The 67,425-nt window shown below is 41.8% G+C and overlaps 1 protein-coding gene across 1 annotated transcript; it reads right to left on the bottom strand.

Moving 5' to 3' along the window:
• Positions 1 to 8,051: 8,051 nt before the first annotated feature.
• TFRC (transferrin receptor) lies at positions 8,052 to 37,610 on the bottom strand. Its single transcript, XM_079764272.1, has 19 exons — positions 37,511 to 37,610; positions 31,213 to 31,271; positions 30,000 to 30,207; positions 29,294 to 29,492; positions 28,065 to 28,214; positions 27,820 to 27,922; positions 25,949 to 26,062; positions 25,250 to 25,348; positions 24,240 to 24,379; positions 20,768 to 20,925; positions 18,946 to 19,065; positions 17,171 to 17,256; positions 16,941 to 17,004; positions 15,459 to 15,526; positions 14,855 to 14,913; positions 14,531 to 14,612; positions 13,305 to 13,526; positions 12,074 to 12,214; positions 8,052 to 11,061 (listed from the first exon to the last, which is right to left on the bottom strand). The coding sequence occupies exons 2-19, from the start codon at positions 31,246 to 31,248 to the stop codon at positions 10,819 to 10,821; spliced, it is 2,292 nt and encodes a 763-aa protein (XP_079620398.1). The 5' UTR covers positions 31,249 to 31,271; positions 37,511 to 37,610; the 3' UTR covers positions 8,052 to 10,818.
• Between the last annotated feature and the right edge of the window lie 29,815 nt (positions 37,611 to 67,425).

Raw genomic sequence — 67,425 nt, 5'->3', positions numbered from 1 at the left:
CATGAGACAATTTTAAAAACACTGACGCCCAGACCCCGCCCCGGAACAATTAAACTGGAATCCCTGGGGTGCGGCTCAGCATCCAGTTTTTAAAAGTTCCCCTAGTGTCTCCCAATGCCTGAGGCAGGAGAGAAGTGAGGCGTTGGATCGGGACTGATATCCGAGCAGACAATCTGATTTGACAAAGGGCAAAGATTTCTGAGTCGGGCAGGGACCACTTGCCTCTCCGTGGCAGTAAAGGGAGGGGTATCTGAAGGAATTCTTGGGCATGAGGCTGTTTGCTAACCCAGGCCATGTTTTCCCAGGACCAAGAACAAACAGTGCCTTCACCCTATCCAGCAAGTCAGAACTCCCCCGATCTGCTTTGGAGACCAGGCTCACATGCCCCCAAGCCATTCAGACGGTTTCAAAACCTTACCAGGGCTCCTACGTGTCTGCCCCCTCCGCCCAGCTTGAGATAAAGGGCCAACTGAGCCAAGAGATGACAAACCCTGGATCAGCATGGGCTGATCAGAAAGGAATGCCATAGTCCTGGGTTCTGGCGCCCCCTGGCAGACACCTTAGCGTTGAAGTTGTTAACCAATAAATAGGTATTCGTCTATCCTGAGTCCAGTCAGTGTCGGGCAACTCATGTAAGCCATGGCCCAATATGCATAATCCAGAAACTGCTTGGGGGTGGGAGAGAGACCAGATAGCATATGAAGAACTGGCTCTTTTTATTCACCTACTCCTTCACATCCCTGAAATTGGGCTTCTCCTGGAAGTCACTGTATTAAGTTTGGAAATGAGAAGCACTCAGGGCTTACCATTAAATGGTGAGGTATTTTTTTCACTTTTGTACCTCCTTGCTATTCCTCTCTTCTTCCTGAGTATTTTATTATTTTGAGGCTATTTTAAATGGAATTGTTAATTTCCTGTCAGATTGATCTTTGCTAGTGTATAGCAGTGCAACTGATTTTTTGTGTGTTGATTTTGTATCTTGTACCTTTTCTAAATTCTTTGTTTTTATGTATAAACTAGAGGCCCAGTGCACAAAATTCGTGCACTGTGGGGGCGGGGGGTCCTCTCAGCCTGGCCTGTGCCCTCTCACAGTCCGGGAGCCCCACAATCAATCGCCCAAAGAGGTAGGCCCCGCCCACCTGGCCAGGGCTCCATGATAGATTGCTCCAAAGAGGTAGGTCCTGCCCATCCAGCCGGGGCTCCACGATTGACTGACGTGCAGAGGGTGGTCTGGGCTTCCCTCTTTGCGGTGATCACAGAGCCCCTCCAGCCCCCATCGATCACCTCACCTGCTGATGGTCTGGGCCTCCCTCTTTGGGGTGATTGATCACGGAGGCCCCCCATCGATTGCCTCACAGAGGGTGGCCTGGGCCTACCTCTGCGGGGCGCTGGTGGGGTGATGGCTGGGGCCCCCTCGACCAGTCACATCGCACCCGCCTTGGCTGGCCTGGCATCAATGCGTGTCATAGCATGGTCGTCTGGAAGGTCATTCAGACAGTCATTCTGCTGTTCTGTCGTTCAGTCAATTTACATATTATGCTTTTATTATTATAGATTCTTTAGTTTTCTGCATGTAAGATCATGTCATCTGTGACCAGATACTTTTACTTCTTTTTCTATTTGGGTATTTTTTGTCAATCCTCACCAGAGGACATTTTTCCATTGATTTTTCAGAGAGAGTGGAAAGGAGAGGGAGAGACAGAGAGAGAAACATCGATGTGAGACAGACACATCAATTGGTTGCCTCTGAACCCATCCTGACCAGGGCCGGGAATCAAGCCTGCAACAGAGGTACATGCCCTTGACCAGAATCAAAACCCAGGACCCTTCAGTCTGCGGCCAACGCTTTATCCAAACCAGCTAGGGCTACTTCTTTTTCAATTTGGGTGCCTTTTGCTTCTTTTTCTTGCCTAATTGATCTGTCTAGAACTTGCAGCACTATGTTGAATAGAAGTGGCAAAAGTGAGCATCCTTTCCTTGTTCCTGATCTTAGATCAAAAGCTTTTTGTCTTTCACCATTGCATATGATATTAGCTGTGGGTTTGTTTTTCATATATGGCCTTTTGGACTATATTGGGGAACTTCCCTTCTATTCTTAGTTTATTGAATATTTTTTAATCATAAATGGGTATTGGATTTTTATCAAATACATTTTTCTGCATCAATCGAGGTAATTGTGTGTTTTTTTCTAATAATGTAATATGTTATATTGACTGATCTTCATATATTGAACTCTTCTTGTATTCCAGGAATAAGTCCCACTTGATCATATTATATAATTCTTTTAATATGCTGCTGAATTCAGTTTGCTAGTATTTTCTTAAGGATTTTTCATCAATATTCATAAAGTAGCCGAAACCGGTTTGGCTCAGTGGATAGAGCATCAGCCTGTGGACTGAAAGGTCCCGGGTTCAATTCCGGTCAAGGGCATGTACCTTGGTTGCGGGCACATCCCCAGTAGGAGGTGTGTAGGAGGCAGCTGATCGATGTTTCTCTCTCATCGATGTTTCTAACTCTCTATCCCTTTCTCTTCCTCTCTGTAAAAAATCAATAAAATATATTTAAAAAAATATTCATAAAGTATATTGGCCTGTGGTTTTCTTTTCTTATACTATCTTTGGTGTTAGTACCAGGATAATGCTGGCCTCATAGAATGAGTTAGAAAGTGCTCTCTCCTCTTTACTTTTTTAGAAGAGGTTGAGAAAAGATGGTGTTAATTCTTTAAATGTTTGGTAGACTTCACCAATGAAGCTATCTGTCTCTTTAGTGACATTATCATTTATTCTGTATAGTTCTCCTGATACCCTTTAGTTCTAAACTCCACATCCCAAGGCTGCCTCCAGTTGGGCTAGGAGCTGGGTCTTTAGGCTGCACTATCACTGGGAGGAGGGAAGCCCGGGTCCTGGGTGCTGGAGGAAAGCCGGTGCCGGCAGCCGGGGCAAGGAAGGCCTACTCTTGCATGAATTTTCATGCATCGGGCCTCTAGTATGCATATAAGATCTTTGGTTAATCTCTTCCTGCCCCCCACCCCTCTTCCCTCTGAGATTCATCAGTCTGTTCCATGTTTCCATGCCTCTGGTTCTATTTTATTCATCAGTTTATTTTGTTCATTAGATTTCTTGTTCATTTATTTTTTCTTAAAGAATACCATTCAACATTTCATGTAATACTGGTTTGGTGGTAATGAACTCCTTCAGCTTTTTCTTGTCTGTGAAGCTCTTTAAGTGACCTTCAATTCTAAATGATAGCTTTGCTGGGTAGAGTAATTTTGGTTGTAGGTCCTTGCTATTAATCACTTTGAGTATTTTTTGCCACTCCCTTCTGGCCTGCAAAGTTTCTGTTGAGAAATCAGCTGACAGTCATATGGGTGCTCCCATGTGGGTAACTAACTGCTTTTCTCGTGCTGCTTTTAAGATTCTCTCTTTGCCTTTAACCCTTGGCATTTTGTGTCTTGGTGTGGGCCTCTTTGGGTTTGGGACTCTCTGTGCTTCCTGGAATTGTAAGTCTATTTCTTTCACCAGGTAGGGGAAATTTTCTGTCATTATTTTTCAAATAGGCTTTCAATATCTTATTCTCTCTCTTCTCCTTCTGAAACCCTCATAATGTGAATGTTGATACACCTGAAGTTGTCCCGGAGGCTCCTTACACTATCTTCATATTTTTGGATTCTTTTTTCTTTTTGCTCTTCTGATTGGGTGTTGTTGTTTTGTTTCCTTGTATTCCAAATCAGATTTGATTCTTAGAATCCTCTACTCTACTGTTGAATCCCTGTAAATTATTCTTTATTTCAGTTAGTGTATGCTTAATTTCTGACTGGTCTTTCTTCATGTCTTTGAGACTCTCACTAAGATCCTTGAAAGTCTCACTAAGGCCCTTTAAGCTCTTATTAAGATCCTTGAGTAACTTTATAACCATCGTTTTGAATTCTGTATGCCATAGTTTGCTTGCTTCCCTTTCTTTCATTTGTAATATGTTTCTTTGTTTCTGCATTATGGCTGCTTCCCTGTATCTGTTTCTGTATTTTATTTTATTTATTTTTAATATATTTTATTGATTTTTTACAGAGAGAGGAAGGGAGAGGGATAGAGAGTTAGAAACATCGATGAGAGAGAAACATCAATCAGCTGCCTCCTGCACACCCCCTACAGGGGATGTGCCCGCAACCAATGTACATGCCCTTGACCGGAATCAAACCTGGGACCCTTCAGTCCGCAGGCCGGCGCTCTATCCACTGAGCCAAACCAGTCAGGGCTGTTTCTGTATTTTAGGTAGAGCTGTTATGTCTCCTAGAATTGGTAGAGTGGCTTTATGTATTAGGTTTCCTGTAGGGCCCAGTGACTCAGTCTCCCCAGTCACCTAAGCTGGGCACTCTAGGTGCACTCCTGTGTGGGCTGTGTGCACAGTTTTGTTGTAGTTGAGCCTTGATTGCTGTTGGCGTCACTGGGAGAAATTGACCTCCAGGCCATTTGGCTCTGAGAACCAGCTGTGCCTACAATGGAAGAGCTGCTGTGCAGAAGACACACCTATGGAGCAGGACTTGCTTCAATGGGGCTTTGGTGCTCACTGAGTCTGCCCCTTGAGTGTGTCACTTGTGGATGTGTAGAGTTGTAATCTGGTATGGTCTGAAGCTGTCCACCGGGTGCACTGGCTCTGGGACCTCCCGGGAGGTACAAATTCAGCCACTGCCTGGGGCCACCGGCAGGAGCTACAGAGAGATCTGCAGATGGCTGCTACTTATGTTGAGCTAGGAAGTGCCTAGGCAAAGCCCAACTGTGAAGCAAGGCAAGGTGGTGGGCCTTTTATTGATAGGTTTGGGGCATGATAATTCCAGCTGCTGCTTAAGATATTTTAGCAAAGTCTGAAGCCTGAAACAGGACAGGCCATTTATATGGGAAAGCAGCTGCAAACAGCTTGGGAAAGGCTGCAAACTGGATGGGGCAGGGTCTCAGGGAGTCACCTGGGCAGAGCACACAGTGTGGGCCAAGCTGATGGAAACTCAGCTATGGCTGCCAGTCAGTTCTACAACAGGGGAGGTCCCAGCACAGGAACAACAACCCCTGTGAACACCCCTGTCTGGGAGAAAGCTGCCCCTGAGTTCCTGCCCCAATGCCAGACAGTCCAGTTCCTCCTCAAATGTCCCTGGATTCCCCCGAAGCCACCATCCAGCCCTGGAGCTTAGAGGAAGCGCAGGCCCTTTAAGTTCATGCGCAGTCCCTTTAAGAGGAACACCTGGGACTCCAGCAGCCTCTGTGTACTCAGCCACAATCCCTGCTGGTTTTTATAGCAGTTATGGGGACTTCTCCTCCCAACTCTGGAATCCTGGTCTAGGAGTCTGGTGTGGGGCTGGGACCCCCTGCTTCTCACAGGAATCTTTGGAGATATCCCTCCAGATTAAAAAACGCCACATATGCGTGTCAGACCAGCCCAGTCCACTCCTCTGCCCCTCCTTCCAGGCTCAATGTGCTTTCTTCTTTACTTCTCTACTTGTAGGATTTCCATTCAGCCAGATTTTAGGTGGTTTTGAATGATGTTTGTTCTGTATTTCCGTAGTAATTTTAATGTGATTGTGGGAGGTGGTGAGTACCAGTGTTAACCCATATTGCCATCTTTGGCAATGACATTTTTGGCAATGACTTTATTTATAAAAATTTTTTTAAAATTAATCTCAGAGAGGAAGAGAGAGAGAGAGAGAGAGAGAGAGAGAGAGAGAGAGAGAGAGAGAGAGAACAGTCCTGCCCCAATGCAAAGACAGCCAAGAGAATGAGAAGATAAGCCACAAATTGTAAGATGCATATCTGATAATGGACTGTTATCCAACTATGCAAAGACCTCTTAAAACTCAATTTGCCCTAGCCATTTCAGTTTAATTAAAGCGTTGGCCCATGCACTGAAGGGTCGCAGGTTCGATTCTGGTCAAGGGCACTTATCTAGGTTGCAGGTTTGATCCCTGGCCCTGGTCAGGGCAAGTGTGGAACGCAACCAATTGATGTCTCTTTCACACTGATGTTTCTGTCTCCCCCCCTCCTGTCCACTCTCTCCCCCCTCCCCCCGCCCCCCAAAACCAAACCAAAACAAACAAAAAAACTATGGAAAAATATCTTGGAATGAGGGTTAACAAAAAGAGGGCAAAAGATCTCGACATCTCACCAAAGATACTTGCATACAAATACATGAAAACATGATCAACATTATATTATCAGGGAAATGTAAATTAAAACGAGATACTATGAAGCTAATAGAATGGCCAAATCCAAAAGTGACACCACCAAATGCTGGCAAGGAACTTTTAAAATATATGTTTTTATTGATTTCAGAGAGGAAGGGAGAGGGAGATAGAAATATCAATGATGAAAGAGAACCACACTCCCACTGGGGATTGAACTATGACTTCTTGTTTCATAGATCGACACTCAACCACTGAGCCGGTTCCACACCAGCCGGCCTGGTGAGGAACTTTCATTCATTGCTAGTAGGAATGCAAAATGCCACAGCCACTTTGGGAGTGTTTGGCAGTTTCTCATAAAAGTAAACATACTCTTAAGCATTTGATCTAGCCTCTGCATTTCTTGGTATTTACCCAAATGAACTAAATATTTATGCCTACATAACAACCTGTACATGTTTATAGCAGCTTTATTCAGTTGCCAAAATTTGGAAGCAAAGAAGTCCTTTAATAGGTGAATGGATACACTATGCTACATCAAGATAGTTATTTATTCAGCACTAAAAAGATGAGCTATGGCCCAGCTGGCATAGCTCAGTGGTTGAACATTGACCTATGAACCAGGTCATGGTTCGATTCCCAATCAGGGCACATCGAGTTGCAGGCTCGATCCCATGTGGGGTGTGCAGGAGGCAACTGATCAATGATTCTCTCATTGTTTCTCTCTCTCTGAAATCAATAAAAATGTATTTGAGGGGGGGGGGAAAGTTTAAAAAGAAATATCAAGCCATCTATGAAGACTGAAGGAACCTTGAATATATATTACTATGAAAGAAGCCCATCTGCAAAGGCTACAAACTGAGTCCAACTACAGTATGGAAAAGGTAACAGTCAAAAGATCAGTGTCTAATTAGGGGTTAAGAGGGAGGGAGGACGAAGAGGCAGGGCAGAGGACTTTCAGAACAGAAACTATTCTGTAATGGTGGATACATGCCATCATACATTTGTCCAAACTTATAGAATGTACACCAAAAGTGAATCTCAACGTAATCTATGGTCTTTGGGCAATGAGGATGTGTGTCATTGTAGGTTCACTGTTGTAACAAATGTACTATTCTGGTGGGAGATGTTGGCAGTGGGGGAATCTAAGGGGTGGGGTGCAGGCAGAGAATATATGGGAATTCTATTTTCTGCACACCTAAAACTGCTTTTTAAAAAAATCTATTTTAAAAAATGACAACTCGAGCCCTGACTGGTTTGGCTCAGTGGATAAAGCGTTGGCCTGCAGACTGAGAGGTCCCAGGTTCGATTCCGGTCAAGGGCATGTACCTTGGTTGCGGGCACATCCCTAATAGGGGGTATGCAGGAGGCAGCTGATGGATGTTTCTCTCTCATCGATGTTTCTAACTATCCCTCTCCCTTCCTCTCTGTGAAAAATCAATAAAATATTTAAAAAAAAATGACAACTCGCATGCGACGGGGTAAGGGAGGCTGGGGGAAGATGAATGGGGGGGGGGAAGGATATATGTACTACTATACGTAATACTTTAAACAATAAAAAAAAAAATGACAACTCAGCTCTCTCCCATGCACCTTACCTCCAAGGAGCACACCCATGCCATTCCCTTTCTCCTTCCCCCACAGGCACGGATATCCCAACCTCTAAGGAACCCCATGAGACTTGCAACCAGTGGAGAAATGGGCAGCTGCAGTGCATCCTGGGCTAACCCCCTGAATCTGTCTCCAAGGCCCCCTTTCCTCTGACTTCCCAGTGAGCTAAAGCAGCCTGACCATTGGCCGTCTGTGTCTCCCCTCCTCCCCCCAATCTGCTCCTTGTTTGGAATGTGTCTTCAATAAACCCCTTTACACACAAAAAAGAAAAGACAACTCAGTGTTCAAGCATTTTATTACACAAGATAAGGAATATCCACATTGTTGCACATACCAGCTTGTATACAATTATGGCATATCATTTGTTCACAGGATATAGCTGAACAGTAGGTTGAGAAGTTTAATTAAGCCATCGTTAGCCAAGTAAAATTTCAAGAACATTCCAAGAGGAAACACAGTAAAGGTTATACAAGTTCTAGAATAGTGAATCATCATAGTTCACTCCTTTAATCCTTTACCTTAGAAATGTATTCATATCTATAACCAGAAAAAAATATGAAGACCAGCAGGTGTCACTAGTCAAATATACATTTCATTCAGGAATAGTAAGCCTTTTACTACCTCTTTGAATGGTAATAACTCCACCTTAACCATAGAAAGAGTTTTTAAAAGCAATTTACTGCTGTAAAATGTATGCCCATTATTCATATTATGCCTTGAAGTCACTGAGCTTTTATTAAAGTATGATAAAGCATGATACTCAACCAAGAATCCCAGCAATGACCTTTTTACTTAGCTACACTAAATATCATTCAAGATAAAACACTGTAAAGACTAAACAGACCGAGTAGTGAAATAATTCAGTGAGGCTGTAATAATCCAGATCTATTATTAACTTAGGTAAGTGACACCAAGTTTAAAGAACCTTAAGAGACCCTATGGACTTTTTCTTAGGTGACAATATTGAACTGCCCAGATAACAAACAGCTGATTACCTGTTTCAGTAAAAAACAAAGTCTTTACTCATGTAGTCTCAAACTTATTTGTTCACATCTACATTTAACTTATGACCACCATATACTAATAGGTAGGTAGGAAGGTAGGTATGATCAAAGATCCTTTTGCTAGCCGGCTCCCCACACCCTTCACTCTCCTTCTCCCCCGCCCCCTCCGACCCCCCCTTCCCAGACCTCCTATGCAAATTTCCCCTGCTTTAAACTGAAAGGTCAGTTCTGGATTCAAGTTTGAATGAACTAAGGTTATGAGATAACATGCATGTAGGGGATAAAGTTAAATTCATTTGTCAATAGCAGACATTATAAATGTGTGCTACTATTCCACTAAACAGAAGACCCAGAGAAACCACAAATGTAACATAACACCACATCAGGTTTAAAAACAACCTTTGAATCAACAAAAAGAATCTTGAAGGAAGTAGTTTTATTTTACCATGGTTGAATTTACCCACCAAATGTTTAATGACCACAAAATGTTTCTGCAACTAAAACTAAAAGATAGAGCATTATAGGGAGCTAGAAATATATGTTAGATACTAACGATCTTCAAGCTTTTAAGATGTCATTGCATGAAGAAAATTATGGGAAACACTGTTCCCGATAATTACGTACACCCTTAGTGTAACATATGGAGATCACTGTCTCCGATATAAACACTGTGGTAGGCAAAAACTACCTTGTTCTTTATGCATTATGGAAGACACTGCTCCCGATAATGTTAGGTTTGTGACAAAGGTACTGGAAATTTTGCAAATTTTGAATTCAAGTTACATTTTGGATAAACTGAGCTGTAAAATTTTGCTTATGAGTACTATCACAGCCTTTAAGTGAAATTAATTTATAATTTGGTCACAACTTAGTACTTTAGGGAAACTACCATTTTTATCTACTTGGCTAAATAGAAGTCTAACTTGATTAGCAATCCCTAATTAAATTTAAGTCTCTAATATTTAGCTTTAATTTTTTATTTGAGGCTGTTTTCTAAAACAAGTATTGACCATTATAAATGCAAAACTTCCAGTATCTGTTGGGTTTTATTAGCAGATGCTGCTTTTATTTAAAAAAACAAAACAAAAACGACAGTATAACTGTCATAATTATGGAAGGCACTGCTTCCGATAATTATCTTCTATAAAAAACCACCATTTATAGTGAACTCTGTCACTGATAAATAAACAATAAATATCTTGAGCCAAAATGATAGGAAGCTTTTCCAAAAAATTAACACTTTGACCAAAATTTGGCAGTGTGTTCTTTAAAGTCTGACAAACTGAGCTTGAAGTTAAACACCTAAAACTGGTTCTTTCAAAATATCTTGGAAAAAAACAAAACAGCTAAACAAGGCTTATGCGGGAAGGGACAGAAGGAAAGAAAATATACTAGGTCTTTGGCTTCTGGTCTCCTCTCTTTATAAATGGTCTTGAGGTTAACACATTAAGGCCTTGCTCCTGCAATAAACAGTTGAACTTTATTTTATGCAGCTAAAGGACCTCATTTAACAAGAAAAGAAGTCCCATCTCTTCTGAAAGTTAACTGTTTCACCCAGGGATGAGGAAACCAGCTAAATCCTTAAAGAAGGCATAGATCTCACGTGGAGAATAAGGTCTTACAACCTGATATCTGCTATTTAGCATCAAATGAAGATGGAGGATTACACTAAAAGACCATGTTTAACCTTCAGCAGATATCACCTTCCTCCTCCCACTCAAGAGACATCAGTGTTCATGTCCTTAGGATTTAGAGCAATAGTTCATGTAACTGGTTCTGACTTTTTTATAACTGTAACAGAAAAGAGGCAGTTACCATTACAAAGCACTTAAAATTCTAGAGAAAAACATTCTATCATGAACATTTTTCAGTGGTTATTCATTTGAACAGGAACCTACCCTGTATTAAAAGCTGCTGCCTAAAGACATCTAGTAGTACCAAGATGAATGGGTAGAACTTTAATATTAGGTTTTGTAGCCCTACTGAAAATTTAGCACAACCAGCACAAGTCACAAGTACCCTAAGTTAAGGGTATCACATTTAAAACTCATTGTCAATGTCCCAAATGTCACCAGAGATGGCATTTGCAGCTTCCTGAATAGTCCAAGTTGCTAAAGCCAACTGGTTTCTAAACAGTGTTTCATTAAAAGCATTTCTATCTTTTCGACGCAGTTTTATGTGCTCCAGTAAAGCCGGGAGAGTGTGAGAGCCAGAGCCCCAGAAGATGTGTCGGAAAGGAGCATCTTTTGGAGATACATAGGGTGAGAGGAGGTTATATTCCACCTAAAAAACAAAACATACAAGAGCGCTGAGTGTTAACTTTGGTTGTGAAGAAAGAATCTGATACAGTAAAGCCACTGCCACTATCCCACTTCCAAATGTTCAATTTCCCTTAATTTAAGAATGCTGAGAATTGGGCTATTAATCTTCTATTAAAACTGTAAAACTATGCCGTAACCGGTTTGGCTCAGTGGATAGCACGTTGGCCTGCGGACTCAAGGGTCCCAGGTTCGATTCCGGTCAAGGGCACGTCCCCAGTATGGGGTGTGCAGGAAGGAGGGCAGCTGATTGATGTTTTTCTCTCATCGATGTTTCTAACTCTCTATCCCTCTCCCTTCCTCTCTGTAAAAAAAAAAAAAAAAAAATCAATAAAATATATTAAAAACAAAACAAAACCTATAAAACTAAATGTCAATTCCTTTGTAAAAGTGAACTCTAGTTGTATTTTTTGTTGTTGTTTTTCTTTTTTGGAGCACACATCTGGAAGATTTACAAATTTCTGCGGTAAAAGAATCTTCTGCTTCTTCCAAGCAGCCTAAAGGCTGGATTAGACAACAGAAATGTAGAAAAAATGACTGCTAAAATAATGATCTCTTCTTTAAAGATGTGTTTAGCCCAGCTGGCGTGGCTCAGTGGTTGAGCAACAACCTATAAACCAGGCGGTCATGGTTAGATTCCCAGTCAGGGCACATGCCTGGGGTTTTGAGTTCGATCCCTGGTGTGGGGCACGCAGGAGGCAACCGATTAATGGTTCTCTCTCCTCCCCCCCACCTTCCGATCCCTTCCTTTCTTAAATCAATAAAATATATTAAAAAATAAAAATGTTTCTAAAGCCTAAAAAAGTTAACACTAGGTTAAATGTTTCTTATATTTCCAAGTTTTATATGTTGATTTAGATCTTTTAAGAGTTAAAATCTGCAAAGGATTCGAGGCTTCTGAATTTATACTTTTTAGAAATGCAAGGTTTACCAACTAAACTTTAACATATTTCTTCCTTTTCTAAGAGGTTACTTACTCTCATGATACGGTCATTGATTTCCCTCATGACAAGTCTGTCTGTTGTATCTGAATTCTTATAATCTGTTGTTAGTTTGGAAGTAGCACGATAAAAGTCTCCACGAGCAGAATATAACCACTGTAGACTCAGACCCATCTCCTGTAGCAAAAGACATTCCATTCACTATTAGATATTATATTCCCAAGGATGTTATTCTATACCTTTCTAATTTAGGTGTAGCAACTGAGAGTCTAATAAAAGGGGGTGAACTCACAGACAAGTGCAAGATCCAGAGAAAGCTAGATTAAAGCACTTGTACAGGAGGTTCCAAGCTCTCTAAACTACAGCAATATGCTCATATTTAAGCCCAGCATACAGTACATAAGCTCATATTTAAGCCCAGCATATAGTATGAGTATGACTCTTGGTCTCAAAAGAAAATCATACTAAAAAAAAAAAATTAACATAATGTACTTTAGTCCAAGTATATAACCCTGTGTAGTATATTGTTTCCAGTTCAACTTCCCTATGGGAGAACACATGAAGCATTTTGGTTCAACAAACTTCAGAATCTAGTTATTTCCATCTGGTTAAGTTCCATTTTCTGATCAGTTACAATTTGTTTCAAGAAAGCCATAGTAAGTCTTAGTTGGTTGGAGTGTTGTTCCGATATGCCAAGGTTGCTGGTCGATCCCCGGTCAGGGCACATACAAGAGTCAACCAATGAATGCATAAAGAAGTGGAATAAAAATTGATGTTCCTCTCTCAATTTTTAAAAATTAAAAGGAAAGCCATAATAAGATTTGGTTATCAGTTGGAAAACACTTTTGATTTTATCAAGTTTGACTACTATAAAGGATGAACGCTAATTAAGACTGTAACTAACTACTGGCTATGTTCTCTCTCATCATGTCATCTCCAAAAGGCATATATAATCTAAACTCACAGGTTCAAAGTCATGGTTGACACCTTTAGTCTCTGGGTCCTAGCTCTTTATGGATTGCTTGGAATACATGAACAATAGAAAACATAGTTCTAGATACTGATATACTTGCCATGGTCTATTCTAGATCTATAACCTCCCAACTTCCTTTTCAAATGAATTATGGATTCTAAGGAAAATTATACCTCAGTTCACATTAAAATGTATTTTAGTTACCAACCAAGTCCTTCCCCAGGAACAGTTAATCATCATTATTCAAATTGCTTAATACTGCAGCATTAAGAACCGGTTTTAATTAGTGCTCACCTTTACGTCTGTTTTGAATTGGTTCATATCCCTCACAAATGAAAGCATTTTCTCGTTATACATTTCATAGTTCAGGTTCAATTCAGCATTATGGGTAAGTTTAATTATGAGTTGACCAGCAACTTCTGCTGCTGCACGAGCCATTTTGTTCAACTGAGGGACTTCCTGATTCAGTACCTCATAGGTATCCTGGGTAGTACCTAAGTAAGGATAATCTAAGTCCTGAAAAACAAAGCGAGGTTAATGTTCTCAGGTAGGTTAGAAAAGTAACATTCCAGATACACCATCAAGGTAATAGGAACTATAATTCTTCCTTTGTTTCTTAACATATTCCTAACCCCAATTTTTTCTTATACACTACTTTAAAAAACACCACTTTTTGTTATTTCTTTTAACCTAACCTACTCTAAGAATAACTACTTTCTTTTAGGCTCCATAGAATCCATGTTCTATTATATCAGACTAGGGGCCCAGTGCATGAAATTCGTGCATGGGTGTGTGTGTGTGTGTGTGTTCCTCAGCCCAGCCTGCACCCTCTCCAATCTGGGACCCCTCTCACAATCCAGGACTGCTGGCTCCCAACTGCTTGCCTGCCTGCCTGCCTGCCTCTAACTGCTTTTGCCTGCCAACCTGATCACCCCCTAACCACTCCCCTGCCAGCCTGATCGACGTCTAACTGCCCTCCCTTGCCAGCCTGGTCACCCCCAACTGCCCTCCCCTGCAGGCCTGATTGCCCACAACTGCCCTCCCTCTGCTGGCCATCTTGTGTCCACATGGGGTCGGCTATCTTGTGTAGGAGTGATGGTCAATTTGCATATTACTCCTTTATTAGATAGGATACCCAGAACAGATTTCTTCAGGTTATATCCTGTTATCTTTGATCTGGAAAGTTTGACTCATTTTAATGAGGAAAGAGGAGAGCATATGTGAAATGTACTTTCAATATAAAGTGTTACTACTCTCAGATGATATCTTCTAAACCTCCATTGGCCAATAAGTAGCTTGTTATTAACGGTTCTTATTTAATTGAAGTTTTAGCAAATAAAATCAATGCTAATTAGGCTAATTGAGAACAATTCTATTGTAAAACTGATCATAAGGTAGCATAATACAACAACTGCACGTGTATAACTTCCTAAAAACATTGTAAGCACTCTAGGAAACTTGTTCTCAAATTTGATGAAAGAAGATCCAAGATACAACACTTCAGAGTTCTTCAAACTTACCCCACAAAAAGAGAAAGAAACTGCTGGGATTCCAGAATATGCAAGGAAAGGCAAAGCAGCATCATCAAGAGAAAACTTCTCCCTGCAAGGAAAGAAGGTGTTTTTTCAGAAAGTTTTCTTAAGAACAGACAGTGCTACCATGTAACCTTACTCCTAGGACCCCCCCCCCCCCCGCCAAAAAAAAAAAAAAGAAGTCTTAAAAGGAATCTCTTTAGGTATAGGTAATCTCACTGCAAAGTTACAGTCTCTGCCTAACACAGTAGGTGCTACTGTATGATTGTTATTGTTTTTCTATCAGCTGTTCATTCACTTGTCTCAACTTACACTTTGTTCATCCAGTTGCTATCCCGATATAGAGACAACCCAGTAACTGGATGTTTCACCTGTTAAATAAGAAATTAAGTTATCATTAAAATGAACCTTTCTGAAATTTATTTCTCTTTTATAAACATTTATTAAAAGACACTACAGTTTTATTGTATCTCCTTAAAAAAAATTTAGGACAAAACAATCTCAAATTTGGTTCCTTACTCTTTCAAAACTATGGTCATTCACATGTCTGTCTCTATTCAATGAATATTTTATCTGACCATCTGATTTAAGTCTCAGGGATAGTTTAAGTCCATTTAAAACCTTCCTTAACATTCTGACTCTATAGACAACCTCTGTGGGTACCTGCAGTACAGCTTAGGCCTCGTGGAACTCTGCTACATATTCCTAAACAGACTACATATTGTTTGTGATCAGAGCCCTACGTATACCACTCCCGTGGTTCAACAGGCTGGGGAAAAATAAGCCAAGAGCATGACTGAAATAACGCTGCTATAAAATTTATTCTAAGTTCACTTTAGCTATCAATATTTTTCACCTTATGTGAATTAGGCAAAAAATTAAAGTTATATATTTTCATAATTTGGTATACACTTACGTCTTGCATCGTTTTCTCAATGAGTGAATACAACAATGGGCTGGCAGAAACCTTGAAGTTGCTGGTACCTGCAAAGAGATTATTCCAACATTGCGCCTTCTCTAGTCAAGCAATTTTCACACTGCTACTTCAACGAAAAGTACTTGGCAAATAGGAAGACAGGAGGATAATAATAACCAAGATGAGTGGCATATACAACCTATCCTCTTAATGAAGTAGATGAAAGTTCTTTAGTGACCACTAACCTTAATTTGACTCAACTGAATCTCTTACTGCTTGAGTTTGCATACTTTAATGTTAATGATTTGTTTTTTTGGTTTATCCATGTTAAGGCAGTCATCTGCTAATTATAAGTAAGCTTGCTATATTCAAAACATTCTGCTGTACAGATAAAATGGCAATAATGATAAATCTAGTAAGATTTCGTTAACTCCTTTTTTTTATCTATGATGCCACAATGTAGTAATATGTGAACTAGTCTATAGAAGTGCCATTCTATATGACATGATTTAGTTCCTTCTGGTCTAAAATACCGTCCAGACTACTGGTTCTCAAACTTTAGTGCAAGCATATCAAACTTGCGGCCAGCATGCGGCCCACAACGAATATTTTTGTGGCCCAGCCAATATAACGGTATGTAAGAAATATTTTAATAAAAATTTCATAACTGAATTTTTACAATATCCTGCTATACATAGTTAGTAACGAACTACAACGTTTGCTAATGACTGATTACTAAAATTGTGTTACATTCATTTCCCTATGCGCCTATGCTCTCCACTGATACTAGCAGCGAATATTTTAGCAGCGGATTGCCACATCATTAGTCTTGTAGTGACTTGTTTGGTGTGTGCAACAGGAAATATTTCGCTTTCGGGGAACAAGAAAAATAGGTTTATTTGTGTTACGCTTATTAATTTGTGCAGTTATTCAGTGTCTGTTAAGCTAATGTTCAAGAAAAAATATTAATTTTTATTAAAATGTTCTATTATTTTATGTTAACAATTACTCATTTATTTCAGCCCTTTGTATTCAGCATGCCTCTATCGAAATAAACCTACGTTTCTATGAAAACTGAAGTTTTTGTTTTGCGGCCCACATAAATTTAAACCAGTTTATTTGGCCCGTGTTAGCCTTTTGAGTTTGACATGCTAGCTTTAGTGCATCAAAATCACTTGGAATGCTTGTTAAACCAGTTTGTTGGACCTATGCTCCAATTTCTGACTCTAAGGTCCGAGATGGGGCCTGAAATTTCTTCATTTCTAACAGTTCCCAGGTGATCATGATGCTGCTGATGTGGGGACCACATTGAGAAACATTGCTCTGGACGAGGCTATCTGCACCCATTTTAATTTAATAAACAATTAAGAGAAAGCTACGTGAATCTTTTGATCTAGAAACGGCCACTGTAAATTGTAAAAAGTAGTAAGTGCTGCTTTAGTTTATCTAAATTCATGAATAGCTAATGAAATGGATACTCACCAAGAACAGCTTTATCCAGATTAATGTAAGTGAAAGCCTTTATATGCAAGCTGGAAAGGTATCCCTAGAAGAGAAGGAAAAATACTCATGTATCAATCTAATTATCACATAAAGTAACCATTATTAGGAGTTTCTTTTAAATTTGGATTCTTTTGGGACTCAATATTCTATTGAGAGCATGGTTTCTGGAAGACAAGTTAAGACAACACAAGTTTGGGTGCCATTCATACCTCCAGCCATTCAGTGGCACCCACAGCTCCGAAGTCACCAGCACTCCAGCTGGCAAAGACAATGCTTCTTCTGGGTTTAAACCCGCCTGAAAGACAACAAAAGGTTAGCTTCATTTTGGGGAAAAAGTATAGGCAGACAAAGTGACTTAAAGATAAAATCAGACACTTCTAACTCAAAACAGCAGATTAAAAAATTATTTTCCTTTTGAGGCCGCAGGTGAAAACAAACAAATTTTGAAAGTGATCTACATGATCACATTATAAGGAAATAATAACTGTTGAATCACTATGTTGCACACTGAAGCTAATGTAATATTGTATGTCAACTACATGCAATAAAAATAAATTTTTATAAATTAAACAAAGTAATCTAGAAAGAAAAAGGTAGGTAATCATCTGCAAATAAGATTTCAAGTATGCAGCGGGAACCAGCTTACTGAAAAGCACTTTTTTCAGCTCCATTCTTTGGAGTCCCTTACCTGTGGACCAAGATATATTTGAAATCACAGTGTATCTTATTTGAGAACAATTTGCTTAAAAGTATGTAACTTAAAAACTGCTTGAAAAACAGTTGTTATGAAATAAGATCCAAAAGATTCAATAATGCGGTGAAGGTTTGCATGTGTGTGTGGGTAGGTATAGAGGAGTCGCAAATACCATGGGAAAAAGGCTTCAAAGTGAGCTTTTATGTTACATTTATAATATGCAAATGTTTTCCCATATTCATAAATATATCAAATTATACAAGTTTACAATCCTATTTAAAAAAAGGGTATTATGCAAATTGACCAAATGGCGGAACAACCAGTTGCTATGACCCGCACTGACCACCAGGGGGCAGACGCTCAATGCAGGAGCTGCCCGCCCCCATGGTCAGTGAGTCACAAGCCGGGCTGACTGCTGGCGAGTGCAGCGGCCCGCCTCCGTGGCGCTAAAGGATGTCCAACTGCAGCTTGGGCCATTCCCCCAAGGGCTTCCAGACTGCGAAAGGCCGGCCAGGCTAAGGGAGCTCCCACCCCCCAGTGCACGATTGTTGTGCACCAGGCTTCTAGTGAAACTATAAAACATCAGTACAGAGATATGTAACTGCTTGCTTTCAAACAGATTCCTTAGGGGCCATGTTAGATTTACCACATCATTCTGGGCATGTCAAACTCAGAATTAGGGCCAAATATAACACTTTTCAGTATCTCAAAAGAAATGGATGGGCCCTGGCTGGGTAGCTCAGTTGGTTAGAGCTGTCATTCCAGTAAACCAAAGTCTCAGGTTCAATCCCCAGTCAGGGAACGTACAAGAATCAACCAATGAATGCATAAATAAGTGGAACAACTAATTGATGCTTCTCTCTCCCTTCCTCTCTCTAAAATTAATCAATCAATAAAATTTTAAAAAATGGATGATTCCCAGTATAATGAAGACACTTCATGGAAAGCTGTTTCAAAGTCAAAGGCAGGGATATAATGTATAGCATAGAGAATACAGTAAATGATACTGTAATAACTTTGTATAGTAACAGATGGTTACTAAACCTATCATGGTAATTATTTCATCAGGCATATAAAATGTCAATTCACTATGTGGAACACTTGAAATCAATTTGTATGTTAACTATATTTTCAAAAGTCAAAGGAAGATATAACAAAAGAAGATCTGCTTTATATTAAAGAACTCAATGTTTAGAAGGAGTGACAAAGGTAAAAGTGAGCAAAGCATGCTATAACATTTAAAACTATATGTAGCACATAGATATTCAGGTTGTCAAATTTGCACTCTACCTTGAAAGACCAAATCAGAGAATGTCTGGGCAAGTTCCAATAGAAGGGCTGTTCCCACACTGGATTTTGCAGCTCCAGGACCCCAGGCATCCCTCTGGGCCCCCACTATAATATAGTGACCTTAAAAAAAAAAATACAATGAGTTCTTAAATTGTTAATAAGCACATTCATAGAAGGGTAAAAATTAAGTAGATGCATTAAGGGTAAGAGAACCTTAGGACTTTGGGATTAAAAATTTGTATGAGAATACTAATATTTTTCCTTATTAGTACTGGTCCTCTTTTTTACATTATCAATTAAGTTTACTCATCAACTGAGTATTTGTGCTCACTTAGCCTATCTATACTAATAAAAGGGCAGTATGCTAATTAGACCAGACGTCCTTCCAGATAAAGCCACAGCAGCTGCAAGGGCCTGTCCAGCACCACGGTCCCTTTTGTAGAAGCTGCGGGAGAAGGCAGAAGGCGGTGCCACGGGAGAAAGGAGAAGGCTGGCCCCGTGCAAGAATGGAGGTGAGGCCAAAACCGGTTTGGCTCAGTGGACAGAGCATCGGTCTGCGGACTGAAAGGTCCCAGGTTCGATTCCGGTCAAGGGCATGTACCTTGGTTGCGGGCACATCCCCAGTAGGGGGTGTGCAGGAGGCAGCTGATCGATGTTTCTCTCTCATCGATGTTTCTAACTCTCTATCCCTCTCCCTTCCTCTCTGTAAAAAAATCAATAAAATATTTAAAAAAAAAAAAAAAAAAGAATGGAGGTGAGAAGGCAGGCGCCGTGGGAGAAGGGAGGTGAGAAGGCCAGCACCGGGGAAGAAGTGAGAAGGGAGAAGGCCAGCTGAGGGAGAAGGGAGAAGGTGAGAAGGCCAGTGACGCAGGAGAAGGGAGAAGGTGGCAGTTAAGGGATCAGGTCAGGAGGAGAGAACAGTTAGGCAGTTAGGGGGATCAGGCCAGGAGGGGAAAGCAGTTAGACAGTTAGGGGGATCAGGCCAGGAAGGGAGAGCAGTTAGACAGGGGCATCAGGCAGGTGAGCAGTTAGAAAAGCCAGTGGTTCCAGATTGCGAGACGGGTCCCAGATTGGACAGGGTGCAGGCCAGGCTGAGGGGACCCCACCCTCCATGCACAAATTTCGTGCACCGGGCCTGTAGTCCTATATAAAAGGCTAATATGCAAATAGACCAAACGGAGGAACAACTGGTTGCTATGATGTGCACTGACCACCAGGGGGCAGACACTCAACGCAGTGTCAGTGCACTCCCACAGGGGAAGTGCCCCTCAGTCAGAAGCTGGACTCACAGCTGGTGAGCACAGTAGTGGTGGCGGGAGCCTCTCTGCCTCCATATCAGGTGGACATCCCCTGAGGGCTCCCAGACTGCAAGAGGGCGCAGGCCGGGCTGAAGGACAAATTTCATGCACCAGGTCTCTAGTTGTTTAACAAGCAACTTAAGTCCAAGGATTTCCAATACTCAATGATATGATGATTTGAATGCATTTAAAAGATAGATGACCTATTATCAGTATCAGTAAATTATAGCCCACATGCTGATTCATTATGAATTGTCTATAGCTGTTTTCATGATATACTTAAAAGCAATTTTTAAGTCACAATGGTCAATTTTTGACAAGTTACTTTCCTGAGGCTTTATTTAGCTCCCAAGGAAACCAATAGCTAAATGACTAACTTTAAGATATACAAGAGTTAGCTTTTCACAAAGCCAAGAAAGCCTTTCTACACTCCCTACTCTGGCCACATGCTTAATAGGGAGAAAACCAGAAATACATAAATAGAGCAATAGACACAGTTAGATAGAGAAATCAGGGGTCTTTACCTGGTTCTTCAAAACCTTTAATAACACCAAAGGTATTTAAAATTCTTATCTCTTTCAGCACATTGTTCACAACGAGTTTCACATTCCTATTCTGTGTGGTTACCAGCTTACATAAAGCATCTGTTTTCCAAGAAGAAGGGCAGTCTCCTTCCATATTTCTAGAAGTAAAAAACAGAAATCAGCATTGAGTTACTGCTGCTTTCCCCAGGTTTACAAAATCAGTCCTTCTTATATACAGTAGAGTTCTAGGTTAAGAGGTCATATAAAAGAACATACAAAATTTACTCCCTAGTGGCTATGTTTCTTATTCTGATCTGTAGACAACCATGAGTTACTTCCTGTTTAAGCACATATTCTTACCTTTTTCTTCTGATGTGTGCCTTTCTGACAGAGAGTATAGTTTACATTTAAAATATATACCAAGATGGGCTCAGAATGAAGTTCATATATAAAAGTCCATTAATATATTCCCATGTTTGCCCTAGCCGGTTTGGCTCAGTGGATAGAGCATCAACATGTGGACTGAAGGGTTCCGGGTTTGATTCCCGGTCAAGGGCATATGCCCAGGTTTCGGGCTTGATCCCCAGTAGGGGGCGTGCAGGAGTCAGTCGATCAATGATTCTCATCATTGATGTTTCTATCTCTCTCTCCCTCTCCCTTCCACTCTGAAATCAATAAAAAATATATTTTAAAATAAAAGAATGACTTGAAAGAGACCTTTAACCCTTTGCACTCGCTTCCTTTTTTCTCGATTCCTTTATTCTAATGCTAACCGTGTCGAGTCGCACTCGACATCCGAGTGCAAAAGGTTAAAAATTTTATATCTACACTAATAAAAGAGAAAGATGCAAATTGACTGTACCTCCGCTACGCCCACAAGCCAATTAGGAGCTAGTATGCAAATTAACCCAACAAAGATGGCAGTGGCTATGGAGCTGGAGCAAGCAGGAGGCTTGGGTTTTCCCTCTCACCCTCCCACCTCCCACCCCCACCCCCGCCCCCGTCTGCCCTGGCCTTCGCTCAAGGCTACAAAGTTTCAATTACAGAAGATAAATAAATTCCAGATACCTGCTTCCAGCCTGCCCTGGCCTCCGCTCAAGGAGGCGCTGGAAAAAAAAAAAAGCCCCTTACCCAGGCTGGCCACACCCCCATGTGGTGAGGGTCCCTGCTGGGGGGCTTAGCCAGCCTACAAACAGCCATCAGCCCCTCACCCAGGCTGGCCAGGCACCCCAACGGGACCCCCTACCCTGAAGGGGCTGTGGCAAGCCTACAGACAGCCATCAGCCCCTCACCCAGGCTGGCCAGGCACCCCATTGGGGACCCCCTCCCTTAAGGGGGTGTGGCCAGCTTGAAACAGCCCTCAGCCCCTCACCCAGGCTGCCCCACGCCCCTAGGGAACCCCCACCCTTATCCGGGACATCCTTCAGAGCAAACCAGCTGGACCCCACCCGTGCACTAGGCCTCTATCTATACTAATAAAAGGGTAATATGCTAATTAGACTGGGAGATCTTCCAGGAGACCTTCCAGACATTCTTCTGGACAAAGCCACGGTGGCGGGGCCAAGGTAGAGGCGGTTAGAGGCCAAGAGGGGAGGGCAGTTGTGGGTGATCAGGCTGGTGGGGGGCGGGGCTGTTGGGGGTAAGCAGACCAGCAGGGGGGCCAGTTGGGGACGAGCAGGCCGGCAGGCAGAGTGGTTAGGGACAGTCAGGCAGGCAGGCAGGCAGGCAGGTGAGCGGTTAGGAGCCAGCAGTCCCGGATTGTGAGAGGGATGTCTTACTGCCGGTTTAGGCCCGATCCCTGTAAACCGGCAGTAGGACATCCTTTGAGGGGTCCCAGATTGGAGAGGGTGCAGGCCGGGCTGAGGAACACCGCCCCCCTCCCCGCCCCTGCACAAATTTTGTGCACCAGGCCTCTAGTATATATATATTCCCACATTTACTAACACCACTAACATGGGTAGTATGTATACAGGTTTATCTCAGTTATAAAAGAACTAGAGGCCTGGTGCACGAAATTTGTGCACTCGGGGGTGGGGTGGTGTCCCTCAGCCTGGTCTGCACCCTCACAGTCCAGGAGCCCTCGGAGGATGTCCGACTGATGGCTTAGACCCACTCCAGAGGGAGCGGGCCTAAGCCAGCAGTCAGACATCCTTAGCACTGCTGTGGAGGTAGGAGAGGCTCCCGTCACTGACGCTGTGTTTGTGAGCCCAGCTTCTGGCTGAGCAGTGCTCCCTGGTGGTTAGTGGTCATGGTGACCAGTCGTTCCACTGTCGGGCTGAAAACAGCTTTCCGACATCCGCCAAGGGGTCCCAGATTGTGAGAGGGTGCAGGCCAGGCTGAGGGACCCCACTGGTGCACAATTGGGGCTGGGAAGGGACGCAGGAGGTTGGCCAGCCGGGGAGAGGCCATGGGAGGGCTCTAGGGTGTGTCCAGAGCATCTTTCTCAGTTCTGATCGGCTGGACCCCAGCAGCAAGCTAACCTACCGGTCGGAGCGTCTACCCCCTAGTAGTCAGTGCATATCATAGTGATTGGTCGACCAATTGACTGTCTGCCCTGTGGTGGTCAGTGCACATCATAGCAAGCAGTTGAGTGGCCTTAGCATATCATTAGCATATTATCTTTGACTGGTTGAATGGCCAACTGAATGACTGGACACTTGGCATATTAGGCTTTTATTATATAGGATATTCTCAGAGAAAGGTAAGTATCACATGATCTCACTCTTATGTGGAATCTAATGAACAACATAAACTAAAGAAAATAGATCTAAAGACACAGAAGCACCGAACAAACTGTCAAACCTCAGAGGGAAGGTAGAGGAGGGTGGGCAAGTGGGAAGAGATCAACCAATGAACTTGTATGCATATATGCATAACCTAGGAACACAGACAATAGTGGTGAAGGCCTCAGTGGTGGGTGGGGGCATGCACCAAGAGTTTGATTCCAGGTCATGGCAGATGCCCAGGTTTCAGGGTCGATCCCTAGGAGGCAGCTGATTGATGTTTTTCTCTCATCAACATTTCAATCTCTCTCCCTATCCTTTTCCTCTCTCTAAAAACCAACAAAAACATTAAAAAAAAAAAAAAAGAAAGAAAATCCAAAACTAATGAGTATTATAGCTCAACATGAATCCCAACAGATCTTCTCCAATAACTGAACGGGTTGCCATAGGCAACAAAGTGTTTAACCACAGGAAGTATTCAAACAAAGCGATGCTAGGTATACTGCACAAGGAATTCAATGAGTGAATTGAACAAGGACTCCTTGAGTTTATAAATCCAAGGTCTATCATTAATATCACTTTATGTTGGAAAATTTCATTTTTTATCTATACCAAGTTAATAGCTATCCATCCCCAAAATGACCCAAATGTGGAAAACAATAGCCAATTGATTTAAGACTTTATCAAATCAACAGATTATCCTTAATCATAGTCTTACCCTGCAAGGCAGTTTTCAAATAAGAACTTACTCAAATAGTTTCTCTGCAGCAGTTCTGGAAATGGTTTGAACAGGTATATTAGGCAATCCTGATGACTGAGATGGTGGAAACTGAGTATGATTGAAAGAAGGGAATCCCGGTGTATAAGGGTCACCTGTTCCCAGATGAGCCTAGTAAAACAAAAGAGTAATCACCTCTATCAGGTACTTATTCAAGAAATTTCCCAGTAAGATTCAGATGGAGTATGAGGCGATAGCCCAAGCTTAGTTTAGTACCTGAAAGTCTGTAAGTGTGAGTGGCTCTATGATACATGACTCTTGCTTTTTATGGCATGTGCCAAATTCAATTCAAGACACTACAATAGTCTCCCCATCAGTGGGAAATATATTCCAAGACCCTAGTGACTAGGGCCTAGTAGATGCTTGAAACTGGGGATGAGTACTGAACCCTACATATACTATATACATACATATACTTTATTGCTTCCTCTTTGGCATATACAAACTGCTAGCATCCCCACTCTTGCACTTTGGGACCATTATTGAATAAAATTAAGCTTTTTGAACATAACCACTGCGATACCATGCCAGTCAATTTGATAACGGAGATGGCTACTTAGTGACTAATGGGCAGGTAGTGTATATAAAATTGATACACTGGACAAAGAGATGATTCCAATCGCAGGCTGGACAGACTGGGATAACTCAAAATTTCATTATGTTACTCAGGAAAGCACACAATTTAAAACCTATGAATTATTTCTGGAACTTTCCAGGTAATATTCTCAGATCACAATTGACAGTGGATAAATGAAAGCAAAACAGTGGATACTAGGGGACTAGATTATACTGATAAAGTACTTTTAGCAATAAGTAGCAACTAGGTTTCAATGTCATATAATTTACCTTCTTGCTTACTGCTAAAACTCTCCCAGACAAAAGTATTTAAGGAAGGCACAGTTTTATTTCTACCAATGTAAGTGAAATCTAGCAATAATTTAGGGAACCCAAAAACTCATTTGCTCAAAAATAAGAACTCACATGTCCAAAGACTGGAAGATCTGCATTAACAACAGGAAATTTAGTAGAGTCCATGTAGATCAAAACACCAATTGCATTTAAACTTTCAGCATTTGCAACCTAAAAAAACAAAACACAAAGCTCAGAATATGAAGAACTAATCATATAAATTTAGAATACATACTAGACTTCATGCTAACTGACAAAGGGTTATAGAGGATAACACCTATACTCCCTATATTCAAAATAGCTTATGTTTAGAAAAAATGTCTTAATAGTAACTAAGAGTTTAGAAGAGAAATAATAAAAACCCATCCAAGATATTTTCTGTCTTGATATGTTCCATTCTAGCTCCTTGTGTAGGTGTGACTTTTAATTTTCCTTTTCCTAAAACCTACTTATAATTGATGAATATATACACACACACACACACACACAAAAAAAAAAAACTTTGTTACATAGGTAATTTAAATTGCTTTCACTGAAGCATTTTTGATGAGTTCATTTTCACTGAAAGATAATGGATACAAAATAATCCAAGCGGATATGCCAGTTTTGAAGTATCCTATTGACTTTAGATAACTGGTATTCACTGAGTACTTTAATAAATTTATATTATCAGGTATGAGCATTTAAGACCACTTGTTTTCAGAATGTAATAAAATAACAATAGCATTTAACTGAGGAAGCTTATGACACCAATGTATAACTCATACTTACCTTTTCAGCAAACGTGATTTTCCCTGCTCTAACAAGCACTAAAGATCCGTTCACAGGAGTGCTTAAAGCCTCAAAGTCTTCTTTAGTGCCAAAATTAGCATGGACCAGTTTACCCTAAAATAAAGACATCAGACTTAATGAGCATTATGGTATTAGAACAGCCAGAGTCTAAGGCAGAATGGTTTTACAGATCAAACTCAAGAGGTAAAAAAGGACCAGGACCTAGAAAGGACACATGTGATTTCTAAAGTCAAAAGGAGTCAGGGATGCCTGACCACTGTGGCTCACTGGTTGAACATTGACCCATGAACCAGGAGGTCATGGTTCGATTCCTGGTCAGGGCACATACCCGGGTTGCAGGCATGATCTCCAGAAGGAGGCAGCCAGATCGATGATTCTCTGCCATCAATGATGTTTCTATCTCTCTCCCTTCCTCTTTTGAAATCAATAAAAACATATTTTTTAAAAAAGTAGTTAGGGTTATCAGGAATGAAGTCAACATTTCTGGTCTCCTACATTCATGTCTTTCACTATCCCAGGCTATCTTTAATCTACATTGATATATTTAGATTAAGTAATCTATTTTACATTGCTTCAGACATCTTGGGGGAAGAGAAAGGATAGCAAAATATGTTAAACACAGAGATAGGCTAGCCATGGCAGCACCAATTACGTAATGGTCTCATACTTGAACCCCAGACAACTGAAGACATACATACTCCCTAACTGAAAGCTCTGAGAATAAATTTGTCCAAGAATGGTCTATTACAGTGGTCAGCAAACTGCGGCTCGTGAGCCACATGCGGCTCTTTGGCCCCTTGAGTGTGGCTCGGCGTTAGAACCTCTTCTTCAAAATAGACTCACCCAGGCCGAAAACCGACTTCTGCACATGGGTCACGAAGTTTCAATTGCACTGTACGTGTGCGCCCGCACGTGGTATTTTGTGGAAGAGCCACACTCAAGGGGCCAAAGAGCCGCATGTGGCTTGTGAGCCACGGTTTGCCGACCACTGGTCTATTATAACAAAGCAACTTGCATAGATCAATATTTAGATGTTTATGTAAGCTGTCATCATAATGTTCCTAAACTCTACTAAGAGTTCAGATAAACTGACATTAATAACCAAATATCTAAATAGAGAAAGCTTGCAGAGGAACTAAGATCCTTAATGTTTTTTAACAGAACAATCCACTCACCTCCAAACCCCTAACTCGTAGGTAACCAGGCAAAGCGACACAGCACAGGTTAAGCAGGAAGACAAGAGAACAATAAAACTTCCATCTGGCTTAAAAGGCATCCACTAGAAAGGCCCCTGACATACGTATGTGTGGTTTTATAACCTGAAAAACCTAGACAGAACTATTCTATCTAGCCGTTTTTTAATTTTCGTAATAGTTGGGCCATATTTGCCTAAGTTCCATGACAACAAGTATTAAAGAATCGAGCTAAGATTGGTTGCAGCCAAGATGGTATTGATCTGTCCCCACACAAGGAGGAATCTGATATATGCAAATACATACTACCATGTGTCAGGCACTGTACAAAGCTCTAGGACTCCTTCTTGAATCTACGCATCAGTCCCTTTCTCCAGGTTACTGAAACCTTTGTAAGGCTGGGAAAGAACCCCAGCAAGAGCAGAGTGAAGAGAAGGGAGCAGTAGGATTACTTAGAGCCTTGCCAACCAAGATGAAGATCTGAGATTTCATTTTAACCATGGCATAGGAGGGTGAAGAATAAGAGTATCTCATGACCAGTTACATTTTACAAGTAAATTTATACTATAACTCCTAAGAACAGTAAAGACAATGAGCTTGTGAGCTATTCAACAGAAAGAAGAAAAAAAAAATCATGCAGTATTTTGTCTTACTTACAGTAACTGTCGTAGCCTTACTGTACGCCACGTAACCCTGAGGATACTCCACAAGGAATCCCGCGCCATCTTTCACATTCATTAGGGTCACTGAGTTTGGATCACTGTTAAAAATATGTTAAAATGAAGCTAAGACCACCATTGGGGAAAAAAATTAAATAGCTTTAATACATTTAGTCTTTGCTATATTTATCATTAACTAAAGTAGCTACTTCTATAAAATAAGTTTACCATCTTTCAACATACCTGCCTTTGACCTGAATCTTAACAAAATGTTCATTATGCCAGGCTTTGCTGAATTGAAGTTTACGAAATTTATCTTCAATATAAAAAGCAAGGTTTGTATCTTTTTGAGATCCAGCCTCACGAGGAACATAAGAATTTTCATTCAGCTGCCTGGAGGAAAAAATGTCACTCTTAAAATAAACATTAAACTCAAGTATCAAACAAATTGTTTTTTAATTGAGAGAACATTGGTTAATAACATTACATAAGTTTCAGGTATAGACCATTATTTTCACCTACTTTAAAGTATTGTGAATCCCCTGGAAGCAAAACTGCTTATTGTGATCTGTCATGGCTATTTGTAAATATACATGGCATATTAGTTATTTGATCTTTTTCTCTTAGTAGACAATACTCTCACTTCATTCATAATGCCTGATGTACAGTACATACAAAAGTATTCATCAGATGGGATAAAAATGCCAATATTTCTAATTTAAGACTAAAAGAACTATTGTACCATTGGAAACTATAGGAAGCTAGTAAAGCTAGAAAAAGGTAAAATATAAATTTGTCCTTTACAGTGTTAGATATGTGTATAAGGAAGAATTTAAAAATCTAAGGATCGCCCTTTTGTGGCTCAGTTGGTTGAGCGTGGACCATGCACCAAAAGGTTGCTGGTTGATTCCCTGTCAGGGCACCTACCAGGTTGTGAGCTAGATCCCCTGTAGAGAGGTGCAGAAGGCAGCCAATTGATGTTTTTCTCTCTATATATATATAATCAATTTAAAAATATCTAAGGACAGAAACCTTTACAACACTTCTTAAGGCATGAATTAATGAGTGAGAACATAGTATTCCTTGATTTCCAGAAGAAATCAAGGAATACTAGAGACATGTCAATTAGTCTCGACCCAGAGAATCATTGATTGGCTGCCTCCATTGGGGATCAGACCCACAACCATGTGCCCTTGACTGGAATCGAACCTGGGACCCTTCAGTCCAAAGGCTGATGCTCTATCCACAGAGCCAAACTGGCTAGGGTGGACCTGTGAATTCTTTTTAAGAAAAAGCAAAGTCCCCACAAAAGTTCTCCTCTTTTCCCTATCAACATAGTTTGAATTCTTTACTTACTCCTTTACCCTCTAACAAAACGTGGGAAGTCTCCCCTACTCTAAAAAGCCTTTCCTCCAGACCGGTCACCTTTGTTTAGATATTAAGGTCGAACTTGTGAAGTCGCTCAAATTTACCTGATTGTGTTGGTGAACTCTATGGTATTCAGTTTCTTTGACAACATTGCTTTGAGGTCTGACCAAAATAACTGGGGAGATACTTCAGGCAGTTTCTCTTCAACTTCCTCTTCAGTCTCTATCTCTGGAGACTCTGTTTTCTGACATTCAGTTTTTGGCTCTACACGTTTGCAATAGCCCAAATAGCCAATCAAAAATCCTAAAGATGAAAAATTACAAAACTGAATTCACAGAATTTTATTTATAACCTATTGCTATAGGGATTAAAATATTCTCAGTTAGTCTTGAGAATACTGTTTTTAATCTAATTTAAAGCAGTTAGAAAGGAATCAATGTATGTTTTATATATTTTAAACCGTTTAATCTAATAAATTACATAATAATTTTTTTTTAAAGTTACCTTTTCAAAGCATGGGTGCCTTTTCTTCCTAGTAGCCTTCCTTGAATCCTTAGGCCAAGCTTCTATGCTACAAATATCCTGAGCATATTTCTAGTCTAACATTTGCACATTACACTGAAATGATTCATGTGCCTCGTTCTCCCACCAGGCTAATCCCAAAGACAGGTATAGAATCTTAATTATTGTATTTCTACTACCTCGCACAATGGCACACAAGAAGGTACAATATAAATGTTTGCTGAATTGAATTAACAACTTCCGAGAATTGGTGACAAGGAACATTTAAGTTTTAAATGGCACTCTTACCAATCAAGAAAAAGATGATGAGAGCAATAGTCCCACAGCAGATTAGTCCATTAAGCCTTTTCCGTTTTGCGGTGTGAGCACGATTACCCCTCATGTTATTGTCAATCTCTTCTTCGTCTGCAGCTAATTTCATCTCCACACGACTGTTATCGCCATCTACTTGCCGTGTGAGACTAAACCGGCTATACGACAACGGTTCTCCACCAAACTGAGATTTTTTTAAAAATAAAGAAAGCATTAAGAAGGGAGTAGGAATATTAACAAAAACATTTGGTCAGGCAATATACTTATTATTGGGCCATTACTATGACTTGTGATATGTTCTTAAGGAAAAAGAAGTCCCTGCCCTAGCCCATTTGGCTCATTGGATAGAGAGTCGGACTGGGAACTGAAGGGTCCTGGGCCGATTCCAGCCAAAGACACGTACCTGGGTTGCAGGCTCAATCCTGACCCTGGTAAGGGTGTGTGGGGGAAGCAACCAATTAATATGTCTCTCTCACATCTAGGTTTCTCTCTGTCTCTCCTCCCTTCCACTCTCTCCAAAAATCAATGGAAAAATATCCTGGGGTGAGGATTAACAACAAAAGCAGTTTCTTTTTTCAAACCAATATTCTTCTGTGCACCCAGTTCTGTCAATGGCAGGTTATGGCTAGAACATATACTGGCCTTCTTCATCTCCTTCAGCCTTTTCATTCAGGTATGGTTATGTAAATACATGTTGATCTATGCTTTTAGTTCTTCTGATTTACTTGGCAGTTCCCCTCCACAATGCCCCAAATACCCTGAAAGTCCTGACAAGATTTTCCATAATTAATTCTATTCAATACTAAATACTATATTCTTCTTTTGTGGGATGAGTTATTTGTAAATGAATACCTGATAACAGCTTTGGATAGTATTTCATGCTTACTTGGTGAAAGTCATTATTGCATACTTCACATTCTTTTTTTTTTTTTAATAATTTTTTTATTGATATTTTACAGAGAGGAATAGAGAGTTAGAAACATCGATGAAAGAGAAACATCGATCAGCTGCCTCCTGCACACTCCCTACTGGGGATGTGCCCGCAACCAAGGTACATGCCCTTGACCGGAATCGAACCTGGGACCCTTAGTCCGCAGGCTGACGCTCTATCCACTGAGCCAAACCGGTCAGGGCCATACTTCACATTCTTACAAACTATTGACAGAAATATAAACTTAAAATATCTTACCAAGTTGGAGAATGCTGATCTGGCTTGATCCATCATTCTGAGCTGCCACACAGAAGAGCCTAGTAATAAAACAGAATTATCCTAATGAGATAGATGCCATTGTATCTAAATAATAAAGGCTTTTTATTACCACACTAGATTATGTATCAGTTACTTTTTAAATTTTTTAAATATTTTAATTCTTAATTTTTAAATTTTATTATTATTATTTAATCCTCACCTGAGGATATTTTTCCATTGATTTTTAGAGAGTGGGAGAGAGGGAAAGACAGAAATATCAATGTGAGCGAAACACATCTATTGGTTACTTCCTGCACGTGCCTGACCAGGGCCTGGGCTGGGGAGAAGCCTGCAACCTAGGAATATGCCCTTGACCAGAGTCGAACCCAGGACCCTTTAGTCCACAGGCCAATGCACTATCCACTGAGCCAAACTGGGTAGGGCTTAATTTTTATTTTTTAAAATATATTTGTACATTTCAGAGAGGAAGGGAGGAGACAGAAACATCAATGATGTGAGAGAATCATTGATCGGCTGCCTCCCGCCCACCCCCTTCTGGGGGTGTGCCAGACCAGGAATTGAACCATGACCTCCTGGGTTCATAATCGACGTTCAATCACTGAGCCATGCCAAATAGGCTCAAATTTACTTTTAAATATTATCACCTTTCTAGAAAGGGCTTCTCACCAAGATATTTAGTTTACATGACAACTAAGCTTATTGCAATCTTTGATCAGGTATCAAATTGAGGTACGGTGGGTAGACAGCCTCAAGGACATTATTGGGAGAAATAAGAAATTACAATATATATTATATACTGGAACAGTATTGCATCAATGTTAGATAGATTTGGGGAATGTGATAATGGTATTTCGTTTTTGGAGATTAATGGGTAAAAATTTAAGGATGAGGTATTATAATGCCTTTAACTTTCATTTAAAAAGTATATAAGAATTAAAGCAAATGTGGAAACTGTTAACGACTGATGAGTCTAGGTAAAGGGTGTATGGATATGCATATTACTGTTATTTCAATTTTTCTTGTGGGCTTGAAATTTTTTTCAAAATTAAAAACGTGGGGAAAACTAGTTAGACTGTCATCCATGGTATGTAAATTTATGTAACTGAATTTAGTTGAAGGGACAATACAAAAGAAATAGATTGGCACCTGAAAACAAAAAGCATCTACAATAGAAAAGGAGAGAAAACCTGATCCTTCTGATTAAATGAACAGTTCCTATAAATTACATGATAGATCTTTGATGCAAAAAGAATACACAAAAGGAAAAACATAGAGTATGCTGTTTCCTAGATGAAGAGCCAAATTATCTGATTGGTTAAGTGACTTGTTCAAGGCTGAAAAATTATAATCTAAAAATGAAGTTCAATGTGTTACTGGGTTATAGAAATTGTGTTCTCGCTTCTAAAAATATTAAGAAACTAATCTTAACTTTTTCCAAAGAAAAACATACCTCTGTAGCCAATAAAGTCCTACGTTAAGTTAAAACATAACTATTAACTGAAACCTGGATTTTTAATTTGGTTTGAGTGCATCCAGACACTGGAAAATGATGAGATGTATAAAATGAATATTTATGCCATACCATCTACTTTATGGCTTTTTCTATACTACCAGTACATTTACAGCACATTTAACACCCACATGACACAAAGCAAGTTGTGAGATATATGCAGACTGTAAAACAAGACATTATAGAAACTAAAATTAGAAAAGTCTCCTATCAAAACCTATAACACATTTTATTTAAGTCCGTAGCTTTAAATAAAATGTGTTATAGGTTTAAGACCAGAGCCAATAACCAATAAATAGATCATATTCTTAGAAGCACAATCTCTTGCCCCATCTGGTACAAAATGCTTATCACTATCGCTGCACCAGAACTGCCCTAACCCAATCACTAGAGCCAGAACTAGAAGGCCCCACCCTGAGCCAATTCTAATCACCCTTTTCTGGGAAAAAGCAGTTTACTTTCATGCTCATCTGAATCAGCCATTCCTCAAGGTTTCTAGTTTTAAATTAATTTTAACACTGAAGTGACAACATATTTTAAAAAATGATCTAAATAAAGGATTTAAATAAATGAGGAGATTGAGTGATTGCACATCTACATTAATAAAACATCTAAGGACGGTTTTGTATAATTAAAACCAAAGCATATTTTTTACTGAGAAAACAGGTATTTCTATTTCAATCCCCAGGTACAAAATTGAGACTATAACATAAAAGGAATCAAGTCAGAGGAAAAAATTATGACATAGGCAATTCCTATTTTAACAGACCTGTGAATATAATGCTATGATATCCACAAAAGTTATTCCTGAAGTTTTACATACAGCAAATTTGAGTCATTCTTTTAAAATTACCTCACACACCCATTCTGTTTCAAATAAAAATAAAAAAATAAAATAAAACTACCAAAACACATAGTAAAGCCTTCTATTTAAAAGAACCCCTTAATGAATTTTCTTCCAACTGAAATCATTAATTTAAATATTCTAAAAGCATGGAAGAGAAACTTTCCAGACTAGTTGCAATAACACTACCCTATCTATAAACACATCCAGCAACTCTTATTTGGCTTATTTCAAGATATCACCACCAATGCTGATAATCTATTACAAGAAACAAACCAGCCCTAACCAGTTTGGCTCAGTAGACAGAGTCGGCCCAAGGACTGAAGGGTCCCGGGTTCTATTCCAGTCAAGGGCAGGTACCTCGGTTTCAAGCTCGATCCCTAGCACTGGTCGGGGATCCCTAGTACTGGTTGGGTCTCATATGGGAGGCAACCAGTTGATGTGTCTCTCTCACATGTTGTTTCTCTCTCTGTGTCTCTCCTCTTCCCTTCCACTCTCTCCAAAAATCAATGGAAAAATGTCCTTGGGTGAGGATTAACAAAAAGAAACAAACCAAACATCACTTTGATTTTTATTCATATGAGTACCTGGTATACCTTTGGTGTTCTTAACAATAAACGGGAAAACTACTCAGTTGCTCACATTAATAATGATAATTAAGGTAAGCAAAACAGAGCCCCCTGTTTCTGAACATGAAATGGAAGGAGGATCAGAAATGTTTTCAATTGAGCCATGGAATGGAAGGCAGGAGACAGGCAAAGGGAGTCAACTACAATCTCAAACTTCTTTAAAATTCAAACATTATTCCCACTTTCTTTAATGTGGCATTAATTTCTATTTCATTTTTTAAATACAGTAATTATCTTGAGGTCTTAAGCTCCTTTGGGGTGTCTCAAAACCAGGAGGGCAGGAACTAAACTATACTTTCGCCTATGTATAACACTCAAAGCTGCTACTCCATTTTACTTGAAATAAAAACAAGACACTTGTTATCACTGAAAAGAGGCCCCAGTTCCAAAGTCCTTGGAGCTCAGATAACGTGAAGTTCCTTTTGCCTTCTTGAGGCTGTTCTAGAGGCCTTCACTGCCCTCTACTCTCTCCACATGAAACAGACGCCAGTCATGCCTTTACCCACTAACATTCTTTCCCTGTTCTTGAAGTCCTACTCAAGGGCCATCTCTGTGAAGCCTCTTCTGATTGTTTTGCCTATCCTAAATAATACTTGACATGGAATTACATGGTAATGAGATTCTATTTCTTAATATAGGGACATGCTTAATGTATGGAGTTCATTTTTCATATCATTTGGAAATGATAAGAATATAATGAAACCTGATATCTGGAATCGTTTCCTATACGTCACTATTCTGTTTTATCCTGAAATCACTGAGCAAAGCTTGGGTAGTAGGGAGATTTTTAAAAGTAGAAAACTTTAAAGCTTACATGGGTAAGGCTCCAAGACCTCAAGCAATTGATTACTGATACCCATTTTGCAAAATATTTCCCTAGACAACTAACTATGCATTTGCCAGTGAAAATGAGACTACATGAACTTATAAAACTTTTGCAGGACCCTCGGAACTCATACTTGAATATACACAGAATGACTTGTAAAGAGAAGGTCAAGGTCTTTCCTAGCTTTAAGAGCCTACATTGAAAAGGCATTGGAGGAAATAAAAGAAAACAAGCAGTATCTTTACTACCATTCAGCTTTCTGAAAAAAAGATTGCCCAATTGGAAGATCAGGACCACATGAAGTCATTGCAGTTTGCCTGTGTAGTGCTCAAGGAAAGCCTACAGAAGGCAAACACACAAGAAGAGTTCCAAATGGCCTCAGAGGACTTAAAAAGGCCTCAGAGAGAGAAGAGAAGAGAGACATAGATTGGTTGCCTCCCGCACAGAGCCTCAATCCGGGATCAAACCAGCAACCTGGGTATGTGCTCTGACCGGGAATTGAACCCGCCACCTTGGGTGTACAGCAGGATGTTCCAACTACATCAGCCGGGACAAGATCATTTTTAACTAGCTTTCATTGTTGTCTAATTTAAGTTCAGCTGTGAGCCTTGCTTCATTTTCAGTAAGTACATGTACATTATCAGAGGCAATAAATGCCTCCCCTGAGGGCAGAATTAGCCAAGGCACTCTTCCCTAGCCAACAATCTTCAGCACAGACTAGAAGCACGCCATTACCTGACAAAGAACATTCCATCAAAGACAAATTATGGTAGCTAATCCTCACTTGAGGATTTTTTTTCTATTGATTTTCAGAGAGTGGAAGGGAGAGGGGAGGGGGCAGGAAAAGGGGGAGAGAAAGAGATAGATATCTATTGGTTACCTCCTGCATGGGGCCCAGGGACCCTGGATCCCAGGTGTGTGCCTTGGGACCCCCAACACTTTGATGTGTGCGCCAACACTTGTTGGCCAGGCTCAAAGACAAATTAAAGGGTGCTATGCTGTTAATAGGCTTTTGGAAAATTTAATATCAATGACAAAAATGTTTTAATTCTGGATTTTTTTGGTCAAGCATACGGAGTTTGTTATAATCCAAAACTGAGGGGTGTGTGTGGCTGGGGGAGGTCAGCAGGGCCAGCAAGTACTAGCATGCCTAAATTTTCACAACTTTTGTAAAAATCACTTAAAATATTTGTCAGAGGTCAAGCGCCCCAGCTCAGAAACAACTGAATCAGCATCTAGTATTCCAAACTCATATATAAGCACAGAATAGAGATATCAGGTATCTACATAACCTCGGTAACAGGACTATGTCCTACTGCAATCCTGTTAACCCCCTCAACCCCGCCAAGAAAACAGGATAAAAGAGCAGTCAAGTTCTTTGGGGTACCCAAGGTCACCACAGTGTGCAGAGGTAAAAGCGTTAACCGAAAAAAGTCACAAAGTCCCCTTCTCCCAGCGACCACCTTAGAGAGCCGTCGGACCAGAAACGGTGACACAATGGACCTTTGACCACCTCGCCAATTGTGCAAACCGCTTCCAATCCCAACAACTTTTACTAAAGCCTCTAGACCACCGCTTTCACAAAGCCGACGTTTTACTCCCAGGGTCTCCCATTTCACAGCGAGGAGAGCCGAGCCAGTCGGTGTTCAGTCGGCTCCCTGTCTGGGGAAAACTGAGAACCCACACACAAGCCCAACTGCAGCGAGAGGCCGGCAAGATCAGGTGATGCCGGCGAGTTCCAATGCACAGCTGCCAGAAACCCCTATCGCCATGCCCCGGGCAAACTAGTCATCGAATCCAGGGCCGCTCGGTTCCCTTCAGCAAGTGAGCCCAGGTCCCGGGGCGAGCGCCAAGGAAGCGAAGGGCCACCAGCTCAAGGTCACCCCCGCACCCCGACAGCCATTCCCCGGGGACACTTCCTAGCGCGGCCACGTGCTCGCAGCGGAGCGGGCCAAGCCTGCAGCGGCGTGGCTGGCCCGGCGCGGGGCGGACCCCTCGCCCCCGAGCCCGCGGCGCAGGGCTGTCCGCACGAGGACCTGCATCTTTCCAGGGCCTGCTCGTGAGAACCCGGGATCGTGTGGCCTGAGGGGCCGGAAGCAGAATGGCGGGGCGCAGGGTGACAGTTGGGAACCCTCCAGCTCGCCCTCAGAGTCCTAACAGGGACACCACGCGGCTCTCGGCGGCTGAGGCGAGCAGGGAGCAGAAAAGAAGGCAAGAGCAGCCCCGCCGATCCGCCCCGGTGCACCTGCCGCCCGCTCCTCGCGCCCAGGCGGCCTCCTCCCCATTCGCACGCGGGCCCCGCCACCCCGCCCGCCCGCCCGCTCCCTGGAGGCGCGGCAGCTTCCCCACGTCGCCCGCGGCTCCCGAGGAGACGGGACAGCCCCGAGCGGGGCCGCTCGGCAGATGGCCCGGACCTGCCCCGCAGAAGCAACGGGTCGTAGGGGTTCTAGCAGCGGCGCGTCACTCACCCCGGAGCCCCTCCGCCCGCAGTTAACCGCACCTCCGCCGACTGAAGCTGACACTCTGAGCCGGCGGCGGTCCCACCCGCCATTTATAGTCTGGCCCCGCCTCCTGCGACCCCCCGCGGGCTTGCGTCACTTCCTGCCGCACGTACACCTACAGCGGCGTTCTGCAAACGGATCGCCCCCGGCGAAACACGCGCGGGACCTGGGCCCGCCTCCAGAGCGAGCGAGGGGCGGGGCAGGGTGAGGGAAAAGGCGCCAAGTCTTTAGGTGCCGGCGGAGCGGGAGGGGCGGGAGGGGCGGGAGGGGCGGGCGGGGCGGGAGTGATTGACACACCACCTGCAGCCGGGACTCTCCGGGCTGGGGTGCGGCCCGCAACTCTACAACCCCGATCCTTCAGTCTAACCTTGACGGATCACCAGGCCTTGCAGGGCAAGGTCAAATGGTGTTAAGGTTTGCTCCTAAATGTTGTCTTCTTACACCGAAATAATTCCTTTAAAGCATATGTCCTTGGAGGAATATTAGGTAGCCACTAAAGCCATATTGTGCAGATATATTTTGCAATCTCGGGGATACTTAGGCTAAGCAAAGAGGAAAAATAATTAAAAGCAAAATGCAAATTTGTACTTAGGATGTGGAAAAGCTACCCATGAACCAAGACTGGCCGTGCTTTACCTAATGTTTAATGCGTGAGGGAATGGAAGGGAAACAGAAAAAGAGATTAGAATGATAGAATTGAGGATGAACTTTTATGTTCATTGCCATTGTTACAGGATTCTTCAGTGCATAATAAATAAAATTGAATTCTTGCCACTTTATTAAACACCTTCCAAACATTCACACCCTCTCCCTGCCTCTTTGTAACCTATGGTCCGGTGAGGGAGATTAGACAAGTGTACAAAGGGAAAAAATGATGGGTGCTATAAAAGGATTAGAGATAAAGCCTTTTCAAGATAAGAGCCCTTGGAGAGTATTATGGTAAACGAAATAAGTCAGTTAGAGAAAGACAAGTATCACATGAGCTCATATGTGGAATCTAGTGAACAAAATAAACTAATGAACAAAATAGATTCAGAGACATAGAAGTATAGAACTGACTGCAGAATCTCAGAGGGAAGACGTGAGGGGGCGGGCCTTCGGGGGGGGGGGGGGATCAACCAAAGAGATCAACCAAAGAACTTGTATGCATATATGCATAACCCATGGGCACAGACAATAGGGTGTCTGAGGCCTGGGGTGAGGGGTGGAGGTGGGCTTGAAGAGATCAATGGGGGGATATAGGGGGGCATATGTAATACTTTAACAATAAAGATTCAATTAAAAAGTGATAAGAGCCCTGAGGGATGTAGAACAATCAATCCTTTAAAATGCAAGTTAATTTCTGCTCCTGCTCTTCCCTTTATGTGGCGCTATAATAGAGAAAATACTCCAGGTTCTACCCACAACCTTTCCTTTTATCCCTGTTCCTTAAAATCTCTCCCCAAGAACTATTTTAAAATCTTGTAAGCAGGAATATCTCTCTTTGCACCTTAGTGGATCTACACAGGGCAAAGTTAAAATGAAGAATAGGATGCATATGAATTAGCTGTGGAAGGGTTGCCTTGAAATTGAGACAATAAGCCTGTTGAGTCCCCTCTCCCTTTCCTAGACTGGTGGGATCTTAGAAAACAAAAACTAACAATGCTAGTATCCTGGTGATAATCTTATAGCCACATGGGGGAAAAGAGGGCTTAGGAGATGGAGGACAGACAGAACCTATGAAAACCCAAATTTTAAAAATTACTACAACGAGCCCTGCCGGCATGGTTCAATGTTTGAGTGTGGACCTAAGAACCTGGAGGTCATGGTTCAATTCCCAGTCAGGACAAATGCCCTGGTTGTGGGCTTTCTCCCCAGTAGGAGACATGCAGGAGGCAGCCAATCAATGATTCTCTTTCATCATTGATGTTTCTATCTCTGTCTCCCTCTCCCTTCCTCTCCGAAATCAATAAAAATATTTTTTAAAAATTACTACAATGAAACAATAAAGAGGAAGGACATCACCTTAAAGAGTGTCAATTATATTTTTACTAGAGGCCCAGTGCATGAAATTCATGCACTGGGGGGAGGGTGTCCCTCAGCCCAGCCTGCACCCTCTGCAATCTGGGACCCCTTGGGTGATGTCTGACTGTGGGATCGGGCCTAAACCAGCAATCGGACATCTTTCTTACAATCCAGGACTGCTGGCTCCTAACCACTCACCTGTCTGCCTGCCTGATCACCCCCTAATCACTTCTGCCTGCCAGCCTGATCACCCCAACTGCCCTCCCCTGCAGGCCTGGTCCCCCACAACTGCCCTCTCCTGCAGGCCTGGTCGCCCCCAACTGCCCACCCCTACTGGCCATCTTGTGACGATGTGGGGGCTGCCATCTTGTGATGACGTGGGGCAGCCATCTTGTTATGACATAGGGGTGGCCATTTTGTGATGACATGGGGGTGGCCATCTTGTGACAATGTGGGGGTGGCCATCTTGTGATGTGAGGGTGTGAGGGTCAATTTGCATATTAACTCTTTATTATATAGGGTTTTCATGCTTTTGTGAGTAATAGACACTAAGCAATTAAATTATTAAATTCCCTTTACTATCCCTTTCCCCCTCCTCTGCAATTTCAAGTTAGATGAAAATAAATTTGTCTTGCTTTGTTGCTGAATTTATACACACCGAGAAGTAATTTTGCTTTGTCTGGCAGTCTATACAAATGTTCCATTACACAGAAAACCGGGGGTGGGGGGGGAGAGAATGGTTTGCACTTCTCCCCAACCAGAGGTAAATAGCTTAAATCACCCTACTCAGGGAGTTAAATAGCAGAAATCCAGTTAGTGCCATTTGCCAACCACACCCAAAGACAGATCAAGTTAAGGAAATAAGTCTCATTTTTGCATATCAACATAAAACTGGCGAATATTCTATTGAGATCCTCCCCTAAGACCTCCCCTGAACTCCCAGCCTTTAAACCCCTCAAAACGCGTGTCCCAGGGCTCCCTCTCCCTCCCAGGAGCACGCCTGCGCCTTTCCCTCTCCCCTCTACTCCCCCACGGCATGCATTTCCTAAACTCTAAGGGACCCCACGAGGCTTAGAGGCTTACAACCAGGGCAGCAATTGCATCTACAGTTCATCTTGGGCAAACCCCCTGAACCTGTCCCCAAGACCCTCCTCTTTCTGACTTCCTAGTGAGCCAAAGCAGCCTAGCCTAGGCTCATTTCCCCACCTGGTCCCTCTCCTATGATCTAGGCCCTTCCTTGTTTCACCATCCCCAGCTTTTTTTTTTTTTTTTTTTTTTAAATATATTTTATTGATTTTTTACAGAGAGGAAGAGAGAGGGATAGAGAGCCAGAAACATCGATGAGAGAGGAACATCGATCAGCTGCCCCTTGCACACCCCCCACTGGGGATGTGCCCGCAACCAAGGTACATGCCTTGACCGGAATCGAACCCGGGACCCCTGAGTCCGCAGGCCGACGCTCTATCCACTGAGCCAAACCGGTTTCGGCCATCCCCAGCTTTAATAAACGTCCTCTACTCGTAAAATTCACCTGGACTCCTGTTGTGAAATTTTTCCTGCACAAAGTCAAGGATCCACACACTACCAGCCGGCCTTAGGCAGACCCACCTAAAGGCCAGGCCCCTTCTGTGGTAACATCTGTTTTCAAAGGAAATCTAAAAGGGGAGTTGTGTGTGGGAGGGGGTGAGGGGTGGGGGAGGAGGGTGGTTAAGATCAGCATTTGTTTTGCAGAGAGCCAATATAGAAGCAGTGCTCACCCCCAGCACCAAGAGTGGCCCCCGCCAGCTCCTTCCCAGGGAAGGACACTCAGCATCCCGGCTTCAAGCCACCATAGCTCTGAACGGTGTCTGTGAGCATGTGTTCTTCACCTTGATTTATTTTGTGCATCGTCAGCAGGATGTGTTCTCAAGTATCGGAAAAGCCTACGAGAGCTCATAAAGGTCTTATACTTAACATAAATCTGGACATAATTACGTGTATTTGGTGTGACTTAGTAGGTTATTTTGGGAGGCTGAAATGCCCCCAATTTTTTCCATATAAATTCATGGTAATTGGGTTTTCATTTATACCGTCTCAGCTTATGAGAAAGGTTTCATAGGAATGCTCTCCTCTTGGATTGCGGCAGTGGGGGTGGGGTGGGGAACCTCTGTAGGATTGAGGTTGATGAAGAGGAAGACACAAGCTGTTGAGTCTAGCAGAAAGGTTTGCCCGAAGGCTGAAGAGAGAATGATCCTGTGGTGTATGTTTGAAATTCCACTCTGCCTGGCAGCTTCTTCGGAGGAATGACCGGTGGAAGAGAGTGTATGGGAGTCAGCTGCAAAATCCTCCCTTCCTCTCTTTTCTCTTCACCTGGAGATGAAAGCAAGTCTGGCTATTTGGGAGGAATCGCAGGAAAAAAATAAACCAGAGAAGCCACTGTTAACGTAAAAAAACACACACATTGCAACCTGTAAAGAATTTTTGTGAGTTTATTTGAGCCAAACTGTCGACAGATGCCGGGAAGCAGAACCTCAACGAACTGAGATAATGCTCCGGAGAATGGCTAGTTACATCTGTATTTATACATTGCAATCAAAGGAGGGACATAGGTGGGTTACATGAAATTCATTGGTGATAGATTAAGGAGGTGGGATAAAGCAAAGGGGGATGGGGGAACCCCTGGGATTGGATAAAAAGTAAAATGATGGACACATACTTAGGTGGGTGCAGGAACAATTAACATGATAATGAAGGAATTTGTGGTATCTGTACTGGCACCCATCACATTTGGTTGTGCCCCAGAGGCTCCAGAAAAAGGGAAGATACAACTTACCCAGTCATTTCAAGGGTATGTTATCATAGATGCAAAAAGACAGATAGGCTCAATTAAGGTAAAGGTTGACCTTGTCAGTGAAGATACCGGCCTAGGACGTAACTGCTTTTAGTTCAAGTTTAATTTCAGACCATCCTTTGTGGTTCCTTTAGGTCTCTGAGTTTGCAAGACTGCCATGCAGGCCTCCCCTGAGCTTGTCAGGTCAGCATGTGGCCCCTTTCGTCCACACCACTAATGTAGTGAAATCAGCCTAGAAGTCAGCAACTGGTCCCAGTGCTGTCACCAATTGTGCTGCATAACCATGGGCTTAATGGCTCCGTGCCTCGGTTTCCCCATTGGCCACATGGAGGTAACATCTCTTATTTTTCCTTCGCCAGTGATTGCCGGAGGGAAGGAGGGGCGGAGGGAGTTTGAAGAAGGTAAAGGGGGCCTAAATAGTGATGGAAGGAGAGTTGACTTGGGGTGGTAAACGCACGATGCAATATACAGATGATGAATTGTAAAAAAAAAAAAGTAGGAAAGCTCATAAAGGACACCATTATACAAATATAAGTTGCTGCTCGTTCAGAGCCCAAGCCAAGTGAGTAAATGCGGCTCTGAGGGGGAAAAGCCTGGAAACTGAGAAGTTCTAAGCAACTAGCAACAACGTTATTGCTCAAGAGCAGGAAAGTTGTCTTTAATGGTTTTTGAATGCCCCAATTCCAGAAAAAAAAAAAAAAAGTCAGGCTCAGTGATTGATAATGGCTAAGAAGAAAAGATAATTAATTGCCATCATTATTAACATTTAGTATTGAGTAAGTAGTGTTGTGTCAGGCAAAAACATGCAAAAAGATAGGAGATAAATCTGTACCCCTGAAAAGGCAAACAAGATCGCTGGGGAAACAGAATTTATATTTACAGGACAAATAACAGGGATGCAAATGTTAAATACAAGCAAAAATAAAAGCAAGTCAGGATCTGTGACAGCCAAATGCCCAGATCTGAAAAGAGAGGTGCGGCTTTGGTATGCTCACCAAGGCACACTGGGAGTTCTCTAAATCTTGTTCCAAATTATATGCCCATTTAGATTCTAGCTAATCTTCATGCTTACCTGTTTTTTAAATAATCTACTTTTTAATGTAAAAGTACAATTGAGTGTAAACACATTCTCCTCTCTAACTCAGTCACAGGTACAAGAAGGAACTTTTGCTGTTTGTCCCATAAGGTCAAAGCCCAAACATACACCTCTTACCTTAGTTACAGACCAGGAACCTAGCCGGAAAAAAAGGGGAATGGGGCAGGGGGAAGGCATTGTAAATCCAAACCTACAAGACAATGGAAGTTGAAAGTGGGAGGTTTTTAGTTTTTAGACAAAGGCATTAAATTTAGTACTTTGTCCCTTACATTTAAAAACATTAATCTGTTTTTGTTATGTAGATTTCATCACATTTAAAAAAAGCACATTAATCTGTCACCTCAGTAATAAAGGATTCGAAACCATTTGCTCTTTCTGGGGTCCTATCTGTGGTCTAAATGTTAAATGGGGTCTGTTAGGTCAGCATTTCACAAACATTTTTTAACTGCGCTCCATGGTAAAATGTCCATTTCACAATTCAGTATACACGTGTGTGTGTGTGTGTGTGTGTGTGTGTGTGTGTGTGTGTATTTATATGATATTGAAACAAAAATTTCATGAAATTATACCCTTGCTTTGTGCAAAGCAGTCTGGAATTCTCTAATTTCTAAAAATGCTGATTTCAACCGATTAAGCTTGACTTCTCGCTGCATTGTGACCTGTATTTGAAAAGCACAGTCTTAGGTCATCTTTCTCAGAGCACAAATCGTTTTAGTGAAGGGGACAAATGACTTGCTCAAAGTTAAATTTCAACTCCTGAGGTTTCTCCCTGTTACTTTGTCCACTGTTTCAACTTTCTACCACCCTACCCTTCAGCAAATATTGATTGAGCTTTTATGAGTTGGGAGGCAGAGTTAGAAAACAGATAAAGTCTTTTTCAATGCTTCCAAATGCTGGCCTGCACTGTGCTCTATCATAGCAGGACTCTGCCCGCCATAAAGGAGGTCCTCACAGCAACCACTGCAGAAACCACTCTAACCTGCATTCAGCTCTGACTACAGTTCCTATTGACAAGCTGTATCCATTTCCTTAACCTCGGAACCCCGAGCCTAGGGCGGTCACTTTAAGACTAGAATCAAAATAAAAATGTGGAACTCTGCACATTGGAACAGGATGCACTCCAGAGATTGGAGGTGGACTGTCAGCTCACATATTTGAGGTTGGTACTATTTTCCATTTTTTCCCCCTTAAAAATGTCCTTGGAAACCTTCAGTTTCCTGTCCTAATACTGTGAACTAAGTTAATTTTTGCTTCTCCTGTGCGAAAAGGAAGCTCACATGGAGAACATGGAACAGGAGCAACATCCAGGGTAATATGGAGGAGTTTGCCCCTACTTTATAGCAAGTGGCAAAGGTTGCTCAGGGCAAGGAAGGAGAATAATTAATTTTTACATGAATTATGATGATACTTATGCCAACGAGTGTAGTGGCCTAGTTAGAGTTTTGAACAGCATATGAGGTTCTATTTAGTCCCATCTGGGCAAAATAGAATTAGTTTCATAATAGAACTTCAAATTTGGGAGAAACTTTAACTCCTATACTACCTCTGGCCTATAATAAATGTGCAATAAACATATGTTGAGCTCATTGAACAAAATCCCAAATACTTCACCCCGTTAAGTGGTTATCCAGCTTCTCCTTAACCTTTCCAAGAGGGCAAATCTGTCGCTTCCCAAAGCAGAGAGCCTTGGGTAGCTCCAACTGTTAGAGAGTTGTTACTTGTATTAACCTGAATTCTCTCTCCCTCTGCTTTCTATACATTGGTTATTGCTTGAAGACAGCTCTTATGCCCACAGCTATTTTCTATTCTTCAGGCTAAATACCCTAAATATCCTTAGGAGGGCCACCATAGGGCACGATTCCACACCTCCCCACCCACTGGTCACTTTTAGAAGCATAGTTTTACCACTCCAGTTGGAGCAGGGCCACCAATTCCTCTGTTCTAAGTCTGCGGCCTTTATGAATCCTATGTGTTTGCTGCCACATTCACTACCTTAATAGCTACTCACTGCATCTTGTCAACTCATGTTGAGCTTTCAGCAGGGTTCAATGGGAACAGAGTGGCCTTTGGAGCAGAAAGACCTGGGTTCAAAATCTAGTTTTTGCCATTGACTTGCTAATTGTACAAATTTTCCATCTCTCTCTTCTTTCTGTGGATAATGTTGATATCCACATATGTTGTAGTCTGATATATGGTATGTTGACTGCCTTTCCCAATTTATCACCAGTCTAGACAGCTAATAATGGAAAAGAGCTCAGTCTATTTGGGAACATCCTTGCCATTATAGTTGAATAACAACAGCTAAAATTTATTGAGCATCGACTGTGTGCTGGGAACAATTCTAACCCTTTACAGTATTGGCTCATGTAACCCTCATAACAATCCTTAAAAATAAGAACTAATATTATCCCAATTTTCCAGGTGTGAAAACTGGCATTATAAGGAGTTATTGCCCTAGGTTGTATGGCTAATAATTGGTGACAAGCACAATTCAAACCTAGGCAATCTAGCTTCTGAACCCAGCCCTAAACAATGCCACTATACTGCCTCTTTACAAATCTAACCATGACACAGACTGTCTGCATAAACAACTCTACACAGACTGTCTGCATAGACAACTCTACAGACTTCTGCCCAAGGCAGGAATGTTATTAAAGAGGTTCAGGGACCATCCAAGTGGGATTGGAGAAGATTCATGTTGAGGGGGAAACCTCATATAATTCTTAAAATAAGATTTTGTCCTATAACTGGTCCTCCAGAAATCTAGATATGTATTTGACAGAATTATAGTGCATTCGTACTATCCCTACCAGATAGCTAATTTTGTTAAATTCTCAGACTGTACATACCTACCTTTGATAAGGAGATTTATTGAATTAAAAGAATTCTATTAACTTTGTTTCCAAAACATCAATGAATCAGTTTGGTTTTTCTTATTTTTGCCTTCCTCCTTTTAACATCTGTAGCTGGCAACTCTTTTGCTTATATCTGAGTTTCCCTTCCTCTATGGTGTAAATTTGGCATCTTAAGCTTCTGGTACACTATGAGCCTATGGCCAAACACTGTCTAAGTTGAGGACTTAAAAAAAAAAAAAGACTAAAGAAGAGGGTTTTGAAAGAACTTTGTGAAGTGCTGGGTGGCTGCTGACATAGACGGAGAAAATGAACAAATGTGTAAAGAAAAACTTGCAAACTGATAATTAAATCTAAATCCCAAGTCAGCAGATCCTGTGGTCAGGAAAAATACCATGTCGACAGAAACCTTTTGGTTTCTTCAGCTTAATATACCCAAGACAAATTTTCTCTTGATTTGGAAAATGATACCGCCAAAAATTTTATTTCTCCTACATGGAAATGTGGTCAAGGGGGCAACTTTTTGGTGGTTACATCTGTGAGGGCTGGCCTGGCTCCCCTGGTTCATCTCAGTTCCTAAAGGGCAGGGAAAGCCACATCCCAGAGCTAGGTTCCCAGGTGTCAGTCTATCAACGTTCACTGAGCCCCTGAGATGCCCAGGTACTCGGTGCTGTTACTGTGTCATCTTATTTTTGCCTCCCAACAATTCTGTGAAATAGGTACCATACCAATGAATGAATGGAAGTGCAAAAATACAAAATAATTGTCTCCTAGTGGTACAGCTTTTAAAGGCATAGCCTAACATCATATCTATTCAATCTTCTGTCTTAAAGCCACCTTTCACTGCATCTCAGGTATTACAATATTGAAATACTGTCCAGCAGGCAGATGGTTGAAGCTCTGTGCCCAAAGTAGAATGACTTGCTGCCAGGATGCATCCTGGATATTATAACCATAAATAACCAACTTAGGAAAGTTTGAGTCCAGTTTTTAATAGAATCTAATGCCACAAGCATACATATGAAGACCAAGTCATTAGGTGCAATGTGCCTGGAATAACTATCTTCCAGAAATGCTTTCGGGGAGTAACCTAGCTTAGAATGACATTGGAATTTGCTTAACTGATGAGATGAAGGTCTACATCCCTCAACCAGGAATTCAAAAGCAGCCAGTTTAAAATGCAATCATGATAAACCATCTCTAAACATCATAAGATTACTGCTTCTGAGACAGGGTTTAAACAAGGAAGCATTTGAAGAGATCCACTGGCTTCTGTAGTCAAGTCAAACCCAGAACTTTGGGTAAGCAGTGGCAGCAAGGAGCTCCAAAGAGAGAAAGACCCTGGGAAACAGGAGGCCGTCCTGCTGAGCCCAGTGTGCCCCCACCCCCAGCTCATCTCAGACTCGAGGTCCAGGTCTGGTGTTGACTTTATTAAGGGACAGGCCGGGTTCCCTGCAGGTGTTGAGATGAATCAGACTGAAGTGGATTCTGAGATCCTCATGGAGTCTAGACACTATCTCAAGGCTTCTTAAACTTTAATGTACAGCACGGAGTCTCCTGGGAGTCTGTTAACATACGGATTCTGACTCAGAAGGTCCACGACTCTGCATTTCTAAAAAGATCCCTGGCGATGCCCAGGCTGCTGGCCTTCAGAGCACACTTGAGTAAAGTTTAGAAGTTTCTACCAGCTGTTTCTCCAGCACTCCCCACAAAGAGGGCACACTAGCATGAAGGTGGTTTCTGCTTGGCAGCTATTTTTATGCAGCTGTAATGGCCTATTATTCTACAAAGTTTTTCAGGGGACAAGGGCAATTCCTGGGGCCATCACAGCTTAAGTGAAACAGCCCTTAAGATGATCCATCTCCTTTGCCAAACAACCCACTCATTCTAATTATTTTAGTTGTTGTTAATCTTCACCAGGGGAAAATTTTTCAATGATTTTTAGACAGAGTGGTGGAAGGAACGGGGAGAGACACATTCATTGGTTGCCTCCCATAGGCGGCCTGATGGGGCCAAGGACTCAGCCTGCAACCGAGGTATGTGACCTTGACCGGAATTGAACCCAAGACCCTTCAGTCCAAGGGCCGACACTCTATCCACTGAGCCAAACCGGTTAGGGCTCATCCTAATTCTTGAAAAGATTTTGCTTCCTGAGAAGACACTAGACTTGGCCTAGAGAGCAGTTATCTTGCTCCACTCAAATTAATAAACAGGCCTTATGAATCCATGTTTTGTGCCTTTGGGTAGCAGATTGCCTGATAACTCTGGATGAATTGATAAAATTGAGTTTCTGAAACTGAAATAGAGGAGCAGCCTAGACTTATTTGTGACCTTCACCAAGTCCCCGGGAAGACCAGCTGAACAGCCAGTCCCTGTAGACTCTGCTCTGGAAACCTCTCCTGCGGACGGGCCAGGGCTGGAGCAAGGGTAGGGTTTTCCAAAAAACAATCAAACACCAACAACCCCCACAGGCAAACAAGATTTCTTACTGAGAAACTGAAAGGAAACATGCTAAATCACTACTACCCCTATCCCCCACCCCCTCACACACACCCACACACACTCACAAGATATAAAACAAACACATGACAGAATGTGCATTTGGGAACCTAATTTTGGAGTCTAGTTAAAGGTCAGCTTGTGTGGGCACCAGCCTTGACCTGTGCCTTCTGCACTTCTCTGAGTTGGAAAAGAAAGGTAGCTTCTTGGAAAGGACACTCATACTTAGAACTGCGGGGGGTTGGTGCTGGCTCAGTGCAGGTGGTATTGGCCCTTACCTTGGAATGGGCTCTCAAGACTCTTTTCTGATGAACAAGAACAGACCCAGAAACAAGGAGGCATGGATCAGACTGTTGGGCCTCAGAGGGAGGGGAGGGGAGGGTGGGGGTAAAGTGGAGAGATCAACCAAAGGACTTGTGTGCAAGCATATGAGCCTAACCAGTGATTAGGGACAACAGGGGGTTGGGGGCATGCGTGGGGAGGGGTGTGGGATGGGAATGGGGGGAAGAGGACAAATATGTTATACCTTAATCAATAAAGAAATTACTTTAAAAAAAATAAATCTTATTAATTTGTAAAAAAAAGACTCTTTTCTGCCCAGGGTAGTCCTGACCTGATGTGTCCCTCCCCTAGAGAAGGAGACTCTGGTGAGGATGGCACTGATCTACACAGCCCCGATTTCTCCCCTAAGGCTCCGTCCCTCTGCTCTGAGCCCACAGATACCACCCCAGCCTGTCTGGATGTCTGTGTGGTTAGCTCCCAGAAGGCCAGCCCTTGCTCTGACCCATTTCTCTTTGTTAACTTAGCACACTCACTGGGCTGGATCATGGATGGCCCTAAACCAGCATCCTGCCTGAGGAGCAGGGGGCACCTGTTCGGTGCTTGTCTACATGGCATCAGCTCCCTCTGCCAGAGAGACTGCATTACCTTGTCCTGAGCCTGCTTTGGGGCCATCTGTCAAGTCCCTACTCCCTGTCTGAGGGCTACCTCTGATTTTCCACATGTTCACATAATAAGACTGAGTCTGTGAATGAATGAGCCTTTATGGGTCTTTTCACCTTGTTCCCGGGGTTATTTGTCCAAAGTTTACATGGAATCTATTGTGTCAGGCACTGCGTTGAACCCTGGGGATAAAGAGCTGCCTTAGAAGACTTCTCTTGGGTTTTTACTGATGACTTATCTGTCTTCCAGAAGCCTGCCATTCCACTTCGACAGCATCAAAAGCCTTTGAAACATTAAGATAAGCATCCTTGTTTCATAGTTAGATATCACTTAAAACAGACAAATGGCTAGCACAAAGCGTGCATAGAAGTGCTCCAAGAATTTCTATAAAAACCAGCTAGGCAACAGACGTGCAAATGCCATGAATTATCTGAAAGAAGTACGTAATGAGTTAAAGGTCAGGTACCCACATGATCCATCTGGACCTCTACAATGAGATTCCTTCTGCTCACTGTACACATACCAATTTGTGTCCTGTCTCTCTCTCTCTCTCTCTCTCTCTCTCTCTCTCTCTCTCTCTCTCTCTCTCTCTCCTCTCTCTCTCTCTCTTTTCCTGCCAGCTTTTTATTCTCGGGGACACCTCCACCTGGATGACCCATTCAAATTCAACCTGTGCCAAAGAGAACCCAACACCCTCCTCCCCAAAGCTGATCCTCCTGCCTCCTTTCTTCCCAGTTCTATGACACTGTGCTTTACAGATTAAGGGGACAGTACTAATAGCTCTGGGGCCTCTCCCCATGGCCACCTAGTAGGTGCTGAATAAATGTTTATTGGATGGGGCTCCTTTGGCACCAGTTTGTTTCTGAGCTAAGATGAAACCAGCTCATTTATTGGATAACTTCTCCTGCTCTGATCTAGAGTCACGAAGCTGGGTGCTGCTGGGTGCTGCTGCTGACTAGTAGCCAATAGATTCCAGCATTCCTTAAAAAAAAAAAAATCAGAGCTCACTCTTGGGAGAGTTTTAAGTTTCCTCAAGGAAGGAAAGGTGATATTAACACATCCTTCTGGATGAAGAAAGAGGATTTCACCTTGGTTTGGCTCCACATGACTTGGCCTGGGCTGAATGATGGTTCCTCTGCAGAGCACCAAGCTAAGCTCTGAGGAGGCTGAGCCATAAACAAAAAATGTGTTTCCAGAATTATGTGATGTATATAGAAGTGCATAGAAAATAAAATGGTCAAAAGGAAGAAACATAACACTAACAGATAAATAATAAGGAAAACTGAGTGTGAGGGATATCCAGGAACCCTGCACTCTCTTCAAAATGTTTCTATAAATCTAATGCTGTTCTAAAAAACGAAGTGTATTTAAAAAGAAAAATGTTAGAAAAAAAATGACATAAAAAGTGAATTGTCAAAAGTTCAGCAGTTGCCCCCTCTCCAACACAGCTCACAGACACACTCTTTCCAAGGTTGAGCACTCCTCTCCATAGGGCATCAGACTGGGGGAATGCAGTAACCCCACCCTCCTGACTCCCTGTGGCGCTGCTTTGCCAAGCCCCTACCCTGTGAAGGAATCAGCTAGCTGCAGTCAGCCTGAGCCCACGGAGAGACTTTCTTGAGAGGCCCTCAATGAGGTCTGGGCAGAATCCAGGGATGTAAGAGATGTACAGGGAGAGAATGCGTGTGTAGCTTTGGGGTGAGGGCCATTTCTCCCCCCGTGCCTTGATCAGTACCAATGTTCCTGTGTAGAGCCCTCTCTTCACATAGCCAAATCTTAATCAGTTTTAGCTTGACAACTCTACTAACAACTCCCTGAGATTCCCACCCAACCACAAAGGTCCACAGGCCCCATGCCGGTGCCTGCTGGCTTTGGTGTACCCTGAGACTTTTGTTTAGTGGCCTCAGACCCAGGACTTGTGCTAAGCTTGAATCTGTATCAACTTGGTGAACACCACTCGTCCCTGACTCAGAATTTGCCTGCTTCACAGAACTTAAATACTGCCAGAGACGCTTTCAGTGGCTGAGCCTAGCAGGTAGCCAGCAGGAGGTGGAGGATTGTGGGATGCCTTTGGCCTTTTTGCTGACCTGCTCCAGGTTGGTACTGTTGGAAGCCAGTCTCAGTATGCAGCTTGGTCCATTCCATATGCACCCAAGCCCAACAAAGGAAGGTACTAACCATGGATCGATCACTTTGTAGCTGCTAACAGGTAGCCCAGGGCTGGTCACAGGGAGCATCTGACATTGATCTACACTGGAGTACCTCCCAAGAGGCTCAGAACCAACACACCCAGTGGCTGGTTTCAGACCACACCAGAGCACAGCTAGATTAGTTCCACTAGCAGCACACTCAAGGGGAGATTTCAGCAGGCACCAGACTCTGTTGGAGTAAATTCTGCTTTGTGAGCTCAGCCCTTGCACTGCAGCTCATACATTGTGGACAGGGTTAATCCTCACAGTCAGGCAGCCTAAGGGGAAACCCCACCCACAGACAAGCCAACAGCAATCAACACTAAACTACAACAAGAGGGCTCAACCCACACAAGAACATTCCTGGAGCAACTAGCTCAGGTGACCAGCGAGACTGTACTACTCAGCCCCACAAGACACCTATGACATAAGGCCATCCTACCCAAGACTGGGAGACATAACAGATATAATACACAGAAACAAATACATAGAGGCAACCAAAATGGGGAGACAAAGTAACATGTCTCAAATGAAAGAACATAAGAAATCCCCAGAAAAAAAGAACAAAATAAAATGGAGGCAAGCAATCTAGCAGATGCAGTGTTCAAAACAATTGTTATATGTTCAAGAAACTTAGTGACACCTTTTACAAAGAGATATCAAGCATAAAAAGAACATAGAAACCATAAAAAAGGAACCAGTCAGAAATGACAAATACAATATTTGAAATGAAGAGTAAACTAGAAGGAATCAATAGCGACTAGATGAAGGAGAGGATCAAATCAGTGATTTGGAAGACAAGGTAGCAGAAAAAACCCAGTCAGAGCAGCAAAAAGAATCCAAATACAAATAATTGTAAGAAAATATTATACACAACTATATGTCAACAAATTGGACCATCTAGAAAAAAATTGATAAATTCCTAGAAACATACAATTTTCCAAGACTGAATCAAAAAGAAACAGAAAATCTGAACAGACCAATTAGAACTAATAAAATTGAGGCAGTAATAAAAAAACAACAACTGCCAACAAACAAAAGTCCTGGACTGGATGGCTTCACAGGTGAATTTTATCAAACATTCAAACAAAAACTAACACCTATCCTTCTCAAACTATTCCAAAAAGTTCAATAAGAGGGAAGACTCCCAAGCTTATTTTACAAGGCCAGCGTTATCCTGACCTCAAAACCAGATAAAGACACTACAAAGAAAGAAAATTATAGACCAATATCCTTGATAAACATGATGTAAAAATCCTAACAAAATATTAGCAAACCAAATTCAGCAAAACATTAAAAACATTCACTCCTGGGATGCAAGGTTGGTAGAGTATTAGAAAATCAATTAACATGATATACCACATAAATAAAATAAAGGATAAAATTATGTAATTAGTTCAATAGATGCAGAAAAGCTTTTGACAGCTATTTATGATAAAAACTCTCAGAAAAGTGGGAATAGAGGTAACATATCTCAACATAATGAAGGCCATATATGACAAACGACATTTAATATCATACTGAATGGGGAAATACTAAAAGCATTTCCCTTTAGATCAGAAACCATACAGAGCTGTCCACTTTCACGACTCTTATTTCAACATAATGCTGGAAGTACTAGCCACAGCAACCAGACAAGAAGAAGAAATAAAAGGAATTGAAATTGGAAAGAAAGAAGTAAAACTGTCATTATTTGTAAGTGACATGATACTGTATACAGAGAACCCTAAAGACTCTACCAAAAAACTACTGGAACTGATAAATAAATTCAGCAAACTATCAGGTTACAAAATAAATATTCAGAAACCAGTTGCATTTTTATACACCAATAATGAACTATCAGAAAGAGAAATTAAGAAAGTAATATCTTTACAATTGCATCAAAAAAAAGCAAAAACCTAGGAATAAGTTTAACCCAGGAGTTAAAAGACCCATACTCGGCCCAGCCTGTGTGGCTCAGTGATTGAGCATTGACTCATGAACCAAGAGGTCACTGGTTTGATTCCCGGTCAGGGCACATGCCTGGGCTGCATTCTCAATCCCCAGTATGAGGCATACAGAAGGCAACCAATCGATGATGTTTCTTTCTCATTGATGTTTCTATCTCTCTGTCCCTCTCCCTTCCTCTCTCTCTAAAATCAATAAAAACATTAAAAAAAAAACCAAGACCTATACTCAGAAAATGATAAGACACTGAAGAAAGAAATTAAAGAAGGAAGGGAGGTTAGGGGACTAGGTGAAAAAGGTCAGTGGATTGAGAAGTACAGATTGTTAGTTACAAATTGATGTAAAGTAAAGCATAGGAAATACAGTCAATAATATTGTAATAACTATGTATGGTGCCAGTTGGATACTGGAAATACCAGGGGAAACACTTTGTAAAGTATATGATTGTCTTACCAAATGCTATACACCTGAATCTAAAATGAAATAATATTGAATGTAAACTGCAATTGAAAAAAATATTTTTAATTAAAAAAATAAATTGAAGAAAATACAAATAAATGGAAGAATATACTGTACTCATGAATAGGAAGAATTAATATTGTAAAAATGTCCATACTACCCAAAGCAATCTATAGATTCAACACAATTCCTATCAAAATAACAATAGTATGCCTTGACAGGGTAACTTAGTTCGTTAGAGCATCGTCAAAATACACCAAGGTTGAGGGTTTGATCCCCAGTCAGGGCACATACAAGAAGTAACCAATGAATGCATAAATAAATGGAACAACAAATCAATGTTTGTTCCCCCCCCCCCCTTTCTCTCTCTAAAAATCAATAAATAAATCTTTAAAAATACCAATGGTATATCTCACAGAACTAGAACTAATAATCCAAGAATTTATATGGAACCACAAAAGACCCTGAATAGCCAAAGCAATCCTGAGAAAAAAAAAGAACAAAGTTATCAAACTATACTGCAAGGCCATAGTAGGCAAAACAGCACGATACTGGCATAAAAACAGACGTATAGATCAATGGAACAGCACAGAGAGCCCAGAAATAAACCCAAGCCTAGATGGTCAATTAATATTTGACAAAGGAAGCAAGAACATACCATGGAGTAAAGACAGTCTATTCAAAAAACGCTATTGGGAAAACTGGACAGATTCATGCAAAAAAAAAAAAAAAATGAAACTAGACCATCTCCTTATACCATATACAAGAATAAACTCAAAATGGACCAAATATTTAAATGTAAGACTCAATGCCCTAAAAATTCTAGAAGAAAACATAGGCAGTACAATCTCTGACATTACTTTTAGAATTATTTTTTTCTGATGTATCTCCTTGGGTAAGGGAAATAAAAAATAAACAAATGGGACTACAGAAAACTAAAAAGATTTTGCACAGCAAAGGAAACCACCAATAAAATGAAAAGACACCCACTAAATGGAAGAACATGGTGGCTTCCTTATCCCGCTTTCCCACACTTGTCCTAATACCTGTCAGTCCCTCTAGGTCTCCTTAAAACCAACAGTCCTAATGCCATATTCATTTGCCGGTGTCACAGGTATATCTTAAGATTCATCTCCAATTGGAATTAAAAATTTATAGTAAAGGGACCTTGGTGGCTCTCTCTCTGGAGCATGCCCGTGCCTTTCCCTACCCTCTTTCCCCAGGCACAATTTTCCTTGCCTCTCTTTCTCCTAAGCTTCAACGCCCCTTCTTTGGCCTCTGCAACTTGTTTCCTAAGCCCATTTCTTCTATGGCTCACTTCTTCTATCTCTGTGACTTTCTAAATAAACCTTCTCTTATAGTTTGAAAAATAATAAGGGGACCATCTTATCTATGGCACTTCAACTCAAATGTATAGCTTTCCTACTATAAACAACAAAATCAACAGGAATAGCTAAGCATTTTATGAGAAACAGAGTATCTGTATTACCCTATAAAATGGTACCATCTGGATTTTTGGAAAGGGGAGCAAGATATACAAGGCCTGGGGAAAATCTCTGAGAGGCTTTGAGATTACCCGTTTACTAAAAAGAACCCTTCCCCTGTGTGACATAGTCCTTTACTATTAGCAGGATGTAATGTCCTTGACAACTTTGGTGTTCATAAGGAGAGACTGATAAAATTAATTAATGGGTTCTTATCACCTTCCCAGGCACACCTTTAGTTTCCTATGGTTTCCCATGGCCTTGGATCCATCAGAGAAATAAAGAGCAAGATTAGCAGAGGGCCATAAATTTAGATCTTGGGTCATTCTAGCTGAAAAGTCCTGTAGTGTGGAAAAACTCTCACTCATTGCTGCTGGGAATGCAAACTGGTAGAGCCACTCTGGAAGACAGGTTGGTAGTTTCTTATAATGCGGGAAGCCGCCCATTGTCTTCACTAGCAGAGAGGTATGGACAAGGAACCCAGAAGGCTGGAGACCTTGAGCTCTGGCAAAGGTCAGAGCCGTACACCCACTGTCTAGTTGAGACAAAGGTAGCTGAAGCAACTTCCACCTTTTAGTCTTACGTAAATCCTTACTGATGAGATAGTCTGCCTGTTACTGGAATTGCCTGCCTAAGGGCTATGGGTGTATCTCAAACCTGAATAAAAGGGATCGAAAGGCCAGAGCAAAGCGGAGTCCTCCCTTGGGCTTCCCCCTGGCCCCCAATTCCCAAATTAGTATTTTCTTGTCTTGTCTCTTTCATTTGTGTGCAGCTTCCTCCAGAATCCAAACCCTGAACCTGAACCCTGAACCATGCGGGACGTGGGGGGGACACTCACATTATAAAGTTAAAATTATCTTACCGTGCAATCCAGCAATCATATTCCTAGGCATTTACTCAGCTGATTTGAAAACTTATGGGCACAAAAATCTACACATCAATGTTTGAAGCAGCTTTACTCATAACCTCAAACAAAAACAAAAACAAAAAAGCAAAACTGGAAGAAACCAAGATAGTTTTCAAAAGGTGCATGTGGTGAATTCCAAAAATTCTAGGGGACAAACTGTGATACATCCATACAATGGAATACTATTCAGCAATAAAAAGGAAGGAGCTATCAATTCATGCAACAACATGGAAAATATGACCAAATAGGATGCATACTGTTAAGTGAAAGAACCCAATCTTAAAAGACTACATACAGTCTGGCCAAGTGTGGCTTAGTGGTTGAGCATCAACCTATGAACCAAGAGGTCACGGTTCGATTCCGGGTCAGGGCACATGCCCTGGTCGTGGGCTTGATTCCCAGTGAGGGGTGTGCTGGAGGCAGCTGATTGATGATTCTCTCTCATACTTGATGTTTCTATCTCACTCTCCCTGTCTTTTCCTCTCAGAAATCAATAAAAATATATTTATTTAAAAAAAACTATATACAGCATGATTCTATTTATGTGACATTCTAGAAAAGAGGAAATTATATAGATAAAAAATACATCAGTGGTTGCCAGAGGTTTGGGGATTGGGGAGAGTTGAATAGGTGAACTATCTTTTAGGGTGTAAAACTATTCTGTATAACACATGACACTATTTATAAAAATCCAGAGAACTTTATAGCATAAAGAATCAACCTTATTGTATGCAAATTATTTTAAAAAATGAAGTAAGAAGTTGAGGGAATCCCAGAGTAGAATATGGGCTGCAATAAAAAAAAAACCCTGTTATTAAAATGTATGATATCATCTCACTGAAGGGAGTGGAGGGAAAATGTTGGCCTAAATGACTTTGGAAATAAATGAAGACTATAAGACTAAAGACAAAAGGAACTGTACATAAGCACTGTGTTCTAATTGGTAAAGTTGTTTCCTATGGGCGTATGGGTTAACAATTCTGAAACTACTACTCATGTATACTGGGATTGAATAAATAAGTAAATTAGTAAATGAATGGCAGATAGTGGGAGTCAGACTTCTCACTCTTGGACTGTGAAGTTACAGATAAGCAAGGGGGAAAGCTAGAATAAATCATGTAATACTAGATTAGGGTTGGAGTTATAACTATGAACCTGAGTTTAGCTTAATATAGATACAGCTGTATATATATATCAGAGGCCCTGTGCACAAAATTCGTGCATCGGGGGGGGGGGGGGTGTCCCTCAGCCCAGCCTGCACCCTCTCCAATCTGGGACCCCTTGAGGGATGTCTGACTGCCCGTTTAAACAGGAAGTTGGACATCCCTCTCACAATCCAGGACTGCTGGCTCCCAACCACTCGCCTGCCTGCCTGCCTGATTGCCCCTAACTGCTTCAGCCTGATCACCATCTAACCACTCCCCTGCCAGCCTGATTGATGCCTAACTGCTCCGCTGCCATCCTGATCACACCTAACTGCCCTCCCCTGCCAGCCTGTTCGCCCCTAACTGCCCTTCCCTGCTGGCCTGGTTGCCCCCAACTGTCCTCCCCTGCAGGCCTGGTCACCCCTAACTGTCCTCCCCTGCAGGCCTGGTCCCCCCCAACTACCCTCCCCTGCAGGCCTGGTCCTCCCCAACTGCCCTCCCCTGCAGGCCTGGTCCCTCCCAACTGCCCTCCTCTGCTGGCCCGGTCACCCCTAACTGACCTCCCCTGCTGGCCTGATCGTCCACATCTGCCCTCCCCTGCCAGCCATCTTGTGGTGGCCATCTTGTGTCCACATGGGGGCGACCATATTGTGTGGTGTAGTGACAGTCAATTTGCACATTACTCTTTTATTAGATAGGATATATATATATATATATATATATATATATATATTAACAATTATTCATGTGCATCTATACACAGATTAGTATACACATATAAAAATAATAAAGTAAACAAAACCAAAGTTGGTTCTTTGAAAAGATCAACAAAACTGACACAATTTTAGCTAAACTTACAAAATTTTAAAAAGAGAAAAAACTCACTCAAAATATGAAAATCAGGAATGAAAGAGAGCATCACTACTAGCCTTACAGAAATAAAAAAGATTATAAAGTAACACTATGAACAACTGTATGCCAACAAATTGGATAACTTAGATGAAATGGGCAAATTTCTAAAAAGACAAACAACTGAGACTGACTCAATAAGAAATTGAAAGCCTAAATAGATTTATAATAAGTAAAGAGATGAAATTAGTAATTTTTCAATTTCCCACAAATAAAAGTCTGCACCCAGACAGCTTCACGGGTAGATTCTAACAAATGTTTAAAGAAAAAGAAATAACAATTATTGACAAACTCTTCCAAAAAAATAAAAGTAGAGGAAATACTTTCCAACTCATTCTATGAGGTTAGTATTACCCTGATACAAAAACAAAAGACTTTACAAGAGAAAAACAGAGCAATATCTCTTATGAATATAGATGCAAAAACCCTTAACAAAAATACAAATAAGCTGAAATCAGCAACACATAAAAAGAGTTATACACCAGGACCAAACAATATTTATCCCAGAATGCAAGCTAAGGAAAAAAATAAGAGAAAAATATCCAGATTGTAAAAGAAGTAAAACTACCTGTATTTGCAGATAGTATAATTTTGTATATAGACAGTTTTCATAAATCCACTAAGAAGCTATTAGTATACACACTCATATTTCCAAGCTCTGTTTACCTAGAGGTGCTAGAAGCAACAACACCCAAGTACAATGAGCACACCCAGTGCCCAGATCATCATTTCTGATACCATTCTTTGATAAAAAAGAAACCAGGCTCCTTGGAGAAATGGCTGGAGCAGGGAATCTACAAGATGAGTCTGGAGCATCTGCTAGCTCCAGAAGAGCTCCAAGAACAAAATCATGAGAAATGTCTATGGCACAGGGGCCAACTGAAGGAGCTCCCAATGGCCAAAGCTGGAACAATCTGAGCAACAAAGTAAATAGCATAATACTGGATTATAACCAAAAGTATAAAATAAACATCCATTAGATCCTACTGATATAAATAAATGATAGACTCAAGAAATAAGTGGGAAAGAATAAATCTCCTGTACACAAGAATTCCAAATAATATACAGGATGTAGATATTGTTCCATTAAGTAGATGGGGCATAACTCCATACCCCTAAAGTATGGGCTGTGCATAGTGACTTCCTTCCAAATAGTATGAAAAGGGGAGGAAAAAGAAAACTTTAATTCACAGATGATATGATATTGTACATAAAAAACACCAAAGACTCCATCAAAAAACTACTAGACTTAATAAATGAATTCGGCAAGGTAACAGGATACAAAATTAACACCCATAAATCTATGGCTTTTTTATATACCAATAATGAACTCACAGAAAGAGAAACTAAAAAAAAAACAACAAAAAAAAACCAAAACAACAATAAAAAACCCCACACATTTACCATAGCAAGAAAAAAATTAAGATACCTAGGAATAAACTTAACTAAGGAGGTAAAAGACCTGTACTTGGAAAACTACAGGACATTGAAAAAAAAGATAGAGGAAGACATAAACAAATGGAAGAATATACCATGTTCATGGATTAGTAGAATAAACATCATTAAAATGTCCATACTACCCAAAGCATTCTACAGATTCAATGCAATCCCCATTAAGATACCAACGGAATATTTCATAGACCTAGAAAAAACTCTCCAAAAATTCATATGGATAAAAAAAGACCCCAAATAGCCACAGCAATCTTGAAAAAGAAGAACAAAGTTGGAGGATTCACAATACCAGATATCAAGCTACATTACAAAGCTACTGTTCTCAGAACTGCCTAGTACTGGCACATGAACAGACATATAGACCAATGGAACCGAACAGAGAACCCAGAAATTGACCCAAACCATTATGCTCAATTAATATTTGACAAAAATGGAGTCAAAACAGTCTCTTCAATAAATGGTGTTGGGAAAATGGGACAGATACATGAAAAAAAAAACAACGAAAAAAAACCCCTAGACCCCCAACTTACACCATACACAAAAATAAACTCAAAATGGATAAAGTACTTAAATGTAAAATGGGAAACCATAAAAACCTTAGAAGAATCCATAGGCAGCAAAATATCAGACATATGTCGTAGCATTATCTTTACCGATACAGCTCCTAGGGCAATGGAAACTAAGGAGAAAATAAAGAAATGTGACAACATCAAAATAAAAAACTTTGCATAGCAAAAGAAACCATCAACAAAACAATAAAAAAGCCCAGTGCATGGGAGAACATATTTGCCAATGTTATCTCCGATAAGGGTTTAATCTCGTAAATTTACAGGGAATTTATACAACTTAACAAAAGGAAGATAAACAATCCAATTTTTAAAAATGGGAAAAACACCTAAGTAGACACTTTTCGAAAGAGGATATACAGAAGGACAAGAGGCATATGAAAACATGTTCAAAGTCACTAAACATCCAAGAGATGCAAATCAAAACGACAATGAAGTACCATCTCACACCTGTCAGAATGGTTATCATCACCAAATCAACAAACCACAAGTGCTGGTGAGGATGTGGAGAAAAAGGAGTCCTCTTGCACTGCTGGTGGGAATGCAGACTGGTGCAACCACTGTGGAAAACAGCATGGCATTTCCTCAAAAAATTAAAAATGTAACTCACATTTGACCCAGTAATCCCACTTCTAGGAATATATCCCAAGAAAACAGAAACACCAATCAGAAAGGATATATGCACCCCTATGTTCATAGCAGCACAATTTACAATAGCTAAGATTTGGAAACAGCCTAAGTGCCCATCAGCAGATGAGTGGATTAAAAAACTGTGGTACATCTACACAATGGAATAATATGCTGTGGTAAAAAAGAAGGAATTCTTCCATTTGCAACTGCATGGATGGAACTGGAGAGCATTATGCTAAGCAAAATAAGCCAGTCAGAGAAAGATAAACATCACATGATCTCACTCATTTGTGGAATATAATGAACAACATAAACTGATGAACCAAAATAGAGCCATAGAAAAAAAGTATTTTAGAATATAATAGAAGTAATCCTGTTATTTGCAGATTTTTAATATCTCCTACAACTTTTGTGATATTATACTATGTTAGTACAGTTTTGGTAATATTATTATATTTAAAAATCTTTTTTTCTTGAAATATTAATGCTTATTGCATGTAAATGGCTTATTATTTTGTATCTACAATCTGGTAATAGATTTATTTTGTATATTGTAAAAATCATAAAATAAAATAAAGAGAAAAAAACAAACAAACCACAATGAGATACCACCTCAAAAATAAAATAAAATAAATGGAAGCATAATTGCCAATAAAACTTTTAATGATTTTAAGGAGCTTTGAAAAGAAAGAAAACTTTACAAATAGTCCCTCAACTAAGTGATTGAAGTCAACATTAACAGTGATAAGTCATGTTGCTAGTACCCTTGATATGATGTAATGAAAATGGCATTTTACTTCTTTGATTCTGCCCCCCACACCCCAAACTACTCATGAGGAAAACAGACAATAAATCCCAACTGATGGACATTCCACAAAATACCTGAACAGTACTCTTCAAAGCTGTCAAGTTCACCAACACAAGAGAAATCTGAGAAACTTACATTCTATAGGAGGCTAAGAGATATGACAATGACATGCAATGTGGTGTCTTGGGTACAATCTTAGACAGAAATGAAGCATTACATAAAAACAAAAACTCCAAATTAAGTATGGGCTTTAGTTAAGAATAATGTATCAATATTGGTTCATTAGGTGTGATAAAATAACTATAGTAATGCTATATAATAAAAAGCCAATATGCAAATAGACCGAACGGCGGAACAACCAGAACAACTGAGCAACCGAACAACTGGTTGCAATGACGTGTGCTGACCACTGGGAGGGGGCATGTGCAGAACATGGTGGGCCTTGGCCACAGTGGGATGGTGGAGCAAGTGAGCGAGGGCGCCAGACCAAGGTGGGGTGCCAGTTGTTGTCATCGGGGTGAGCCTCTGGTGGTTACTGAAAATTCTTTGCTCCTGCACGCAGCGGTCCCACCCAGTGCTCACATCCACTGCCAGCGCAGAGCCGCCGCTCACACCCACTGCCAGCGCCAGCCCCGCTCGCACCCGCAGCCAGTGCTGGAGCCGCCACTCACACCCGCTGCTGGCGCTGGCCCTATAGCTCCGTGCTGTCAGTGGGTATGAGTGGGGCTGGCGCCATCAGCACATGGGAGCAGCAGCAGTGAGAGAGGGGTCCGGGGCCCGCAGCAGGAGAGGTTGGGTGGTGGCATGGAAGATGGGCTGATACCCACCCCTGTACCCACTGCACCCTCATGGCCCACAGTTCCTTTCAAGGTGCACGAATTCGTGCACTGGGCCCCTAGTCTACACTAATTAAAGAGAAAAATGCTAATTGACCATACCTCCGCTACACTCACAGCCAATCAGGGGTGATATGCAAATTAACCCAGCAAAGATGGCAGGTAAATTTGCATATGTAGGCAGCGGAGGCAGAGGCCCTATGCGGCCGATGGAGTTGGGGACATGGGCAGGTAGTGGGGACAGCGCCTGAAGCCACTGGTGGATCCAAGTTGAGATGGGGACCCGAGCAGGCAGCGTCAGGTGGCTTGGACCCTGGCAGGCAGCGCCTGATGCCGCCTGCCTGGGTCCAAGCCACCCAGCGATCACAGGGTGAACAGGCCAGGCCGAGCTGACCCACAATCATGGGGAGAACAGGCCAGGTTGAGCTGACCCACAATTACGGGGAGAACAGGCCAGGCCGAGCTGACCTGCGATCACCGGGAGAACAGGCCAGGCCGAGCTGACCCACGATCATGGGGAGAACAGGCCAGGCTGAGCTGACCTGCGATCATGGGGAGAACAGGCCAGGCCGAGCTGATCCACGATCATTGGGAGAACAGGCCAGGCCGAGCTGACCCACGACCATGGAGAGAACAGGTCAGGCCGAGCTGAAACATGATCATAGGGAGAACAGGCCAGGCCGAGCTGACCTGTGATCATGGGGAGAACAGGCCAGGCCGAGCTGACCCACGATCATTGGGAGAACAGGCCAGGCTGAGCTGACCCACAATCATGGGGAGAACAGGCCAGGTTGAGCTGACCCACAATTATGGGGAGAACAGGCCAGGCCGAGCTGACCCACGATCATTGGGAGAACAGGCCAGGCTGAGCTGACCTACGATCATTGGGAGAACAGGCCAGGCTGAGCTGACCTGTGATCATGGGGAGAACAGGCCAGGCCGAGGTGGCCCACGATCATTGGGAGAACAGGCCAGGCCGACCTGACCTGCGATCATTGGGTGAACAGGCCAGGCCGAGCTGACCCACGATCATTGGGAGAACAGGCCAGGCCGACCTGACCTGCGATCACGGGGAGAACAGGCCAGGCCGACCTGACCTGCGATCACGGGGAGAACAGGCCAGGCCGAGCTGCCCTGCAATCCCAGGCGAAGAAGCCGCTCTGCTGACCAATGTGCACTATGGACCTGTTGGGGCGCGTGGCGTGGAGTCTGGGGCCTCTAGCCTGCAGTCACGGGAAGTCTCCCTCTCCCCAGAGTTAGGAGCACCAGCCCAGGTCTACCCAGCGGCCTGGTCCTGACTGCCGGGGTGAGTTCCTGCAGGCTGGGGTTTGATCCCCATGCATTAGCAGTAGAAGACCAGTGCCTTTGTTATTGTTGTGTGTCTGGGTTTTAATTGGGCAAATGCCTGGCGGTCCCAGTCGCCAGCTTAGCAAAATCTTTTAGGAGGAGAATTCTGTCTGGGTTTCCTCAAATTCCCTCAGCCCCTACTCACCCTTCTGTAAAGGTGCAGAACAAGTGAGGCCCCTTAAATAAAAATCAGAGGTCTCCAGCAACAGTGGGCCTCTCTCATCACAGTCATTTGGACTGGATGGCCTTTGAGTATTTATCTAGGCACCATGACAGAGAAACACAAGCTCAAGTCATGATCTCTGCCCTTAAAAAATTCACAATCTTATTAGAGCAAGTGGATGATAAAAGTGCAGTAATAACATCAGAATGTAAGGCAACAATACAGAGAGAAACAGAGGCAATTGCTATGATGATTTTCCAATAATTAGTACAAAGAGTGTGTGCTATGAATTAAATTTAAAAAAATATGTATGGAAGTAGCTGCTTCATGAGTATGGCATCCCTTCCTATTTTAAAGGAAGCTGAGTTCCATGTGAACTGTGTACTATGCTATGATATCTGAGGCACAGGACAAGGGAGGCCCTAAGTGTACTATGCTTTGATATTTGAGTCATTCTTTATTGTTCAACATAATTTATTTCTGTATGCCTCAGTTTTGTAATAGTTAAATTACTAGAATAATACATCTTGCTATAAAATATTACTAGAAGATCAAATGATCAGGTGACATTTATTGTTATTTTCTATAAATGAACACAATCTCTGGTATGCTAAAGTGATAGGTATTACAGAAATATTCAGATAGAGAGACCTACAGGCTTGATTACAAGTGAGGTTTACTATCACAACCTAAATTTATTGCTTAAAAAAAAGCAGGGAGCCAACTAGAAACTGAACCAAATATAAGCCCTTGAAGGGCAAATGTAAATTGGATAAGCTTTGCTATTACAAGAGCAAGAAGAAAAAATTCAGATGCAAGAATGAAAACCACATTGCATCCACTCTAAGTAGCTGTTAAAGAAGAATGGTATACTGTGAAAATACTTAATACAGATTGCAAAGACATTTGTTCAAAGAGGATTTCCTAGAGTAGGTGACATTTCAGTTAATTTTTTTAAATGTGAAGAGGTTGCCCTAACCGGTTTGGCTCAGTGGATAGAGTATTGGCCTGCGGACTCAAGGGTCCCAGGTTCGATTCCAGTCAAGGGCATGTACCTTGGTTGTGGGCACATCCCCAGTAGTGGGCATGCAGGAGGCAGCTGATCGATGTTTCTTTCTCATTGATGTTTCTAACTCTCTATCCCTCTCCCTTCCTCTCTGTAAAAAATCAATAAAAATATATTTAAAAAAATAAATGTGAAGAGGTTTGCTAGATAAAAAAAAAGGTGTAGGGGTTCTGAATTGCAGAGGGTGCAGGCAGAGCTGGGGGAACCCCCCTCCATGCATGAATTTCGTGCACCAGGCCTCTAGTCTATATAATAAAAGCCTAAGTGACCATTACAGAGGAACGACCAGAATGACTGGTTGCTAGGATGTGCAGTGACGACCAGGGGGCAAACACTCAACGCAGGAGCTGCCCCCTGGTGATCAGTGCCCTCCCACAGGGGGAGCACCGCTCAGCCAGAGCTGGGCTCACAGCTGGCGAGTGCAGCGGCGGTGGCAGGAGCCTCTCCCGCCTCCGCAGCAGCGCTAAAGAGCAGCGAGCCAAGCTGTAAGGAGCGAGCAGGCGGGTGGTAAGGAGCAAGGAATCCTGGATTGCGAGAGGGATGTCTGACTGCCAGCTTAGGCCCGATCCCCTAAGCCAGCTGGTGGACATACCCCGAGGGATCCCGGACTGCATAATATCTACCTCCTAGCAAACTTTAAGTGTACAATACAGTAAGTATTATTAACTACACTATAGTCATATTGTTGTACATTAGATCTTCAGAGCTTATTCATCTTGCATAATGGCAATGTTGTACCTTTTTTTTTTTTAATATATTTTATTGATTTTTTACAGAGAGGAAGGGAGAGGGATAGAGAGCTAGAAACATCGATGAGAGAGAATCATCGACCAGCTGCCTCCTGCACACCCCCTACCAGGGATGTGCCCGCAGCCAATGTACATGCCCTTGACCGGAATCGAACCTGGGACCTTTCAGTCCGCAAGCCGACGCTCTATCCATTGAGCCAAACCGGTTTCGGCAATGTTGTACCTTTTGACCAACATCTTCCTATTTCCCTCTCCCACAACTTTTTTTAAAAAAAAGAAAATGACCCTAGCTGGTTTGGTTCAGTGGATAGAGCATCGGCCTGTGGACTGAAGTGTTCCAGGTTCAATTCCAGTCAAGGGCACGTATCTTGGTTGCAGGCTCCTCCCTGGCCCGGGCCCTGGTCAGGGCATGTGCTGGAGGCAACCAATCGATTTGTTTCTCTCACATCTATATTTCTGTCTCCCTCTCTCTTCCGCTCTCTTTAAAAACCAATGGGGTCAATAAAAATACGTTTTAAAAAAACCAATGGGAAAATATCCTCAGGTGAGGATTAAAAACAAAACAAAACAACAACAACAACAAAAGAAAATGATTATTTGTTAAAAACTAACTGGCTCTCTCCTTTCTGTTATATCTAATTCTACTATATAATAGGATATATAGCTTTATCCTATGTTGAACATAATAGAGATAATAATAGATAATAGATAGCTGATGCATACTGAGCACATACAAGGCATTACACATTGTGCATATATTGTGTCAATCAATTTTCATAATAACTCAATGAAGTGGGCTCTAATGTAATCATCACACCCATTTCACAGCAGGGAAAACTTAGAGTGACTAGGAACTTGCCCAACTGGTAAGGGGTAGAGTCCGAATTTGAATCCAGGTATGTTGACTCCAAAGCCATGTTGACCTTTGCTATGATGAAACCCGGAGCCTGAGGGCTGACTGGTGTTGGTTAGTAGCCAAGGCTCAGAGTAATGGCAGAAGAG

This window comes from Cnephaeus nilssonii (assembly GCF_951640355.1).
Source record: "Cnephaeus nilssonii genome assembly, chromosome: 3".
Lineage (NCBI taxonomy): Eukaryota > Metazoa > Chordata > Mammalia > Chiroptera > Vespertilionidae > Cnephaeus > Cnephaeus nilssonii.
This window is presented reverse-complemented; position numbering and strand designations above follow the sequence as displayed.

Excerpts from the sequence above, each read along its gene's own strand:
- TFRC (XM_079764272.1), bottom strand. The coding sequence starts at position 31,248 with ATGATGGATCAAGCCAGATCAGCATTCTCCAACTTG. Across the intron at positions 27,923-28,064 it reads AAGATTCAGGTCAAAGGCAG|TGATCCAAACTCAGTGACCC; the intron begins GTATGTTGAAAG and ends TATTTTTAACAG. Across the intron at positions 14,613-14,854 it reads AGCAACTGGATGAACAAAGT|GGAGAAGTTTTCTCTTGATG; the intron begins GTAAGTTGAGAC and ends CTTTCCTTGCAG.